General features: G+C 47.9%; 3 protein-coding genes and 1 long non-coding RNA gene across 5 annotated transcripts; 3 read left to right on the plus strand and 1 right to left on the minus strand.

The window, feature by feature from the left end:
• The first annotated feature begins 5,674 nt into the window (after positions 1–5,674).
• On the plus strand, positions 5,675–7,516 carry LOC103649280 (psbP domain-containing protein 3, chloroplastic). Its single transcript, XM_008673583.1, has 8 exons — positions 5,675–5,835; positions 5,946–6,064; positions 6,209–6,343; positions 6,454–6,544; positions 6,643–6,710; positions 6,810–6,926; positions 7,275–7,330; positions 7,403–7,516. The coding sequence occupies exons 1-8, from the start codon at positions 5,675–5,677 to the stop codon at positions 7,514–7,516; spliced, it is 861 nt and encodes a 286-aa protein (XP_008671805.1).
• A 2,747-nt stretch (positions 7,517–10,263) lies between these two features.
• On the plus strand, positions 10,264–17,229 carry LOC103647784 (heterogeneous nuclear ribonucleoprotein 1). The gene is made up of 4 exons (XM_008672298.4): positions 10,264–11,050; positions 11,371–11,631; positions 11,750–12,926; positions 16,762–17,229. The coding sequence occupies exons 2-4, from the start codon at positions 11,410–11,412 to the stop codon at positions 16,773–16,775; spliced, it is 1,413 nt and encodes a 470-aa protein (XP_008670520.1). The 5' UTR covers positions 10,264–11,050; positions 11,371–11,409; the 3' UTR covers positions 16,776–17,229.
• A 4,608-nt stretch (positions 17,230–21,837) lies between these two features.
• LOC103647785 (uncharacterized) lies at positions 21,838–22,706 on the minus strand. Of its 2 annotated transcripts, none has more exons than XR_002267354.3 (2): positions 22,146–22,585; positions 21,838–22,079 (listed from the first exon to the last, which is right to left on the minus strand). It is a non-coding gene; the product is annotated as an uncharacterized lncRNA (long non-coding RNA). The 2 variants fall into 2 exon arrangements; XR_563031.4 differs by having other exon boundaries at positions 21,840–22,082; positions 22,146–22,706.
• A 604-nt stretch (positions 22,707–23,310) lies between these two features.
• On the plus strand, positions 23,311–27,024 carry LOC103647786 (U-box domain-containing protein 4). Its single transcript, XM_020548589.2, has 2 exons — positions 23,311–25,063; positions 26,548–27,024. The coding sequence occupies exons 1-2, from the start codon at positions 23,759–23,761 to the stop codon at positions 26,635–26,637; spliced, it is 1,395 nt and encodes a 464-aa protein (XP_020404178.1). The 5' UTR covers positions 23,311–23,758; the 3' UTR covers positions 26,638–27,024.
• The last annotated feature ends 44,101 nt before the right edge of the window (positions 27,025–71,125 follow it).

The following is a 71,125-nucleotide window of genomic DNA, read 5'->3' on the forward strand; positions in this document are numbered from 1 at the left end:
TGGCAGAGAAGGGATTCACGCCATCGTCGCTGGAATTCAGCCTCCCGGGAGCGTGGGGCTGCCCGGAGGTCGGAAGGCCGCATCCGCGCCGATGCCTGAAACCATCATCACCGCCGCTGCCATCCCTGTCTCCATCTCCGCTCCATCTCCGCTCGACTGGAGCTCCTTCAATCCTTCGCTGTCGTCCCTCCCACTCAGCCCTTGAGGCCGGCGAGGTCGTAACCACCAGCTTGGGACTCCGGTGCTGGCGCGGTTTCCTCGTGTGGTTTTGCGAAGAGGAAGGTTGGGCTGGTCTAGGGGTGGTCGCGTTTTCGAGTGACGCAGAGAGCACGGGTGGGGCGAGCGCGTTTGTGGTTGCTTCGCAGCATGTGTGGGTGGATGGTGAGCGGCGGCGCTGACGGATCGCGAGCGAGGTGGTTGCTGGGATGATGCACGCGGGTGGGAGACACACGAGATTAGGGGAAGAGGAGGCGGCAGCTGCGGATCGGCGGGACACGGGGGCGCGTGATTAGGGTAAGGGGGAGGCAAATCGGTGGGACAGGGGGCGGCAGCCGCGGATCGATGGAACAGGGCAGAACCGTGCAACGTGGAGTATATATGCTACAACGGTAAGCTAGAGACAAATTAAACAAGTTCACATTTTTTTAATCCACAGCCAGCCAGCTCACATCGTTACATTGCAAGTGAGTTGTAGCCCTTCAATAATTAATGTGTACAGTTTTATAATAAATAATACCGAGAATAGAGTGAATAATAAATAATACCGAGAATAGAGTGAATAATCCTCACTAGTTATTAGATATGTGTCTTCTCTTTTTGCAAAGGGTCACGAGTTCGATTCCTACTCACGCTCGCTCGTTAATTATTTTTTCGCTATAGGATCATGACATCCATTTACCGACAAACGATCTGATGCTACTTTTTCCCGACAGACTTTGCGCCACGCATAATCCGTTTTACCGACAGATGGACTGCCACAATAGCTCGACATTATTGCCGACAGATTTGTTGACTCCAATACAATAACTACCGACATATAGTGTGATGGTAATATTTTGTGACAGACTGTCTGTCGCAAAATGTCTATTTTTACCGTCAGTTGTTTGACGCTAAAATTGTATCATGGTATAGTGTCAGTTGAATCGCAAGCATATGATGACAATTTTGAAAACCAAATCAAATAATCTCACCGTCCATGGGCTTGTCCTCCTGCGCTAGCATATGCTGCCTGAGGGTCGATTGGCTGGCTCCTCCAATCGTACTCCTCCCCATGGCGTTGAACCATCTCCTGCCCATACGAAGCCTGGAGGCAAACAATATCAAATATAAGTGCATAACCCCTATGCCCTTGCAAACAATATCAAACACATAATAGAGTATCAAAAACTCACTAGACGGTCGGTGGCCATCTGAGTGCATAACACATCAGGATTCTGAGGATCAGAACCCCTATGCCCTTGCATATACACCTCCACATCCGTGGGCGTACGACCGGATTTGACTTCCTGTACATAAAAGTTATAATGACACATTTCTATGTGATTCAAAGTTACGACAAACTGTGACTTACCATTCGCTTAGCCAAGCGCACATGACCATCACCGCCGTAGTTGTGGAACGACTCAGTCCCACGGTTTCCCCTGTTCCTTTCGGAAATGGCACGAAACTCAGGGGAAGCCCACCATCTGCACAATGCCCGATAACCGTCTGATCGGGTGGCCATCCACGGCACCGACACCTACGTAGCTTCTTTAGTGTCCTTTCGATGTGATACATCCATCTATATTGCACAGGACCTCCTACCTTAGCTTCGTATGGTAGGTGAACAAGTAGATGTTGCATCGGATTGAAGAAACCTGGTGGAAATATTTTTCAAGTTTGCATACCAAAATCGGTATTTGTTGCTCAAGCTTCTCCATCATCTCTTTCTTTATTTCTTTGGCACAAAGATGTCTATAAAAGTAGCTTAGCTCCGCTAATGCTTTCCAGACATCATTTTTTACAAAACCACGAAACATAACAGGAAGGAGTATTTCCATTATTATGTGGTAGTCATGACTCTTCAACCCAGAAAATTTGCCCGTCTTCAAATTCACAGACCTTCTAAAGCCCGCGGCGTAACCATCTGGGAACTTTAAGTTTTTCAACCATTTCATCAATTGTTTCTTCCTTTTAGGCTTAATACTTAAAGGAGCACGTGGCTTCTTCTGATTCTCTCCTATCTCCATAGTTGGTCTTCTACAGATTAAGGCCAAGTCTTTCCTTGCCTTAGGGTTGTCTTTTGTTTTGTCAGTGATATTCATGCAAGTGTTGATAATGCTTTCACCCATATTTCGTTCCTGGTGCATGACATCAATGTTATGCATTAGAATCAAGGCTTTCATATAAGGGAGATCCCATAGACCACATTTGTGAGTCCAATTATGCTCGGTTCCATAACCTTCAAAACGATTTCCATGTTCGTTTAGTTTCAAATCATTAAGTCTCGCGAGAATCTCTGGACCACTTAGATGCTTGGGTGGTCCCCTCGTCACAATCGTGTCCTTTTTAAAAGCGTTCGTATCGAACCTGAACGGGTGATCCTCTGGCAAAAAACATCTATGGCAATCGAAGTAACATATCTTTCCACCAAACTTTAGTCGAAAGCATAAAGTGTCTTCAACGCATATCGGACATGTCAAAATCCCATGACAACTCCATCCAGCAAAGATACCATAAGCCATAAAATCATGAATAGACCATAAAAATGCGGCTCTCAGGTTGAACTTCTGTTTCTTGTAACAATCGTACGCCTCAACTCCTTCCCACAAAATTTTCAATTCTTCAATCAGGGGTCTCATCATCACATCGATCTTTGTTCCAGGATGATCCGGACCAGGTATTACAAGACACAAGAAAATAAATTCATATTTCATGCAAAGAGCTGGTGGAAGGTTGTATGGAACAGCAAAGACGGGCCAACATGAGTAGGACGTTGCAGTTAGATTGAATGGCAAGAAACCATCTGTTGCCAAACTGAAGCGGACATTCCGCACTTCATCAACAAAGCTGGAATCAAAAGCATCTAGTGTCTTCCATGCATCTGTATCAGCTGGGTGCACCATGACATTTGGATTCTCACGTACCCCTTCTTTGTGCCACCTCATGTGTCTGGCTGTATTCTTGGAGATGAACAAACGTTTCAACCGAGGTATGAGAGGCATGTAACGAAGCTGCTTACGTGCAATCTTCGTAGTCACGGTCAAACCATCGTCGTTTTCAACCTCAACGAATCTACGCTCACCACATACAGTACACTTCTTCTCACCTGCGGTCTCCTTCCAGAAAAGCATACAATTATTTTCACAGACATCGATTTTTTCGTAGTCCATACCGAGCCCAGATAACAACTTTTTAGACTGATACATGTCCTTTGGCATCTTGTGATTCTCCGGAAGTACATCACTGATCAAGTTCAAAAGCTCCTTGTAACAGTTGTTTGAGAATGCAAACTTAGATTTAATAGCCATAAGTCGAGTCACAAATACAAGGACGGTCACTTTTGTGTGCTCATGCAACGACTCTTCGGCAGCTTTAAGGAGCTCGAAGAACTTCTGAACCTCAGGTGTAGCTGGATCCTCAAACTCGGTGGGTTGACCGGGGTTCTCCGAATCGACGGTTAGAAGCTCATGGCGTACATCGTCAAGCATCTCTTCCATCCTATCGTAGTCCTCCTCTTCATGTGACTGAACTTCCGATACAATACGAGGAGGTGGGTCCTCACCGTGGTGCACCCACACCTCATAGCGTGGCATATAACCGTTCTTGCAAATATGTATCGACATAGTCCTCCTATCAAGGAAATTAATGTTCCGACACTTGCTACAAGGGCACCTAACATCGGTTCCAGTCTCTGACCGAGCAAAAGCATGGTCGAGAAAAGCATCAGTCTTGGCAACCCACTCACTCGATAGAGCACCTCTTTTCTTCCAACCTTCATACATCCATCGACGATTCTCCTCCATACTAGATACGAGACGTTAACTTAATTAGATAAGTAATGCACGGACCATCCGTTTTTATGAAGAAATCACGCCCCTACATCTGTAGGAAAGGATAGGTCCTAAACCCACCCAGGAGTGACCGACGAGCCCGTGTTTATGACAAGACATGTGGTCGTGCGAAATTTCGGCAGCATAACCCCGTTGTTCTCCAATCGCACGCCTAAAAATGGTGCAATTGGAGAACAGAGGGGTTATGCTGCCGAAACTAAGCAGGAGCACATGCCTTTGTCATAAACACAGACTCTGTCGGTCACCCCGAGGCTGTCCAATAAAGGGACAATTCCGGTCCAACATACCTCACATGCGTCGCTTGTAAAGTGTGTTGGGCCGAAATGGGTGACGCCTAGGTTTCGTTTGTTGACACTACGATACACTATGATTAACTAGAATCATCGTGCATTATTAAATAATTAAACTAATAAACCACCAATACAATATTACATACAAAATAACATTGTTATGGATGACAAATCATATAAAATGACCTTATTTCCGAGGGCATAATAATTACCCTCGGAAATTAAAAATTTAAATTATCTAAAGCACCACTAAATGAACTTAAACAAGCTAATTTAATTACATAATCAAATTTTGGCTGTCGGACATAACAAACTAAACAATCAAATACATGAATACATATAATTCTAAGAAACAATGTTAAGGATACTCACTTAGCGGTAGTTGTGGCTATGTCGTTGGCGAGGAGCAGCAGCGCGGGAGACACCGGACAGCGAGCGTGGGGAGCCGGACAGGGCTGGCGCACGGTGGCCGGCGGCGGGCGCACGGGCGCGGCCGGGGCCTCGGCAAGCGCGTAGGCGCGACGACTGCCTCGGTGAGCGCGCTGTCGCGGCGGCGACGAAGCGGGCACGGCGGCGAGGCGACAGCGCGGAGAGAGAGAGAGCAGCGAGCGCGAGAGAGAGAAATGAAAATCGAAACGGCCCTGGCGCCGTTACCTTGAAATCAGTAATCTCCGACGGCTACGCTGCCAGCCGTCGGACATAACCTTATCTCCGACGGCCTCGTACACAGCCGTCGGAGATAAGCAGTATTTCCGAGCGTCCGTTGTGGCCGTCGGACATAACCTTATCTCCGACGACCTCGTACACAACCGTCGGAGATAAGGTGGCCGTCGGATGTTTGTTAGTTTACTGTACTGTAGGGTGATGAAAGAGTGCTTGAGGGCACGACAGTGCAGCAGGTCCATGCCACCGACGGCAACATCACCGGAGGGCCCAATATGGTTGCACGAGCGCACGCCTGTTGCAGCAGATCGGGCGACATCGTAGGCAGCGCGACGACGACGACGACAGCGTGACGACGACAGTCGTCTAGCCTTCGACGACCTTGTTCTCCCGTCACGCGACACGCGGCCATGCGGAACCCTAGCCGACGGCCGGCGCCGCCACTTCCTACATCCACAGGTATCTTCGCTCGCTACGCGGTGCGGGTGTTGATTTCCTGGATATAGGGTCGCCGATGGGAGGGAGCGGGTCGCCGTCGGAGAGCATGTCGCCGGAGGGGCCCTTCCAGTTGTGGTCGTCACTGGTGGGGCTGCCGATGTTGCCGGAGGGGGGGGCTTCCAGCCTCGGTCGTCGCCGGTGAGATCGCCGATTGGTGGGAGTGGGTCGCTGATGCGGCCATCGCAGGGGGAGCCCTTCCTACCGCAGTCGTCGCCGGTGTGGGAGAGGAGTTGGCAGATGGGGCCGGCTTCGGCGGAGGCGGGCAGTTCGCCGGCGCCCTTCCAGCCGTCGCCGTCCCGGAGCAGTTCGCAGACGACCTACCAGCATAGGCCGTCACCTCGCTCGCCGGCACAATTCGGCGTCACCGCTGCTCGACGAGCTCCATATGACGTGCGCGCGTGCCATGATGTATTATTACTTGTGTATTATATGTGGTTGTCAGGGTAGAGGAAGGGCTGCTGGGCCGGAGGGACGCCTTATTGCTCGGCATCGTCTTCTCCGCCATGACGCCGGCGCTGCTCGCCCCTGCCGGCGCTTTGGCGGATGAGGCCACCGCCGGTACAGCAGCGCCTATGCTCTCAGTTCTCGTTGTTGTTGTGTCCATGCTTGCTGGTGTTCCCTGTCTGTATCCCTGCCTATGCTCTGGCGGATGAGAGCACTTTCATTTAGTTTCCCTGTCTGTATCCAATGCAAAATGATAATTTGGTGGCAATGGCGACATGCTATATAAAAAGCTCTGTGCGCGTGTGTCTACAGGCTGGCTGGTCGGCGTCGGCGAGGCCAGCGGCATCAACTCCGTCACGGCGTTCTACCCCGAGCAGGCCGCCGCCGACTCCAACGGTACGCGACACCGTCTGTTAGTCTCGGTTTCGTTCGTGGAGTAGCTCACGTTGACGGGCTTCTGCGTCTCTCTCTCTCTCTCTCTCTCTCTCTTCTTCCCTCGCCGCCAGTCAGCGTCGCCATCACCGGGATCGGGCCGGACTTCACCAGCCTCAAGTCCTTCGGCGACGTCGATGCCTTCGCCGAGGGCCTGATACGTGCGCGCTCGCCTCTGTCTGAACATTGCTGCCTGATTTGGCACCAACCAGAACCAATGCGTAAGCCATGACAGACACCTGAGAGCACACGCAGGTGAACAGCCTGGGCAGGAGCTGGCAGAGGCCGCCGGGGCTCGCCGCCAAGCTCATCCACTCCAGGGCGGCAAACAGTAGTATCGTATCTCGTAGCAGGACCGATCGACTGCTGGACGGAAGGAACGCATCAGCGCTTAGTCACTGCTTGCTGACCGCATGTTGCATGCATGCAGGCCTGTACTACCTGGAATACACGCTGCAGAACCCCGGCGAGCGGCGGCGGCACATCGTCTCGGCCATCGGGATGGCCTTCAACGGCTGGTACAACCGCCTCCACTGCGATGGGCCAGGTGAGCCGCGCTCCTGCTACAACGACTTCTTGAACCTCAGCTGCTGGACTAGCAGTGGCAGCTCGAATGAACGTTGTTTGCCTATCTCGTAGTATAAAATATGCAGGCTCGATCAACAACCAGCAATAAATGAATGTATAATGGTGGTTCTCTTATAAAAACTGCAAGCCTAAATAGAATTTACAGAGATAGTTAACTTATTAGGATGTGTTCTGTTTGACTTTTGGCCATGGCTTCTACCTTCCAAAAACCAGAAGCCAAACCAAAGACCTTAGTCTAACGAGCATCTTTTCTCAAAGCCGACTTTCTCGCATTGGAAATTGAAAACATCTTTGAATATGTTTTTAGCGACTTTTGAATATAATGGGAGAACTTTCCCATATGCCTTTGGTGATGTTCTGAATGTATATAGTTTTCCCTTCCTATGTACTTTCCCAGATATCGTCCTAATTGAAATACGTGTATGGATATTTCAGGGACGTACCCCTGGGAAACAATTTGTCAAGAAATTTCAGGGAAGCCCGTACTTGTTTGTTAAGATGGACCAATGCAAGGCTACGATCTACGGATCGGACCTGACAAACTACTGAGGTGGTATTTTGTCGCGAGAAGACTTACCTGAAAACAAAGTGTAGAAGCAAGGGTAAAGATTGACCTGATCCTTGCATTATTATTGCATACTTTCTTTACGTCGTCGTGTCTCATCCTGGCCGCCATCACCTTGCCATTAATTTTTTTATTTCGCTCACGAGAATGAGAGCGTCGTCTGTCGACCGCCTGTTTGTTATAGCTCGAGCATCAAAGAAAGCGCGTGTGTCAACTCGGCCAAGGTCTGTCGTCAACTCATCCTTGTTTTTTCAGAGAAATGACGACCTCTCATAACACAACACGGAGAGTCGGAGACTGTCGCTCTATCTCGTCTAGACCAAGTCCAAAACAATCCATTTGCTGCTGCTAGACGAAGTAGTATGCACACAAGATATGCTGCTCTTACTGTAGATGAAGGTATAGGATTGGGACATGGGCTTTTACTGCTAATGTCAAGTTTTGTGACTGGCTTTTGCGTTCGCTTTAATCCGCGGGCTGCACATTCCATGATCATTCTTTGCTTTTTGCGGATAGCAATGCTTTCCCTAAGGCTGTGAGCTCTGACCAAAGCAACCTGTTGTACTGTTTTGAAATACCCCGTTGGACACTTGGACTACAGATAGCAGCTAAGCGTCTGTAAAAGTTAAAATTTAAGATTGATATGCTGAAGTTTCAAGAACAAAATTGATATGTTTTTGAATCAACTAGAATTTAATTTTGTGTACTCTGTTTGTACATCTGCATCTACATCGATTGGTGTGCCTGGTTAGAACAACATATATTGTATGCTCATTAATTATCGTGATAGTCTCATGCACACCTAAAGTATATTATTACTATTGTCTCAATCTGCCAAAACTCAAGAACAATTTATATGAAAGATATATAGCAATTTACTCAAGAATTGTATTGTCTCGATAGGGCGCCCGTAAGGGCGCCACTTATTCTAGTGTGATTCATAGCGAGCACGACAGAAAGTTTCCAAGCCGGGGCGGGAGCGGATGGGCGGAGACAATAGCGAACGAAGCAAGTGCGCCAAATGTAGCGGACGAGGATGACCCTCTATATTATAGCGATGCCTTTTACCGTGCCTTTCTGGGGGCATACAGGAGCTCAAAAAATTCTAAATTTACCCTGACGAGTGTTGATGGAGGTAGCCTAAGATTTTTAACTCCCAGCCCACCATGTTCCTTACATATAGAGACTGTGTCCCAGTTGGCTAGATGGTACTACCTCCGTTTCGTTTTAGTTGTCGCTGGATAGTGCAAAATTGAACTATCCAGCGACAATTAAAAAGAAACGGAGGGAGTATTTCTTATTACCCTCTACATCACTCCAAAGAAAATGAGCCATATGAGAGTTTAAGATCTTGATAGCCCATAGAAGGAACTTGATAAAATACAGTAAGTAAACCGGAATGCTTGCTAGACAAGATTTGAGCAAAGTTAAGCGACCAGGCGAGGATAGAAGTTTGCCTTTCCAACTCTCTAGACGTTTCAATTTTTTATCAACCAGAGGTTGGATATCTTCTCTACTTAGTTTCTCAAAATAGAGAGGAATATCGAGGTAATTTTAAAGGGAAATCTCCAAGGGGACAATGAAAAAGGCTAGAAACCCCTAAAGATACCTATCGGTTTACATTTAACAGGTACAAGTTCACTTTTTATGAAAATTAATCCGCATGTCTGGAATCTTTTCATACGCACTTCAAGTTCTTCATACAGGAGCATCTAGTGAGTTAAAGATTATATACCTTCTGACCTCTCCAAAAAGCTTTTGAAAATATTTTAGTAAGGGCATCACCAACTAAATCAAACAACAATGCTGAAATAGGGTCACCTTTAGGGCCTGTTTGTTGAAATTATAATATGTTTAGATTATTTAATCCAACTTGTTTTAAACTAAGTGTTAGTTCAAAATAAGTTGGTTTATATAACCACTATATATTATAATCCCAATTAAACACCCATCGAGTCCCTATTTTATTTAATTATAGACTAAAAGTATTCAAAACATATCAAATGACTCATAAGAATACTAAAATATTCCTTATCATCCTTCTGTCATTAATGCAACTAAAATAAACAAGGACAAAAAATAAAATTAATATGATTTAGTTCTTTTTAATCACTCTTTGAGGGAATAGAGACTAAAAGTGTGTTTGGTTGCAATGACAGGACGAGACGAGACGATCACCCAAATAAGGTTGTTTGGTTCAGCGTCAAGGATTGGGACATGACAATTCTAATGCTGTCTCAGTTATCTCTCAAAATTGGAGAGACAAAAGAGGACGTCAACGAACGTCCCTGTTCTGACTGTCCCGCAACCAAACGCATCCAATAGTTTAGTGATTTTTTTGTCATATTGTTTTATAATTTAGTTACTAAACAAGACTAAAATATAAAGACTAAGGTCTTGTTCGTTTACATCGGATTGCACCCGGAATCGTTCCAGCTAATCAAAGTTTATATAAATTAGAGAAACAATCCGGCTAGGAATCGTTTCGATCCACCAATCCGACATAAACGAACAAGACCTAATCTTTAGTCGAGAACCAAACGGGACCATATTCACGTGGTGTGTGAATGCATGCAGATTTGAAACTCTTAAGGAGACCTCATGCCTTCTCATGCCTTTGGAGTTTTCTATACGTCACGGACTTAACTGCACAATAACAGTTTATTAGTTTTGGACGAGTAAAAGTACGAACAAGATAACTGTCTGAAAAAACCCACGCACCACACACTACAGTGTAGTCGGAAAAAATAAGAAAATTCATTAGGTACCTGTGACCTCCACGTCTTCCGTCTTCCACTGATCGCAGCACACAAACTCCCTGCCGGGTGGGCGCCGCACGCCTGCACCTCTTCCGCTGCGCGAGGATCCGCGAGCCGCGGCGACACGGGGGAGCCCAAGCGCCCAACCTCCTTCCCGCTTCGTTTGCTTGTATGCGCTGCCTCGTCGGTTCCACCACCTCACTCACTCGCTTCTCCCCCTTCCAGCCGTCCCTTCGCAGCGCACGCACGTAAACCACAATCCAGCAGCTGGTACGCCCCCAGCGTCGCCGTCGTCTCCTTCCCCCGCGCACCACACCCGCAGCCAGCAGCCATATCATCCATCACCTCGCCTCCAGCGCGGCGCCGACCTGCCTCTCCATTATTTATACGCATTTCCGCGTTCCCCACCCTCCTCTTTCTCAATCCAGCCAAGCACCGGAATCGCAGGGAACCAGGAGCGATTAAAAAAGACAGCCTCCCCGCAAAGGTAAAAAACAACCACCGCATCGCGGCAGGCAAGGCATCGCTCGCCAGCCCCCGAGCGGAGGGGGAAGCAAAAGATCGATAAAAAGGAGAGGAGGAGACGAGGCGTGCCATCCGAACCCAAGCAACTTCCTCCCACCACCAGGTCCCTGGCTCCCTCCCATGCCCGCATCGAGATCTTAGCGGGACAGCGAGAGGAGAGGCGACGCGGACGCGGGCGCTCCCCGATCCCTCCTCGCTGCCCGTCGCCGCCGCCGCCGACCGACCGACCGACCGGTAAGCGTCCTTCGATCCGACTGTCGCGTGCAGTGGGTTCCTCGCAGCGCCGATCGGTGCCGGATCGCGCCGGGGGCGGCCGGATCTGGTACGGATCTCGCGGCGGCCGCGTAATTCCGTGGCCTTGTGAGCGGGCGTTGGCGTGTTGCCCCGTGTGGGCGCTCTCTCTCGTAGCCCTGATCGCGGTGTTGCTTTCGGCTCGGATCTATGTGATGTCCCGCGTGCGTTTCTGTGGTGAACGCTGTGGATAAGTCGGGCTTTTGTCGGCATTTGGCAGTGGCTGGCTGGTATGAAACTGGGCCTGCTGTTGTGGATTGCAGGGGCCAGGGGGAGGAGGAGGGAAGGGGAGTACGGACACGATGGAAGCCGACTCTGGGAAGCTCTTCGTCGGCGGCATCTCGTGGGAGACGGACGAGGATCGCCTCCGCGAGTACTTCGGTCGCTTCGGCGACGTCACCGAGGCCGTTATCATGCGGGACCGCAACACCGGCCGCGCCCGTGGGTTCGGGTTCGTCGTCTTCGCCGACTCTGGGATCGCCGAGCGCGTCACCATGGAGAAGCATATGATCGACGGCCGCATGGTACTTGTGTTATGCTCTCGTCTTCTTCTCCGCTGTTGCAATGACGTGCATTTCGCTGGGAATTCTGTTGTGGAGCTGTTTCTTACTATACCACCTGAATTGCCCGTTCGTGATTTAGGTGGAAGCAAAGAAGGCCGTTCCCAGGGACGACCAAAGTATTGCGAGCAAGAACAATAGCAGCATAGGGTCACCTGGACCAGGACGTACTAGAAAGATCTTTGTTGGGGGTCTGGCTTCAAATGTTACCGAGGTCGAATTCAGAAGGTACTTTGAGCAATTCGGTGTGATAACCGATGTGGTGGTGATGTATGACCACAATACGCAGAGGCCCAGGGGCTTTGGTTTCATCACATATGACTCAGAAGACGCAGTGGATAAGGCACTGCACAAGAACTTCCATGAGCTCAATGGTAAAATGGTTGAGGTCAAGAGGGCTGTACCAAAGGAGCAGTCTCCTGGACCTATTGCACGTTCACCTGCAGGGGGGCAGAACTATGCTATGAGCAGGGTTCATAACTTTCTAAATGGTTTTAACCAGGGTTACAACCCGAACCCCCTTGGTGGTTATGGCATGCGGGTGGATGCAAGGTATGGTCTCCTTGCAGGTGCACGGAATGGGTTCTCTTCGTTTGGTCCAGGTTATGGAATGGGCATGAGCGTTGAAGGTGGAATGCGTGGATATTTTGGTGCAAGTTCTGGTTTCGTCAATAGCTCCAATGGGCGGCAAATAGGTTCTTACTTTAATGGTAGTTCAAACCGATTAGGTAGTCCAATTGGGTATGTTGGCCTTAACGATGATTCAGGATCAATACTGAGTTCAATGTCTAGAAATGTCTGGGGTAATGGAAATCTGAACTACATAGGCAACCATACAAACATGAATTCTTTTCCTCAACCTGGAAGTGGTGGGGGTATTTCTGGTGATGAAATTAGTTGGGGAAGCCTTACTTCTGCTCATGGGATGAGCAACATTTCAAGCCTTGGATCGGGAAACCTTGGCCGTGGAACCGGAGATAACAACTTTGGCTTGCCTTCTGGAAACTATGTTAGGAGCAACTCAACTGGTACAATTGGTGAGCCATTTTCTGCATCAGCCAATGCATATGAATCGAACAATCCAGGTGCATATGGCAGCAGCTCTATTTATGGTGACTCAACCTGGAGGTTCAACTCATCTGAGGTTGATATGCCTCCTTTTGGTCATGATCTTGGAAATGATGATCCAGATATCAAATCAGAAATATCAGCAAGCTATATGGGCAACTATACTGTTAATAACAATCAGACAAGCAGAGGTCAGTTGCTATTTCAATATTGTGCTATGATCTACACATGGTTCTCTTTCTTTTAAAAAGGAAATAAGTTGCATAAATAAGTTAGATGTTTGAAGTGCTGAAAAATATATACAAAGTGCAGTCCTTGTTTCCTCAGTTCTAGAATGTAGCTATTGATTCTGTAAAATAAAATTTAATATATTTTTGATAAACAGATAGCAGCATTGGCAACAGACCTTTCTTGTAGGACAACTACTTCTATGCACAGTACTTGTGTTGTGAACTCTATTAATTTGCATTAACCACTTCTTTTTTGTGTTTTACCACCCATACTTCCAAGTGATGTACTTGACTAACACTCTTGATTCTACATTTATTACCAAATACAAGATTTATCATCTAATTTTGGCATGTATCCTATTTTCTTTTCTGGGACTTACATCTGATAACAGATTGCTGATACATGTCTACCAGTTTGTTATTTGCTGATGCATCTTAATTTTTTATGGAGTATTGTGGGGTTAAGTTACCCAGCGGTCCATACATCAAATATGTTAGTTCGTTGTAGTTAGATGCATGCAGTTTTTTGATATTCAACAATCACTACTGCAACGATAGAGAACGTGCACCTAGCGCAGTGGTAGGGGAGCAGAGGCCCAACCTACAGGTCGCGTGTTATGAGCGGCAGATGGCTGCGAGGGTTAGAGGGCGATGACTAGGGTTATAGGGCGACGGCTAGGGTTAGGGGCGTTGGGGAGGCCAGACGCATGCCTTTGCCACGACCGACAAGAGTGAAGGGATTTTCTTCTAATCTCTTGTTTACCTTCAATTGATACAATCCTTCTCCTTATAGATGGTTACTTGACCCCTATGCACTAGTTCTAATCTTATCCCAAACTAGTCTATCTTTATCTAAACAACTTGAGGGCTGTGCTATAGTGCCGACGTTACTCTAGCGGCACTGTAGCGGGCCCTCTTAGGCCCTGATACTACACCCATCCTGGATAAGGAGGTCGTCCTCGAGCTGCAACCTAACGATGACTCTTCTAGACACAAACCTCACACCTAAAAATAAGCCTTTTACATCTCGGCTTATTTTATTAGTCCGAATCTAAATGTGATTGCGACTCTTTATTTTTGACCCCTTAAGATAAGACGGACACCCTCCACACATCGGATTTGCATGTGTGCAGCCATCTGGATCCCATAGATGCCATCTGGACGAAAGGAGAGCACATGGATGGACACCTGGAGCAGATCGCAACAATGACCAGCGGAGGCGCCCTTGTGGCAGCCGGTAGCGGAATGTGGTGGAGCTAAGCAGTGCACCTTTGTCGATGACGAGGGGAGCACCTTCCCTACCACCGCTGTCGTAGAGTTGATGTTTGTTGCCTGTGGGACACGCACCATGCTCGCACTTGGAGACAACAGGCTGGCGCGGTTGCTGATGGCCGTCTGACAGGGCGAGGGTGCGCCCCTGTGTGCCGAGGTCAACCGCCACCAAGGTTGCCTTGAGCATTTGCCAGCGCACCCGCTGCAGCCACCGACGCACTAGGAGGCCAAGCGCCACCACTGTAATGGACCCTCTTGGGCCCTGGCATCGAGAGTTCAACTCCATGTTCTCACAAAAAAGGCAATTCCTTGTGCTATTTTAAGTGAAATGCATGGTCCACTAATGGTTGCAGCCTTTTAGTCCCAAATAAACTGGGTTTAGTGGGGTAGCCTAGAGACGAAACCCAACATGAGCCAATGAGAAATTAGAACTTATTATAACAGATAAATACATCTTCAACAAGAGTAATATTACAAGGGATCTAAAGCCTTATTCATGTTCAGGCATGTGATAGGTTATCATTCAACCCTTCTAGTCTGTTGGTATATAAAATACAAATTCTTTTCAGTTCTCTCTCGCTTGATAAGTTAATAACTTAAGATATATAAATTATTGATACTAGTAGGTACCATATTGTATTTATGTAATAACACTGAGACTCACATGTTACATTAGCCTTTGTATTTAGTATTGGGTTGTGCACTCGAATGAACTAGATTATCAACTTGAAGAAACTTGTAGAACTGTGAATGATGATCAATACCAAAAAAGTGGCATTCATGTTTCCCCTAAAATAGATGGAGGGTTTGCTTTGTTTGGTTGGAGAGCCGTATGAGTGTAGAGAGGAGGAGAGAGGGGGGGGGGGAGCGCTCGCATCCGGTCGTTTTTTTGTAGAGCGGGAGCGTTCCAACTACTTATGGTAAATTTCTATAAGGAGATCCAGGAGTCGCTCGGCTCCACTCTTATTTTGTTGGAAACCAAACATCCATGAAAATTGGAATGGAGCCACTCTATCCCCCCAACTCCTCAACCAAACACACCCTAAACTAATTCTGGATGTTTTCTCCTTCTGAAATTTTGTACTGTTTTTTCTTTGTAGTGAACAAACTAATGCCCACTAAAGCAAGGGTTGATTAATATTCAGATTTTTTTTTATTTCTAGCATATTTCTCATTTGGTCATTTTTATTTATTTAGCATCTGTAAAACATTCTTAGCTCGTTTTCCCCGTAGAATTGATGTGTTCATTTCTCTATTCTGCATACTTGTTAATCAAAACGCAGATATGTAGCTGAATGTAACATTCATCCATTTGTGACATTTGAAGAGTTACAAATTTTAACGGGAAACAGTTTGGACAAGTTTCTGTTGCTAAAAGCTGTGAAGCTATACCATTGTTCGTATAATTTATGTTAAAACCCTACCCTGAATTACTGAAAGAATATCCATTTCATATAGTTGATTGATGAAATTTGTAACAATTTGTTTTGCAGTTGCATGTGTTCAATACTCTGGCAATAGAGTAATCTGTTTTGTAAAAGAATAATTTAATTTGATTAAGGTCCGAATTCTAATCATCTTGCAAACACAAGATAACCTATTACAGTTACAATCAAGAACAATGGTCCATTTAGTTTAGTTTGTGCCTGCTCATCTGACAAAGATTGGAATATGTACAGGGGCATCCTACATGTTCTTTTTAGACCTATCAAGATCATAATAAGGAATTTGATTTGTACTGTCATGCACACTTGTCAGGCTCCATGTATAGACCATGCGATCAGTGTACATCTTTTTTTTAAATCTTTTTTTTCGAATACGCAGTAGAGCTACATATCATTTTATTAAGAAGAAGAATAAAAGAGGTTTAAAGAAACCTCATACAACTGCACATGACCACACTAGACCTGAATACATAGGAAGAGGTCTAATAAAACCTCAAACAACACCACACGACCCAACAAGACCTAATCTGATTACATAGAAAATAAAACTAGACTCTTGACCAACTGGACCCAAAGGAAATCACTCATTGGACTGTTGGATCGCCAGGATGTTAGCCACGCAACGGGCTCCAGCTAAAGTCCGGAGGTTAATCTCATCCTTGACCGAATTGAGGACCTCTGTTATGCTAGGATTAACACCACTGAAAACATAGCGATTGTGGTGTTTCCAAATGGGCCGAGCTCCCAAAATGATTATGAAATTAAGTCCTTTTTGCATTGATCCGTGTAAATCTCAGTATGATTTTAGCAGGTGTTTTTGACATATAAGCTACGCTTCATTCTTAACATTAACCTTTGCTGGTTAGTCAGTGATGTAAGACAGATGTATTAAATACAAAAGTGGATGAGTGTGTTATTTGTATTTGAATTGGAATTGTTGCACTGTTTAAGTTTGTTGCTGGCAATGTTATTTTTTGTCAACCAATATATGCCTGAAATACACTCTTTATGTTCTTAAAACTTACATTGAGGACAGCTATATGACTTTAAACTTGACTACGATTTGTATCCTTTTGCAGGTATCACTTCCTAGGGAGAGTACTATTATATTCATATATGACTTGGGATAGGTGAAACACCCACTACTATATCAGGCTTTCAGGTGCATGACTGTGAATTGGTGATGTCAGATTAATATACAGGTTAGTTGCTTGTTTCTAGGTAACCAGAGGTGTGGTTTACAACACCAAAATGCTAGAGGAGCCGATACAAACATTTTAGTTTAATTTCTACATCTATTAGGCCTTTTGTTTTTTGAATGAGATGTGCAGTGTTGATTGCGGCACATACTTAGAAGTGTTCCAACATAAGCTGGAATTCTGTCATACGGAAGGATAAACTTGTATACCAAGGGAATGCTGTATTATTATCTTTGCCCATTTATGGCTACATTAGCTTGCTTGTTTCTATTCTCTTTAACCATTTCATCTGTATACTAGACAGTTGCTTGACTTACTATTCAAACTATATTCAAACTATTGGGGGTACAGAGCCATATTGAGACCTAGTAATAAAGCCACCGAAAGTATATACATGTACTATCTGTCCCTTTTGTGCCATGCGAATGCTTTTGCGGAATTCTGTTATAAACCTTTTGCCTTGATTGTGCATGTTTGCACAGCTTTTGTTTCCATGTTCTTTTGTGAATTAGTTCTTTCCCATATATAAAGCTCAACGAGCTATACGTAGCTGTTGTAGAAGTAGCAGCTCCGAGATTTGCCTTTATATATCTTTGCTTAGCTATCCTGAAATGGCCTTCATAAAAGCTTATACAGAATTACTTGACCCAAGTTCTTTCCCATTTTGTCTCAAGTCGCTTTCACATCCATAGTGGGATGCTAATTTTAGCAGGAACACTTGCCGAATTTATACTTTTCCCGCTTCAAAATGTAATACGCTGCTTGGTCTGGCATGGTCTCCAAGGCCACACTTTTGACCGTTAATTATCATTTGAATGAATGTGGACATTTGAATAAATGTGGACGAAAAAAATGGGTTAAAAAGAACTATATCTCAAATTTTAGCATAAAAAGGGGTTTAGGAGATTAATAGATAGTTTTGCATTAAATATTAGCATAAATTTCATAAATATTACTCCCTTCGTTTTTTTTCCATTTATCGCGGTTTAGTTTAAAACTGAAGTACTGAACTAGCGGTCGATAACGGAGGTAGTATATTGTTATTTACTATTTATCAACCAATCATGGCTAACGATAGCGTCTGATTATGAAATGGAGCAAGGGTATGTGTCTTCTGTATTCCATCTTCCATTGTTCGTCATAGCAAAATTGACATTATATAGTACTCTGACATACGAATCTAACTGGAACTGTCAAATTTGTCCATTTTAAAAGTTTATAGCTTTTGTTCCTTCTAGGCATATGATCCTGGCAATATTGTGAACGAGGTAGTACAGTACAGGTTCTTGGCAGTTAAGCCAAAAATCAAGGAGTTTGAATCATAGAGAGCGCGGTCACCTTGATAAAAGGGGAAGGAAGGCGGTTTTCGGAAGAAGAAACAGAGAGCGTACTGTTTTTGGCAAAAAAGAACTCTTGATTAAAAAAATTCCTGGTTTACTGAACATAGTGCCACCCCTTCTTGATTAAGCAAACATTTAAGCGTCATTTCTGCTCCCATCTTCCTAAAATACTAATTAAAATCGATATCACCGTGTGTTCGTTCAAAGGCATTGCAACGATGGCGTATCGGCGTTATGTATCCTAGTCTGACATTTCAATTTGAAATTGTTTTTAGTGCCATAGCTTTTGTGGTACGTGTGCACATATTGGTCGCCTTGTCGCAAACGGTGTGACGTAAACACATACACAAGATGGTTAGGGCATCTCCACTAGCTTCCTAAACTCGGATTTAAGGGAGGGGAAGAAAGAAAAGGAAAAAGAGAGGAAGGAAGAAGAGGGGAAAGGAAGAGGAAGGAAGAAGGTGAAAAGAAAAAGAGAGATTATGAGGGAAAAAAAGAAGATATTCCCTCTAATATCCTACTAGTTATTGTTTTGAACAAAATTTGAGTCGAATTTATAAATTTTTGACTTGAAATAACTATTTTATCATGTAGTTTTGAAACATAATGTTTATATGATCAGATTTGTCTTAACAAGTACTTTTATAAAAAGTATAAATGTATTAAGAGTTTATTTATATTTTAATAAAAACATTGGTTAAAGTTATATTTTGGAGACAGTGTCACTGCCGCAACTAGTAATACACCGGGGGAGTAGTTTGCTTCTAGCCCCCCTCTATGGATCTTAGATCCGCCACTGTCGTACAATAGCGAATTGGTTGTTTTTACGCGCCTTTCCATGGACCTGCTTGTTACTCCCGCAAAGAATCCGCAAAGATTCCAACAACTTACATAGAAAGCGTTTGGCACATCTTCCACAACTCCACTTCTAGCTAGAATCATTTTCGTAGAGCTAAACGGTAAAAATCTGAACTGCTCCATGGTGGAAGTGAAATAAATCTACTCTCTATTTTGTACTATTAAGTGGGAGCAAAAACCTGCTTTCGACCGTTTCCAACCTGCTCCCTACTCGCTAACCTCTCAAAAATTACTTCACAGACTATTTGTCAAACGATTTTCGTCAAATAGATTCAGTTCTGCTCGAAAATCACTCAAAATCTCTCGGGGGCGTTTGACAGAGCTCCCATAGCTCCGCTCCCGGCGAGAATCACTCCCGTAAAACCAAACGATAAAATCTAAACTGCTCTATAGTAAGAATAAAGTGAATATAGTCTCTATTTTGTATTAGAAAGTGAGAGAAAAAAGCCACCCGCTTCCCACCGCTTTAAGCCTGCTCTCTATTCTTTAACCTATCAGGAATCACTTCACGGCCTATGCCCAAACGATTTTTATAAATTAAATTCACTTTTACTGAAAATCAATCGAAATCACTCTAATAGAGAATCATGGAACGGAAGCTTTGCTGCGATAGTGTCGCAAACCGAGCGCGCGCCGCAGGATCTTCCCCGTTCGAGTGTGCCTTTCTCCGTCGAGCCTGCATGGGCACGGAGCAGGTTGCTTTTTGGCGGACACACCATCCTTCTTCGTCGAGGCTCCACTTTTTGGCGGGGGCTGGTTGCTTTGCCTACCCAGATGACTACTAGAGTTGCTCTTCGCAGCTAGGGCTGGAAAAAAAGCTCGAGCTCGACGAGCTGGCTCGGGCTCGCAGCAGCTCGACTCGGCTCGGACCGGCTCGACGCTCCGAACGAGCCTGAGCCGAGCCTGTTTTTCTGGCTCGTGAAAAGAGCGAGCCAGCTCGGCTCGGCTCGGTGCAGCTCGTGAGCTGGCTCGTGGCTCGATCCAACAACAATTTGTAACATAAAATCTTAATTAGCATATAATATTAGTACCGAGTAGACAATTAATTTGTGTTATTTGAGATTACTATACAAAAATAATCTATTTTATATATTATATTAGTGATATGTCTATTTTACTAATTTAAAATATGTCATTTAAATTATTTTAAATATTTTATATTATAATTTAAAGAGCGGATTTACGTTTATGTCTAGGCTCGTTGGCTCGGCGAACCGGCTCGCGAGCCAGGAGCGAGCCGAGCCGAGCCGCTGTTTCGAGCTCGCGAGATGGACGAGCCGAGCCGAGCTCGGCTCGGCTCGTTTCCACCCCTATTCGCAGTCTGTTTGGTAGGAATGCTTTTAACACTGTAGTTTTTAGAATACTATGGCTTATAACTGCACATGAAATAAATACTATGGTTTCACAATTTTTTCAGTTAAACCATAGTATTTTCTAATACTGCAAGCCGTTTGCTTGCACTCCACAAAAAAAAAAAACTGCAGCTTTGAGGCTATAGTATTGAAAATTTTAGTTTGCAAAAATCAAACCAAACACCTCGTGGTTTACATACCTCAGTTTTCTTAGATACCACATTATTTTATTAAAACTGCAAAATTACTTTGGTGCCAAACAGGCCCAAGTGGCAGGTGGATTAATGTCAATCATCGAATCACATGGCTTGAAATCCCGCATTCCGCAGTTTCACTGCCACATCCTCTTCGAACTCCTTCGCGATGTAAAACCATCATTCGTGCGTGTGATCAGCGCGTTACCTGACGCACTCATGGTAGGCATGGCATCGCTGCACACCCCCTCTTTTACTGTTGAGAGCACGAGACAGGCCGCCCGCCGCCGCACCTCATCTTTTGCTGTTCCCGGCTCCATTCTTCAGTCCCAGGATTTCATCATTACCCCCACGTGCACACGCCTACGGCGCACCTGATTGCCCTGATCGCCTTTTGTTGCCGCCCCGTCCCATCCCATCCTTTCGCTTGGATGGACGCGCGACCGACGCCGACGCCGACGCCGACGCCGCGTGAGTAATCCCCTTCCGCCCTTCGATTCGGAGAGCACGCGCGGACACGAGTCGCGCAAAGCGTCCAGCGCTCTACCCCACGGCCCATGCCGTGCCTGCTAAAATCTGCCAAGTGCCGCTCTCCGTTTCCCGTTGGAAGGAAAAGGGGGAGCGCAGATCTCCACTACGTACCGAGCGCACGGCCATCCCAATCAGCCGTCGGATTCGTCTCCTTTCCCCACCAAACTCCCGGCTCCGGAGCCCGAGCCACGAAAGACGACGAACGCTACCGCCGGAGCCGCGCGCGGTGGCAGCCTGGCAGGATCGTCGCTCGTCGGATTGTTGTTGGCCCGGCGCGCGACGGAACGGGACAAGGAACAAAACGGAAAGCGTTATTCCTTGCTTGCTCCGTTGCTCGCTTCACGGAAAGTGTTTTACTGTCCTCGCTCCTAGCCCGCAGTCCCGCACACAAAGCCAGCCAAAAGCATAGCAAAGCCACGCCTGGTGGTGGCGCTCTCTCAGGCTGAGTCTAGTGCACAGTCTCCCTCTTAGGGATGAAAACGGTTGAAAACGATCGAAAAAACACTGATATTGGTTTTGATTTCGTTTTATAACAACGGTACGAAAACGAAAACGAAAAGTTTAGGATCGGTATACGGTATCGAAATTACCGGTCATTCGAAAACGAAAAAATCGAAACGAAGATACGTCGAAAACGATCGACATATGAAACTTGAGTCGGTAACTAACAAAAACAAACAATAAACTGAATGCCTTAATTCAAACATTAATATATATTAAGTTTATAGCATCAACATAATTACATAGTGACATTATTTGAGTGAGAAATTATATCTACACTCATGTCACATACAAGCATACTAATTAACTGATAATTTATCCAGAAGTGAGCAGCAGTTCTAAGAGCAGCTAGTAGAGCCGGTGTTCCCAACAACAAGCACGCCGAACTACGGTCGGAGCTTTCATCTCTCCCTGTCATGGTCCTACTAGAAATATGGAATATAGATTAATGAGTAGATCGATAAAATAAAAAACATCAACTTCATTACCTTGTAGCCGCAGGAGCGAGGAGCTTGAGCTAGCCGGACAGAGACACCAGCGCAGTCGCTTTCACCGCTTGCAACTTGCTTTGTTGATCAACGATGAGCCAGCAGTCCACACGAGCGAGCGAGCAGCCTGCAGCCAGGAGACGACTGCCGACCGCGTGACGCGACCCGCGACCGCGAGAGGGAGTGACTGGGCTTGGCGTCTCCGCGTATGGGTTGGCCGGTTGGGGACTTGGGGCGCTCCGGCGCTGGGCGACAGCCGTCAGCCGACAGGGCGAACGGCGAAGGCGGCTGGCGCTGGCGGGCGGCGGCCACGGGCAAGGGCAAGGCTGGCGTGGCGTCTGGCAGGCGGCGGCCACGGGATGACGGGAATCGGGATAGGGTTTCCACTGGTGGGCCTTGCCGCCTTGGGCTCGGGCTGTGCTGACATTGGAGAACTGAAAGGCCCAAACCGAATAGCCTAAACGGTATGAAAAACGGGATTTTCCCGACCCAAAACGGTAACCGCAAAAACGAACGAAAAAACAGTCTGCTCGTTTTCGATACCGTTACCGAAGACAATCTACCCGTTTTCGTACCGAAACCGAAAAATAACCGAAGTATACGAAAACGATCCGAAAGAAACGGTAATCGGAATGGGACGGTACGGGATTTTCCCGTACCGTTTTCATCCCTACTCCCTCTCGCCCCTGCCACGTCAGCTCTCGCCTTCAATCTCGCCCCTGCTGCTCCAGTGCACAGGCTGCAGCAGGCTACAACCTCAGGCTATAGCCACGTCAGTTTTTCTATTTCAGAATTAATTAATTCACGCGGATTTATTTCAACGCTCAGAAAACACACAACATAATATGAGATGGAATGATGTGTGGAATGAGCTCCATCCGGGTAGGGGTATATATAGAGGGATTGGGGATGAAATTTATGAATTTTTTTCGAATTTTTTGGACTCCAAACGGTCAAAAACGGCTAGTTGCAACGGCTAGCACACGTGGACCAATCAGATCGCGACACGTCGCTCTCGCCCCGCCAGTGCCTCGCCTCCCTCTCGCCCGGGCGGGCGCTCAGCGCGGGCGAGAGCGAGGCGATACCGCCCGCTCTCGCCGGGCGCGAGCGCCATCACCCGGCACCGACCTCTCGCCCGCCTCTCACCCGCGGCAGCGGCCTCTTCTCGCCCGGGCTACCGCCCGCACTGCCACCAGCCTCACTCTCTCAGCCAGCGTTCACTGCGCCACTAGCAGTGCAAACCAAGCCCAGCCCCACTGACATCTCCGCACATAGCTTTACCAACCCCACGTGTCATAGGGATAGGATCATAAAAGTATAGGTCGGCTAGCAGCCGGCATGGCTGCGCAGGCAGATTGACACTTGTCCGGCCGTCAATCTACCGGGATGGCCAGTGGGCACAGCCTACAGAGCAAAATCGGCTACGAAGATCCACGTCGCACTCGCCCATACCCGCCCCGCCCGCCCGGTGCGGACTGTGCTGTGCACGGCAGACTACACAGCAGCAGCATCGGCAGACTACACACCACCACTACACCGTCCAACCACCTCCCAACCCTTCCCCTCGCTACCCATCCATCACCACTCGACAGTCGACACCGTCCCCGCCCGCCATGGTCTCGCTCGCTGGCTCCCAGATCCCCTCGCCTTCGCGGGGGCAGAGCCCCTGCGCGGCCGCGCGGCCGCAGCGCCGGCAGGGACACTCCATGCGCACCATCCGCTCCGCGCTGCTGCAGCCGGACTCCTCCCCGGTCCCGGCGGATGGCGGCGCCGACGCGGGCGACTCGGACATTGAGAACCTCACCGACTCCGTCATCGACTTCCGCCTCCGCGAGCTCGCCGCCACCGCGGGGCCCGCGCACCCGGCGGCCGTCGCCAAGTCGTCCTCCGCCATCAACGCCGCCGCCACGGAGCTGCTCGACCTGTCGCGGGACTTCTCCGACTACTCCAGCTTCAACTCCGACATCTCCGGGGAGCTTGAGCGCCTCGCTTCCGCCACGGGGGCGCGCGCGGCGCCCAGGCCCGGGCCGGGCGCCGCCGCAGTCGTCGATCTGAACGACCTCGAGTCCATGGACCTGTCGGCGGACGCGGCGCCGCTGGAGCGCCTGGAGCCGTTCGTGCGGGCGTGCGTGCGGGCGCTGGGGCCCGGCGCCGGCCCGGACGCGCGGCGCGCGGCCGCGGCCAGGATACGCCTGCTGGCGAAGCACCGGTCGGACGTCCGCGAGCTGATCGGCGTGTCGGGCGCCATCCCGGCGCTCGTGCCGCTGCTGCGGAGCACCGACCCCGTGGCGCAGGAGAGCGCGGCCACCGCGCTGCTCAACCTCTCGCTCGAGGACCGGAACCGCTCCGCCATCACGACGGCGGGCGCCATCAAGCCGCTCGTCTACGCGCTGCGCACCGGCACGGCTCCCGCCAAGCAGAACGCCGCGTGCGCGCTGCTCAGCCTCTCGGGCATCGAGGACAACCGCGCCACCATCGGGGCCTGCGGCGCCATCCCGCCGCTCGTGGCGCTGCTCTCCGCGGCCTCCACGCGCGGCAAGAAGGACGCGCTCACCACGCTCTACCGCCTCTGCTCCGCGCGCAGGAACAAGGAGCGCGCGGTCAGCGCCGGCGCCGTCGTGCCGCTCGTGCATCTCGTCGGCCGCCGCGGCAGCGGGACGTGCGAGAAGGCAATGGTGGTCCTTGGGAGCCTCGCGGGCATCGACGAGGGCCGTCAAGCCGTGGTACAGGCTGGCGGGATCCCTGCGCTGGTTGAGGCCATCGAGGACGGCCCTGCCAGGGAGAAGGAGCTCGCCGTGGTGGCGCTTCTGCAGGTGTGCTCCGACTCCCCGCGTAACCGTGCGCTTCTTGTACGCGAGGGCGCCATCCCGCCTCTCGTTGCGCTATCGCAGTCCGGCTCTGCCCGTGCCAAGCACAAGGTACGCAGCACGAACCCCACCTTTCTGTTCTCCTCGACAAATTTCAGTGCTAGGTCTTTACGTCTAGCTATATCCTGTTGGCTAATCGGACATGATTTGCCTTGCTAAATTTTGTTTGAGAATATTAAAATTGTTGATTGGGGTAGATCAATGTCGACGTCGTTTGCTGATGCGACTGAAGTCACGTTGCCGGTCAGTTTACAACCCATTGTACTAAACAGTATACAACGAAGTTATCAGTTTGAGTTTGATTGAAGTCTGATTGACACCACAACACCAAGTGGAACCGCTTCCAATGAGTCTTTGAGGTCAGTTGGGCCACGCGGGCCCTGTCGTACGCGGCGCTCATGCGTCAGTGACTCCTCCCCACGTCTGAGGATCCCGTTCCCCACCAGCCAGCAAGTACTGAAAAAGTAGATTAAGGGCATGTTTAGCATGCCTTCAAAGTAGAACTCTAAGGATAAGTTCGTAAGAGACTATCAAACACCGTAACTTTAGAGTTGTAAATTATATAGAGTTTTAAGAGCTACAATACAAATTAATGGAGTACCTCTTTTGCTTCTTCGAAAATTCTAGAAAAGTAAACTAGATGTAGAGTTTATAGTTATTTATCCGTCACTGGTTATGAGAGAACAATTTAAATTTGGAGAAGGGCTGCTTTACTCAGAGTTTTGTATGCTAAACACGCCCTAAACCTAGACGAAGGAAAAGTCCCACTTTTACATGTACTTGTGGTTTAGGTTGAGGCCTCCTTTGGAGTTCCAAAGGAAAAAAGAAGAAATTTTAAAGGATTAAAACCCTATAAAAAGTTTTCCTATATGGTCCTTTGGAATAAAGGATTGAGTTGCTACAAATTCTATAAAATTTCTATAGAATTTAGCATTGTAGTGAGATTTTGGAGGATTTTTAACATGAGGTCTAACCTCTTGAAAATTTTCCTATAAAATTGAAGGTGACATGCAACTATATTCTTACATTTTTTTATCTCTTGTTTTACTAATACTCTATTCCAAAGGAGGTACGATGTTTTACCTGTTCCTAAGGAATGCTCGGTGTTATCCATTTTGTTTATAAGGCCTTCGTGCTAGGTGGCATGCATATCAGCAGGAGGTGTCGACCTCCGGTTTCCATTCAAATCGGAGAGATACGCACTTTTTTTTTTTTACATTTGTCAAGTACGGTCAAGGATCTGTTAAATCTTCCGAGGAATAGAGGAGGGTACGCTTGCTGTCTTCTGCATTGCAAGTCAACACTGTAGTGCTTTTGCCACTAGCTTGGTCCTTCAACGAAACAACGTATGATGTTAAACTCCTAATTTCTTTAAAGAGAGAAGACGAATGGCTTGGAACAATGTCTCCTCATTAATCTGGCTTTTAAAAGTTTCAGCGCGTGTGCTAATCAGTTTTTGTGAATCTGAAAAGTGCTTCCCAATCCTAGAAGTTGTGGAGTCACTAATAAGTTCTTTTTTTGCTCATAATTTGCAGGCTGAGACTTTGCTTGGCTACCTGCGGGAGCAGAGACAAGGGTTTGGCTGCAGAGCTGGAGCAGTGGTAGCAACTAGCTTGGCCAGGTAAAGCAAGAATTATGGTCGAAATCTGATCCATTCTCTGTGGAAATTTTGCGAGCAGATGTAAATAACAGCTTATTCTGGTTAGTTTGGCTATGTGAATACACATGTGGTTTGCGAGTGAGGATGCTTGGTTGGTTACTAACGTAGTGTCAGTTAAGAGTAAGGCTTAAGATTTGGGTGGTAATGACGATAATGCTGGTTTGTAGCTATGTACAGGATGCTAGGGTATGCTTGCTTTGTCTTGTCAAGTTATGGGGGAACGTTGGATTGTCAATCAGTGTTTTTTTTGCTCGAGGTCAGAGTCCAAATTCCTCTCTTCCTTTTTATCCACTCACTAAGTCATTGCCACACCCACATGTTTGCGGACGTTTCATGATTCTATTTTTGCTTCTGAATCCGTGTATGGTCAAGATGGGATCAACTTACATTGCTGCAATAATGGATGATGACGCTGGTGTTTCCTTCCCGTAAGAGCTCTAAGGGCATGTACAGTAGAGAGACACCAAAACGGTTCTCCAAGCACATGAGACAACTAAGAGACTCTATTGTATAATGGAGTGTCTATAAACGTAGTCTATTAATAAATACAGAATTAAATGTATTTTTATAGCATCAGATCGATAGAACAAACGATAAATTCGTACAGTGGGAAGTGAGACGTCTGTTGCTACTTGGTTTACGAGCCAGAAGCGTCTCTTCACGGAGAGACGGCTCTAAGATTTTTTTGCAAATAACTCCTTAAACACCTTAAGAGCCTTCATATTAAACATCACTGTACATGCCCTAATGAGTACGTACTATCAAAATATCGAGGTAGCACTTGTAAACTTACATCTAGGACAAATTTATATTCACGTTCACGGGATATGAACGCCCAGATGGAAGTTTACGAGTAGCGCTGCTCTAGAATCTAGATCTTTCGTAGTTTCGTGTATCTTGTCAGTTTCTATCACTATCAGAAATGCAACACAATCTCACAATGGGCTCGTCAAGGTTAGTAATATTAAATTACTAAAATTCGTAACAGTGTCAATAGATATATTATAGAACACATTTTTATAATATATTTATTTTGTAGCGTAGATGATGGGACTTAGGCGTCGTTAGGCTTCCCCCGAGATTTTTAGAATCTCATGATGCACATAATCCAAAGCAGTATGTCAAAATACAGTTGAAGTTGAATTCTATAGATTTTGTATACAAGCACGATATCCTAAGCATAATATTTGATGTTGTTGGGTTCACTATGAGATATTTTTCTCTTAATTATAAGAATAACATAAAACCAGACATGTACTTAGGATACTTGAACTTACAAATTAATTTATCTGGAAATAAGGAAGTAAATTAAGGATTCTGGGGTCATGGACTCATGACCAATTAGGGCTTGTTTATATAGGCGATAACAAACATTGCCGTGACATTTTCATGTAAAGATAAATCTAATTTGTGGTTTTGCAGCGATCTTTAGTATATATCTAATCTATTATTATCTTTAGAAACAACATATTACTATCTCTAAAAACAAACCACGTCTAAGCTTATTTGCACATATATGTTAACAGACTCCCTCAATCACAACTTTCCCAAGTTGAGATTGTATTTAAAATTCTATATTTGTAAGCTTATCTGCACATATATGTTAACAGTCTCTCTCAATCACAACTTTTCCAAGTTGAGATTGTATTTAAAATTCTCTAATTGCCTTACGATTATTGATTTGGTAAAACCATCTGCAACTTGATCTCCTGTAGGCATAAAATCAATCTTCAAAATTTTTCTAAGAATCTTTTCTCTTACAAAGTGAAAGTCCACTTCAATATGCTTTATTTTGGCAAGTAACATATGATTAGATGATAGATATTTAGCCCCCATATTAAGACATCATAGCTCAAATATAGGTAGACTTCTAATCTATAATTCATATAAGAGCGTCTGCATCCACATAATTTCAGCATTAACATTAAGTGATGCATTATATTCTAATTCTATGCTTGATCTAAACATGGTTGTCTTTTTCCTTGCATTTAATGAGATAATATTTGTCCCAAGATATACTGCAAAACCTCCTATTGATCTTCTGTCATCTAGAGACAACCTGCTCGGTCTGCATCAGAGTATGCGCTTACCAACATAAATGGTGTCTTTCATAATTTTTAACCAAGCCTGATGTATGACTTGAGATATCTAACTATGCGCTTGATTGCTGCCCAATGCACAGTTGTTGGAAAATGCAGATATTGTCAGACCTTGTTTAATGGAAAAGCTATATCTCATCTGGTCGGTATTAAATATTGCAAATCACCAACTACACTCTTATATTGAGTTGCATAATTAGGTCCAAGAACATCCTCTTCATTAACAGTATACTTTTGACTTTCGAATATTGAAGTATTTACAAGTTTACAGTCATTTTTCCCCAATTTGTAAGGAGATTAGACATATATTTTTTCTTTTACGAGAAATATGTCATTTTGAATTTCAATGTCAAGGAAGTAGTAAAGAGCATCTAAATGCTTTAATACGAAGTCAATCTGAATATCCTATAGGAGTGTTGTCAGTGCTTCATCATTTGAACTTCTAACAATTATATCATTGACATAGATAAGCATGCATATAATTGTACTTCCCTTTATATATAAGAACAATAAGGTGTCAACTTTGTAACTTTTGAATTAAAATTTACACAATTTCATATTCTAAAATTAATTATATCTACTAATATATTTTTGAAGATATGTATAAATATTAACTCTGATAATAGAATTAGCAGACATGTCATCAAAAAGATAAATTTTTAAATAGTATATAATTATTTTATTTTACTATAACTAAGGGTGTGTTTGGTTGGTGAGCGGGTGATAACGGAGCCGTTCCATTCCTATTTTTCGGGTGTTTGGGTAGCTACTGAAAAAGAGTGGAGCGGCTCCTGGAATCTCTCCATTTCTATATAGCGCAAAAATTGGGATGAGCCCGCTCACCAAAATCAGGCGGACGCGAACGCTCCAGTTTTTTCCTGTCTGGCAAAATCGAGCCCTTTCTCTGTGAAAACCTCCCTCCGCTCCTCCATCCCGCCGCCACCGTGAGGAGCTCCTCCTCTAGGAGCAGCTCCCTCTGCTCCTCCGTCCATCCCACTATCGCGCGAGGAGCTCCTCCTCCGTGAGCAGCTCCCTCTGCTCCTCCATCTGGTCGCCGCCGTGAGGAGCTCTACCATCGTCAGCTCAGGTGAATCTTCCGGATCTATTTCTCCCTCTTCCAGAACGTGAGGTAAAGGTGAGGAGATGCAAGTAAGCTATTGCGTGAGAGAGCGACCCTGCTCAGTGGCATTGACGTCTGGCGGCACACGGATTGGTGTCCCGCTCAGTGTGTCGCATTGAGTGCATCTTGGTGTTCACCTTGGTGTTCAATCAGGAGTTTGTATATGCATCAGCTATTTAGGATTCACAGAAGAGGAACTCCCAGGGCGAATGCTTGGGGTTTGCTCTTTGCAGGATCTGTGCATCTTCATTCGTCAGTAGAAACTGGGAGAGGATTAGGCGCTCAACAAACCGTGATGTTGTTCCCGACGACCTACACCGTCGTCGCGCACCTCGCCGCGTCCTCGTCCAGGCGCGCGCCAACTCCCACGAATCCACGAAGAGCCACGACGCCCACCGTGTTGAAAGATGGAGTTCAGAAGGAAGTGGTAGAGAGTATTGCCGAGAAGATGCGGGTGATCGGCGTGAGATTGTTGAATTGTTCTCGAGTGAGACGACGAGAGAAATTCCACGGGAGGGAGGAGCTTCACGGGTGACGCTACGCGCAGGGCGGGGCCGGATGGTGGGCATTTAGCTGGAGAGGATGGAGCATCTAGAACCTTCTCGTTGCGTTGCGGGTTGGAGAGTTGCACGGGACCGTCGAAGCATGATCAGATCAGTAGCTTTCACTTTCTTGGAGCATCTATTTCTCCCTTCAAAGCTGAGGCATTTCTTGATCAGATCAGTAGCTTTCACTTTTAGATCAGATCAGTAGCCCGAGGCACCACTGCATAAGTTGAATTTTGTAGAAAGCAGCAGTAGAAAGAGTTATGCTACTCAAAATATTTAGATTTGTTGCACCATTTCTTGCAAGCAATAGCAAGACTTTGGAATTTTGTAGAAAGGAACAGAATGGATCATCTGCTACTAGATTCGTTGTCACAAGAATTGTTTAGATTGGAATTGACCATTAGTAGATGTTAAACTCCTATTGTTTCTGCATATCCATTCTCTACTCTCTTTCATATGTTTTCTTCTTGGCATTTGCAGCAAGATTTTGAGGAGAAAAGAAGAATTTTGCAGCAAGACTTTGACAGATGGTATAATCTTGTTGCAACTGTTTACTATGTGCCTTGTGTGATTATGTGATATGTTAGCAACTAACGACTTTAACCTTGTTGTGTATAATATAGATGGATAAGAAGCAACAAATTTTAGTTTACACAGCTGCATCCTATATGTTGCTTTCAATGATGGTCATGGTTATTCAATCTAGAAAAAGAAAGCATCGTGAATCTATAGAAACAATTACATATGCTCCAATTGAGGGGAGAGATAGAATGAGAATTGAATATCCTAATAATAAGATATGGATGTAACTTGTGTTAGTATGCTTAGACTCAATAGAGCATCCTTCTTCCGATTTTGTAAATTATTTAGGGATCGTGGCCTTTTGCAAGACACCATACATTTGTGTGTTGAGCAGCAAATTGCAATGTTTTAAATACTGTGGGTCACAATGTTAGGAATAGGTTAGTTGGCACCAATTTTGATAGGTTCAGTGAAACTGTTAGTCGCTATTTCAACAAAGTACTTCACGCTATTGGAGAGCTACGAAAGGAATTTATTAGGCCACTATCTACATCAACTCCAGCTAAAATTGTAGGGAACCCAAGATGGGATCCTTACTTTAAGGTGTGAGACTACCGTATATTCCCTTCATTTTAAGGGTGGAATTCAGATTATCTTTGCTTATATTTTTTGCATTCTAATGGAATAATAGGATTGTATTGGTGCAATAGATGGCACACATGTGCGAGCATCTGTTCCTAAACACATGGAGGCTTCCTTTCGTGGTAGAAAGAGTTATGCTACTCAAAATGTCATGGCAGCAGTAGATTTCCATCTTCGATTCACATTTGTCTTGGCCGGTTGGGAGGGGACAACTCATGATGCCCTAGTCTTACGTGATGCTTTATAAAGAGAAAATGGTCTTTGTGTGCCTGAAGGTAAATACAACTTGTGTATCTCATTACTTTAGTCATGAAATATAATACCTAGTGTAGCTCACATACATATCCCTTGTATGATAGGCAAGTTCTACCTAGTCGATGCCGGATATGGAGCCAAACCTGGATTAATGCCCCCTTTTCGTGGTGTACGATACCACTTGAACGAGTGGGGAAATAATTGTGTGCAAAATGAGAAAGAATTATTCAATCATAGGCATTCATCTCTAAGAGTTTCAGTAGAGCAGGCATTTGGTTCATTGAAAAGAAGATTTAAAATTCTTGATGATGCTACACCGTTCTTCCCCTTCTCTACACAAGTAGAAATTGTGGTTTCTTCACAATTGGGTTATACAAGATGGAGGTGATGACTTTATCATTCCTGAGAGTGAGGAATTTCCTACCATTAATCATCAAATATCTTCGCATGGACAAGCAATAGAGCATGTTATTATGGTTAACTTCAGGCAGGAACTTGCCAATGCTATGTGGGAAGACTATCATGCAAACACTATTTGATTGCTATGTATTTTCCAATGTCTCTATCGTTTGTATGGACATGTAGTGGACATGTATCTTTTATTTGTATGGACATGTATATTTTATTCATATGGACATATATCTTACTGAAATTTAGACATGTGTGTTGCTAAAAGTTAGAATATATCTTTTATTTTGTATGGACATGTATATTTTATTTGTATGGATGTGTAGGTCATGGACAAGGAGGTAAGCAGTGCAAAAGTTGGTGGTGGACTATTGAAAGGGAAATGTGCCCTTGGGCCATTTCTAAGTATTTTGGTGATTGAGTGCCAAAACAAGTGGTCATGTGTTAATTTATGCCAAATGATGGACAAAGTGAAAATCAACATAAAGGTATGTTTCTAAGACTTAGTACTTTGTTTTAAGGACTAATGTATTGTGTCTAAGTACTGGAAACATGAGAAATCAATTTGGAAAAGAGATGGCTTTGTTCAGCCAAAGACAGTTCAGTCTGGGAGCACCGGACTGTCCGGTGGTGCACCGGACAGTGTCCGGTGCGCCAGGCTGGCTCTGGTGAAAAGGCCGCTCTCGAGAATTCGTCGGCGGCGTACGTGAAAGGGAATTAGGCTTACACCTAGTTCCTATATAATTTTGGTGGTTGAATTGCCCAACACAAATCTTTGGACTAACTAGTTTGCTCTAGTATATAAGTTATACAGGTGTCAAAGGTTCACAACAAGCCAATCAAAAGACCAATTTTGGATTCAACAAAGGAGCAAAGGGCCAACCGAAGGCACCTCTGGTCTGGCGCACCGGACTGTCCGGTGTGCCACCGGACAGTGTCCGGTGCACCACCGAACATGTCCGGTGTACCAGAGGACTCCAACGCGAACTTGCTACCTTCGGGAATTTCCAGAGGCGACTCCGCTATAATTCACCGGACTGTCCGGTGTACACCGGACAGTGTCCGGTGCGCCAAGGAGGAGCGGCCTCAGGAACTCGCCGGCTTCGGGAATCTCCAAATGTCGGCGTTTCGAGACCGGGGGGTCCCTAAGCCGACGAGTGAGTGTGCTGCATGCCCCAGCCCAGATGGGTCGAGCGCGTGGGCGAGCGCGAAGGGGGGAGAGGCGAGGTGGCCGGAGACGGGCGTGAGAGAGGTGGAAGTCCCGCGGCCTTCGTGTTCGTCCCGCGCCCAGGTCGGGTGCGCTTGCAGTAGGGGGGTTACAAGCGTCCACGCGGGTGAGGGAAGCGAGCGGCCCCAAGAGAGCGCCTGTCCCGTCCTCGGTCCCGCGCGGCCAACCTTCTCTAAGAAGGCCCTGGTCCTCCCTTTTATAGTCGTAAGGAGAGGATCCAGGTGTACAATGGGGGTAGCAGAGTGCTACGTGTCTAGCGGAGAGAGAGAGCTAGCGCCCTGGGTACATGCCAATGTGGCAGCCGGAGAGGTCTTGGCACCTTGCTGGCGTGATGTCGTGGCTGTCGGAGGAGCGACGGAGCCTGGCGGAGGGACAGCTGTTGGAGCAGTCGAGTCCTTGCTGACGTTGCCCTGCTTCCGTAAGAGAGCTGAGAGTCGCCGTCGTCACAGAACTTGTGGGGCGCCATCATTGCCCATCTGGCGGAGCTGGCCAGATGGGACGCCGGTCTTGTTCTTCGCGACCCGAGTCGGCTCGGGGTAGGATGATGATGACGCTTCCCGTCGACGTGGCGGGCCTGTGCCCTAGGTCGGGCGACGTGGGAGCTCCTCCGAAGTCGAGGTTGAGTCTGTCTTCCGTGGCCGAGGCCGAGCCCGAGCCTCCGGGTCGGGCGAGGCGGAGATCGTTCGGCCGAGGCCAGGGCGGAGCCCGAGCCCTGGGGTCGGGCGAAGCGGAGATCGTTCGGCCGAGGCCAGGGCGGAGTCCGAGCCCTGGGGTCGGGCGAGGCGGAGTTTCGTCGTCTTCTGGGGCTGAGCCCGAGTCCGAGCCCTGGGGTCAGGCGGAGCGGAGTTTCGTCGTCTTCTGGGGCTGAGCCCGAGTCCGAGCCCTGGGGTCGGGCGGAGCGGAGTTCGCCGTCTTCCGGGTCTTAGCCCGAGTCCGAGCCCTGGGGTCGGGCGGAGCGGAGTTCGCCGTCTTCTGGGTCTTAGCCCGAGTCCGAGCCCTGGGGTCGGGCGGAGCGGAGTTCGCCGTCTTCCGGGTCTTAGCCCGAGTCCGAGCCCTGGGGTCGGGCGGAGCGGAGTTCGCCGTCTTCCGGGTCTTAGCCCGAGTCCGAGCCCTGGGGTCGGGCGGAGCGGAGTTTCCCATGGCGCCTTCGGCAAGGCCTGACTGCCTGTCAGACTCACTCTGTCGAGTGGCTCTGCAGTCGGAGTGGCGCAGGCGGCGCTGTCCTTCTGTCAGACTGGTCAGTGGAGCGGAGGAGTGACGGCGGTCACTTCGGCTCTGCCGGGGGGCGCGTGTCAGGATAAAGGTGTCAGGCCACCTTTGCGTTAAATGCTCTTGCAACTTGGTCAGTCAGTGCGGCGATTTAGTCAGGGTTGCTTCTAAGCGAAGCCAAGGCCTCGGGCGAGCCGGAGGTGTGTCTGCCATTAAAAGGGGGGCCTCGGGCGAGAGGGAAGTCTCTCGAGGTCGGCTGCCCTTGGCCGAGGCTAGGCTCGGACGAAGCGTGATCGAGTCACTCGTGTGGACTTGATCCCTGACTCAATCGTACCCATCAGGCCTTTGCAGCTTTATGCTGACGGGGGTTACCAGCTAAGAATTAGGCGTCTTGAGGGTACCCCTAATTATGGTCCCCGACAGTAGCCCCCGAGCCTCGAAGGGAGTGTTAGCACTCGCTTGGAGGCTTTCGTCGCACTTTTTTGCAAGGGGACCAGCCTTTCTCGGTTGCATTTTGTTCCGGTGGGTGCGCGCGAGCGCACCCGCCGGGTGTAGCCCCCGAGGCCTCGGAGGAGTGGTTACACTCCTTCGAGGTCTTAATGCCTTGCGTAATGCTTCGGCTGGTCTGGTTGTTCCCTCATGCGAACTGGCCGTAGCCCGGGTGCACGGTCGGGGCCCAAGCTCTCGGGCTGGTATGTTGACGCTGTCAACGGTTCGGCCGGAGCCGGGTTTGCGAGAGCAGCCCCCGAGCCTCCGCACAGGGCGAGAGGACGATCAGGGACAGACTCGACTTTTTACATACGCCCCTACGTCGCCTTTCCGCAAGGAGGAGGGGGGGGAGTGCGCCATGTTACCCTCGATGGGCACCGAACATGGTGTCTCCGGTGAGCTGCAAGCGGGTAATCCGAGTGGACGTCCGTGCCCCGTTCGTTGGGGGTCGGCTAGGGGCCCAGAGGCACGCCCAAAAGTACCTGCGGGTGATTTGCCGGACCCGGTCCCCTGGCGACGGGGTCCGAGGGCTCGATGCCTCCCTCCGATGGGATTCCGTTACAAGATCGTTCCCGCTGGTCTCGGAAATGTCCTAGGGTACCTCGGGAGCGCAGCCCGAGCCTCGGTTATGTATCGAACGTACCCCTGGTCATCCCTCGCTCGGCGTCTGAGGCGACTGTGAACCCTTCGGGGGCCAGCCTTCGAACCCCTGATCAGTAATGGGCGCGGAGCCCGAGTAGCCTGAGGCGGCCATGGAGCCCTTCGGGGGGCCGGCCTTCGAACCCCTGACCAGTAGTGGGTGTCGGGCCCACGCGATCTGAGGCGACTGTTGAACCCCTCGGAGGGCCAGTCTTCGAACCTCTGATCAGTAGGGGGGGCTCGGAGCCCGGTTCCTTCGCGGAGAAGGATCCTTTTCGGGGTATCCCCCTTTCCCGGTCCATGTTGCAAGAGATAGAGAAAGAGGAAAAATGAAAAGGATACGAAATCGAACGACGTGGCGTACCTCTTTTTGACGCGGTTATTACGGCGAAGGCGAAGCGTCGTCCGCTTCTCCTGCCAGAGGCGCCGCCTGTCCCGCCGCGGAGTTAATGCGACGGGGCGAGTGGTTGGCGGGGCGGCCGTTGCGCGTGCGCGATCCGTTCGAGGAACGGGTCACGGGTGCACCGTCATCACGCCGTGGGAGGAGGCTCCCTTGCTGTCCCCGGACGGGACGTGAGCCTGGCTGACGACATGACTGCTGCTCCCGCCCGCCTGCCACCGTCATTACTGCCGGCCCACTTTCGGCCGCATTGACCGTCGCGCCAGGCTGGCGCCGCTGGGTCGTGCGCTGGTCGCCTCGAGTCGCGGCATAGGCTCCGCAACCGAAGAGGCGCGACAGTGGCACAAGTGGTGGCGCGGTTGCTTGCATGCAGCAACTGGCGCACTGGTTGCGCGACGCGTGGGCCTGGGCCTCCAAGCTGGCGTGTCAGAAGTCGGAGAAGCGCGTCCACCTGGCGCGGTTGCATGCCGCCTGCATGGCTGCCCGCCCCTTCCGCCCGTTGGTCTGGGCAAAAGTGGGGGGTTGCTTGTAACCGCTGGGCGGTTGTGCGCACCACGCACGGCGGTTTGGCTTCTTCTGCTCTGAGCCGGTTTGCATGACATGCGGGACCCAGCCCCCGAGTCGCAGGGGAGGGCCTTGGAGCGTGTTGGAGAAGACTCAGCCCGTGGCGTCTGGGGGCGCACGTAGGGAGAGTCGCCTTTAAAAGGAGGGAGACTCCTTTCAGAAGGCAACCATGTCTTCTTCCTCCCTTATGCGTCGTGTCTTTCCATCTTCCAAGCCCCCGGATGGGGGGTATCCGCCGCCTTTCCGCCTCCTTGTTGGAGGAACGCAACTCCATGGGAGTTGGTACCTCTCAGCCATCGTTCAGCTTCAAGGGTTTTCATCACGCAGCCCGGCCGCACCCCTCCACCGGCGATCGCCCGAGATGGCGACCTCCGGCTTGATGGTGGGGGAAAGCGAGCCGGGCTGTGGCCTCTGCCCCTCCCTCAGCCTCAAGGATTTTCATCACCAAGGCTGGGGAGGGGAGAGTGCCGAGTTGGGGTCGGCCTCTGCGCGGGCGGCGGCTCGCTCCTTCACTCAGCGATCGGAGGGAAGGGCGGTCGTCGTCCGTGGCGCTGGCAGCTGCAGCGTGCCTGGCTTTCGGGCGCGAGTGGCTTCGGAGCCGCTCGCGGCGCCGGCATCCGCCACGGCAGCTTGAAGAGGTTCTGCTACCGGCGAGATAGCCGGGGCCGGCCACGGACTGACCTCCAACTCTACGGCCTTCTGCCCGTCCTTGCCTCACGAGTTTTGGCGTGGGCGGGGGCCTCCTGGCAGCAGCATCTGCCCTGAGGTCAGTGCTGCCGCTGTTCGACCCCCCGGAGCAGAAGTCGTCGTCGTCGCTGCTGCTGGAGCAGGTGACGACGCGCCGTTCGTCGGCCTTCCGTTGCTCCGCAGGCCTTCCCCCTCGGGGTGGGGTTGTTCGTACCTGCGGAGGGGGAACCGGAGTTCCGTTTGTAATGGCACTTCGAATGCCAGTGTTTTTTGTTCATTGTGGCTGTCGAGGCCTGAACATGTATGTAATTTCGGCATGGAGCCGTGTTTTTTCTTCTCATTTTCGAGCACTAAGCCTCGCCTGTTGATTATCTGAACCGCTTCACCAAGCATGAGTCGCCCCGTGTCAAGGTGACGAGTGAGGTATCCGTATCCCGGAGGCGTAGGAATCCCTCGGCTCGATCGGCCTTGTTGTCTAAGGCTCCTCTAGCTTAGTTAAAGAGACCCCTCGGCCGCTCTTCGATGAGCCGAGGCCAGGGGTAGCGATATCAATACGAACAGAGGCGGAGTTGGCTCGAGAATGGGAACCTGGTTGGCCGGAGCCTGGCCGGGTTGTCCGTCAGCGGAGCCGACGCCGGAGTCGATCAGCCGAGGCCTCTGGTCGGGCTGGCGCCCTTGGAAGTCGGTTGGCCGAGGCCCCAGGGGTAACCGGCCGAGCCACCTGCTCGGGCCGGATTCCCGGAGAAGTCCCTGGACCGCGTCGCCGTCCGAGGCCTGGTCGGACCTTGCTGAAGACGTCGTCGATGCCGAGGGTGCTTCGGCTCCCTTCAGCGTGAAGACCCGAGCCTGCAGGATCAGATCGCCTTGTAGCGTGTGCCTTCTGCGGCCGCCGAGGCCAGAAAACACACCCTCGCTGCGTTGTAAAGCCGCGTCTCCTTTCCTCTTATTTCGAGCATCTGGACTTTCCGTCGGTAACAGGGGTGTTTGTGTGGGCGAGAGTTGCTTCTCGCGGAAGGTGATGAGTGAGGTATCCGTATCCCAGAGGCGTGGGAGTCCCTCGGCTCAGTCGGCCTTGCCGCTTACGCGTACTTTCGCCTGTCCATGAGGCCCTGTCCCCGACTTAGTCGAGAAAGCTTGAGGGACCACTTTGGCAGAAGAGCTTCCGAACGTGAAAACTTGTTTGGTCCACGGAGTCGCTTTATCCGAACGCGAGTTACTTATCGCAGAAGGTGATGAGTGAGGTATCCGTATCCCGGAGGCGTAGGAGTCCCTCGGCTTGGTCAGCCTTGGCTGCTTACGTGTACTCCGTCGTTTCCAGGATCCGCTTCCCGAAGTAGTCAAGAAGCACGAAAGAAATTCTGCTAAAAAGAGATCCTTTTTTCGAGGAAAAAATTCGACGCAGAGGGGGTCTCCCCCCTTTTAGCCCCCGAGGGAGGGTCGGGCTTTGCCGAGGCGAGGCCGACCCTTCCTTGACGACTAAACTTTGCGTTGGTGCGAGGTATATGAATAACTTGAAAACATCTTAAGGGTAGAAGCGACGTAGCTGTTTGATGTTCCAAGCGTTGCCGTAGATCTCGCCTTGATTGTTGGCCAGCTTGTATGTTCCGGGCTTCAGAACTTTGGCGATGACGAATGGCCCCTCCCAGGGGGGCGTGAGCTTGTGCCTCCCTCGGGCGTCTTGCCGCAGCCGAAGCACCAGATCGCCCACCCAGAGGTCTCGGGACCGGACCCCTCGGGCGTGGTAGCGTCGCAGGGACTGCTGGTACCGCGCCGAGTGTAGTAAGGCCCTGTCCCGAGCCTCTTCCAGCTGGTCCAGCGATTCTTCTCGGCTAGCTTGGTTTCTTTGATCGTTGTAGGCCCTCGTCCTCGGGGAGCCGTATTCCAGGTCGGTGGGCAAGATGGCCTCGGCCCCGTAGACCAGGAAGAACGGCGTGAAACCCGTGGCACGACTCGGCGTCGTCCTTAGGCTCCAGACCACCGAGGGGAGTTCCTTCATCCATCGCTTGCCGAACTTGTTGAGGCCGTTGTAGATCCGAGGCTTGAGCCCTTGTAGAATCATGCCGTTGGCACGCTCTACTTGCCCATTCGACATGGGATGAGCCACGGCGGCCCAGTCCACCCGGATGTGGTGATCCTCGCAAAAATCCAAGAATTTTTTGCCGGTGAACTAGGTACCGTTGTCGGTGATGATGGAGTTTGGGACCCCGAAGCGATGGATGATGTTGGTGAAGAACGCCACCGCCTGCTCGGACCTGATGCTGTTCAGGGGTCGGACCTCGATCCACTTGGAGAATTTGTCGATGGCGACCAGCAGGTGCGTGTAGCCCCCGGGCGCCTTCTGCAAGGGACCGACGAGGTCCAGACCCCATACGGCAAAGGGCCAGGTGATGGGAATGGTCTGTAGAGCTTGAGCGGGCAGGTGGGTCTACTTCGCATAGAATTGGCACCCTTCGCAGGTGCGGACAATTCTAGTGGCGTCAGCCACCGCTGTTGGCCAGTAGAAGCCTTGCCGGAAAGCATTCCCGACAAGGGCTCGGGGTGCGGCGTGATGGCCGCAAGCCCCCGAGTGTATTTCTTGCAGAAGTTCCTGACCTTCGGCGATGGAGATGCATCGCTGGAGGATGCCTGAGGGGCTGCGATGGTAGAGCTCCTCTGAAAGTTGCCTAGAGGGGGGGTGAATAGGCAAGTTAAAACTTTTTCAACAAAAACTAGAAGCAAACTGGGTAAAACTGAATTGATCTCGAGATTCACCCAGTTAACTTTGGAAATGAGATGTTCTAAATGATCCACAGGGTTCAAAGTAGTAGATCTAAGAAGGGCACTTCTCAAAATCCACACACCAAAAAGATATAAACAAATCTTTCACAGAATGGTGAGAGAACGAAGAACACAAACAAACATAATGAGCAAGAGCACAAGAGACACAAGATTTATCCCGAGGTTCGGTCACACCACCAAGGTGCCCTACTTCCTCGTTGAGGCGCCCACCAAGAGCCGGGTCTCTTTCAACCCTAATCCTCCCTTTGCCGACCACAAAGGTCAAGCCCACACAATAATCTTTGCTCAAAACGAGCGGGTAATACAAACTTTCTTGTGGTCTTCCACAAGATTTGGAGACTCACAAGAGACACCTAGTCGTCTAGGAGCTAGAAGCTCCAAGAGTAATGAATCCACAAAGAACTCGATGTAGTACCAAAGCTCGAATCAAGAAGAGCAAGAGAGATTTGGAGATGAAGCACAAAAACCGCAGCTCTCAAACTCACTCAAAGATTTCTCTCCAAAGATTTGAAATGGGAGAGGCAAGAGGTGTGTGTGAGAGAGTGGGAGGTGTTTCTCAGGTTAGAAATGGAGTTTTGTGCGTGCTCTACTGTGGGGAAGAGTGTGGGAGGTGTATATAAAGGTGCCCCCAAAAGCTGGTGGACGTTGGGGAAATCTGACTGAAATTCGGTTGAACCGGTTCTAAAACCGGTTGAACCGGATTCCACCAGTCGGTTTTCGGTTCACTGGCGGACTCAGTCAGAGACTGGACCGGACTCAAATTCGGTTCAACCGGTTTCAAATTCGGTTGAACCGGATTCAAAATTCGGTTGAACCGGTTTCAAATTCGGTTGAACCGGTTTTCCAAAAATCTGCACACGACTTTTTCTGACAGGACTGACTGGCAGACTGGCAGTGACAGAGGGGAACAGTGCAGAAACCGGTTGAACCGGTTTGCAAATTCGGTTGAACCGGTTTGCAAATTCGGTTGAGTCAGGCCGAAATTCGGTTGCTCCGTTTTCCAAATTCGGTTGAGTCAGGCCAAAATTCGGTTGCTCCGTTTTTCAAATTCGGTTGATCCGTTTTGCAAATTCGGTTGAGCCGGGCCAAAATTCGGTTGAACCAATTTTTGAAACTGTTGCGCAGATTTTGAGAAAAGTGAAGTGAAACAAGGGTAAAATGGAAGTTTTAGATCAAGGATTTTGAGCTTTAGTACCAACACCAACCTTCTTTATGGATCCCTCTTGATAGTACGACGATTCCTATACTCAAGTTAGATAAAATATAATTAAGTAAACTCCTTGAGTCATTGGTGTCTTAAGTGTGATTTCTCCATGGTGTTGCTTCATAAGGATCACAAACATCTTTGTCTCACCTTTTGAAGCAAACACAAATCGAGCCTGTGACTTGTGCCATTTCACCATATATGAGTTCAAATCATAGCTTCAAGTCACCTTACTGATGCATCAACATGTTGTAACTCTTTATAGCTGATTAGTTCATCGACTTAGTGCAAGTACTCTCTTCTTCACCTTAGCCATGGTACCTCGGTCTACAAGCCGTCGCTTGGCCTTCACCTTCGCTTAGTTCCTCGAAGCCCTTTCCTTGCTATCTTCACCCTATCAAGCCATTCTTGAGTCACATCCTATTGAGCATCCATTGAGAGAATCATTTCTTCAATATTGTGAACCTTGCTTGAATGTCATTTAGATATAACTGCTAAGATCAATCAAGCTCTAGTTTGATTCTCATATATTTATATATGGACTAATAGTAATATGGTCAAGCCAATTCACGATTCCTCATATCTTATTCACTTTGGCTTGACCAATCCTCTTAATCACTTCAAGGATTTTGAGCTTTAGTACCAACACCAACCTTCTTTATGGATCATATTTATGCATAGTGATTTCTCAGGACTTGTCCATATATTCAAACCAATATAGAGACCATATTATATCCATTTGCATTGTCTCACTGGTTATTTGACCTTGTGTTGAACCTTGTTCACTGATCATTATACACTATTCAAGTATGTTCATCATACTGAATTTCCTGCTCAACACTTAGCAAACTTGTTAGACCTTTAAATGTGTTGTTATCCAAATCACCAAAACTCACAAAAGGGATGAATGCACTTTCAATCTCCCCCTTTTTGGTGATTGATGACAACACATTTAAAGCTTACATAAGATTTGATAAATAAGATTTTGAATCCTATGATATAGTTTCCTCCCCCTAAATATGTGCATTTCAGAAAATACCAATTTTGTACTCAAATGCCAAAATGCCAAAACCACATATTTGGGTCAAAGAGTGAAGACAACATATATCATACTATTCATAGGGTGCTTTGTGTCATAAATAAACGTGATGCTCATGACATATTATGCACTCATCAATTTCCTTCATCTTATGTTTTACTTATGATTCAACCCCCCTTTTGTCAATTATTTCTCCCCCTTTTCAAAAGTCTTCTTCCACTTAGTTACATAAGACTAAAGGTAAGCTTTTAATGCACAATTTCTCCCCCTTTGTCATAAATCTCCAAAAAAAGATATAAAGAATATAAAGGGTAGAAATTATGATTAATCAAGATTTGAACACACTATCATGAAAAGGGTCCTTATATGGCACAAAGGTAATGGCGAAGTGTCATAAGTGATGTACATTTGCGTTTTACCTTTTCAAAGGGGTGTTCCACACTTGTGTTGTATTTAGAGTTCATTTTGCAATCTCTTGTTGGCATAATTGTGACATAGGTCCAAGATATCAAATGAATATTGTCATACTAATTGAAAGATAAATCTTGATACCTGGAGTCTAGATGTCACCTAGCATTTTCTTATCATAACAAGAGGCAGCATAAAAATTGCACAAGTATGAATTATACAACTAGTGATCATGTACGAAAAATATCAATTGGAAACCACCAATTGATACAATTTGATAGATAATCAGATCACTAATTTCATATTACACTAAGTTCTCCTCAAGTTTTAGTGCACACATATATATGAATTCAATTGATACCTGTTGAGAGTACTTATTTGCAACTTAAAGTACCATTGGCATAAAAGGAGTATCAATTGAACATAATCATGCAACATAAGAAACATGTGCACTATTTAATCAATTAAGTTCTAGATAGGAGAATCTATAAGCTATGCTACTTCAGATATTTGTAATCCAAAACGATGTGATACATATTTACCAATTTTAGATGACGTTGGAGTAGCATATATAAGAGAAACTCATTCTCTTAAGAAATGTATAGAAGATACATTTATTGGAGCAAAGAATCTTTGATACCCATCAAAATTTGCAGTGGAAGCGATTGTCTTTGCTTGAAGATTCCTTTCTAATTTGAGACTACACACATAATAGACTTGAAAATGAAGTTAGTCTCAAAGATTCAAATTATAGACCATTCTCCCCCTAAATATGTGCATACAAGTAATGAATACTTGTTTTACCTTATGCACTTGGACTTGTGAGGCCCGGGGATTAAGTTCTACAATTTGAACCTTGGTACAAATAAAGTATGAAAATGTGAAATTGTACCAATTGAAGGAATTACTCATAATCAAAAGGTATACTAATAGACATGATATGCAATATTTTAAGCCAAGATTAAAGTGCAACCTTATAATATGACTTAAGATATTGCATATACATGCATACACTAACTTGTAAGAGCCTAGATACACAAATGTAATACAATAGTTCATGGAGTGACACACCTTTGTTCCATGCCATATGGTCTTCATTATAATCATGAATTTCTATCTTAGCTTTTGATAGGCTTGACATTTCAAAGAGAAACTTATCCTCTTTAAACGATCAAGAGAAACTCATTCTCTTCAAAGAACTACAGAAATTCACTAAAAGAAAATGTTAGTCTTTAAGGACACAAGATATAGAATGAGCTCCCCCTAAATATATGCATCAAGTACTCGAATTACTTGTAACATGCACTTGATTCAATTAAGATTCTTAGAGGAGTTCATCATATATCTTGGTCAAGGCATAATATATTTGAAACAATTGAATTGATGCTAGAGAACACATATCGTTCCCCAATAGAACTAATCCATGGGGTGACATGTGGTAAATATTTGATCGTTTCCTTGGAACCACTCATCCTCATTTGATTTTTTCCAAGGTGTGAGACTACAAAACATGAACTTGAAGAAATCATTAGCCTCACAAGATATAGGCTAAACTCTTCCTCAATTTGTGCATGCAAGGGTACACATAGTACACTTATGCATACAACAATATGAGGTTAAAGGTGAAGTTTGCACTATATCTTGATTTAACATAACATGCTTTACATAGATGATGAAAATTAAACCAATTGAAAGTTTAAGAACTGAAAGTATATCAATTGAAATTCTGAAGGGTAAAGCATGCTAATATGAACCTCAAACCTCATAATGAAGGATATCATATAAATATGTCACTACATCTTCATTATTTGGTTGACAAAAAGTGTAACTCCCTTCTTGAATCACTATGATTTCTTTTCTCTTTATGATTTCATCCAACCAGGCAATCTTGAACTTCATTCATCTTGGCATGGTTCAATCATACATGATATGAGACCCATTGAAACTCAATGATTGAAATAACCAAGACTCTTATATCCGTAGATTTTGAATCCATCTTGAAAGCACTTGGAAGGACCTTGTTCAAACACTTAGAAAAGAGAGCATTAAAAACACATGGGAAGGTTTCACAAATGATGATCCTTATATGTGGATTAAAATGAACCATCATTCTTGAAACCCAAAAGGATAGACTAAATTCCTTTAAATTAGTGCACACATATAGTTGATGTCAAAGTTATATGCACTATTGAACATTTTATAATGCAATGAATTTAACCTATACTATGGTACATCCCACTAAGGATAGAATACTAAAACAACTGAAGGAGAGGAAGTTTTCATACCTTGGCCTCTTATCAACTTCATCTTACTTTAGTTGAATAGTATCCTTTAAGCTTGTGATTTATCCAATTTAAAACAAGCACCATCTCTTAATATAGATTTTCTATGGATAAACTCAACACAAGAGATGGCATTAGTAGTACAAGCACTAGTTTCTTATTTTGCAACCCTTTATATGTGGAAGGCAAGCGAGTTGCTAAAATAGAGAAACCTCATAATATGGACTAAATTTCCCTTGAGCCCTCATGCACAATATATTTTGAATGACATGGATAATATGCATGGTTATTCAATGAAGTCTAAAGGATGACTTAATCCATATTATGGTGAGTGTCTAATATAGAAGAATCAAATCCAAATTAACTAGATAGAGAATACGTCACATAATTTTGGATTGTTCACCATATGATAATATTCATTCAACTTCCAATTAGACCTTTATTTCATAATCAACAACTGATGTATATCCTCACGTGCTTCTTTTTCCTTAGTGGCTACACAAGTCACAAAAAGATAAGATTTGAAAATAATATGCACTTGAGATTCAGTTGTTACCACCCTAGCTACTATCTCCAAATATGATTTATACATTCATTATTGAGCACCCAACTTGATCCATTGAAGAAGTGATCCTACAAAACAAGTTTAAGCTTCGTATTTTGGTACCCAATTTGAATTGGGTCCTTTGAGATTAGTAGTAAGAGCCTTGAGTACCCACACAATCCTTATTGTGGCCTTTCCCTTTGTGTAGGCACCCACATATACTCAACCATCTTACATGGTTTCAAGTCAATATTTAATCACATAGATGAAAACTAGAGTTAAGAATAGGAGCCTTTTCTCCTTTTTCTTAATACATCGTTGTGTTGCCTTCTTGATGATGAACCTAGCTTGACCTTGGGTGCACCTAGCTTATCAAGGTTAGTCGCACAAGCATTCATATCATGAACACAAGTTATGCATGGAATTTACAACTTAGTGATCCAATTCAATGTGAAGCATATGGATATCGATTGAAGTATATTTCTAAGATATCGAAATATGGGTTTCCAAAATTTAGAGAGTATGGATCACTAATTGTACCTTTTACAGTTTTAAAAATCATATCCATATTAGTGCATATGTATGTAATGAATATCAACAAAAAGATTATTATGCACTTTTAGAATTAACGATAAGGGAATTTTAAACTGCATCAAGAGTAGCTATTTAGAAAACAAAAATTACAATCCATATGAATGAGATACAAATTTACCATTTTGGATTGTCTTAGTATAGCTTACTCAAGTGAAACTTATTCTCTATGACACAAGATATATAATGTTCTCCCACTAGATATGTGCATCAAGTATTTGAATGACTTGCCACATGCACTTTCAATTCAGTTAAGAGTCTCATGAGGAGTATATTACACATCATGGTCAAGGCATGACAAATTTGCAATGAATTAACTTATGCCTAAGAGTACTTACCACCATATAGAATGTACCATTTTTATACCAATTTGACAGATCTTACTATCTGTGGTGGTGTCACCTTAGTATTCTTCTTTTCATCATTTGTGGAGACTTCCTTCTTTGTTATCTCTTTTCCTTTTAAAGCTAGTTGATAAAACACTTTGAAAAGAGGTATTAGTAGTACAAGGAAGTATTTAATGAATGATGATATCTATATATGAATGGCAAACAAATCATCATTTATGAGGCATAAAGGCATAAATTAAATTCCTTTTAAATTAATGCACATGGATGAGTGAATTAATAATATGCACCAATTTACAAATTTAAGCCAAAAGGAATTTAACCTTCATATTGACATTTCTTTCCATAAAATAGATTATTACCAATTGAAAGAATGCCACTTGGAAGGAACTACTATTGATCAACTATCAATTGAAGCAATTTGTTCCATACCTTTGCCTTGAGCATTCCTAATCTTTCTTTTAGGTGAAGATTAACCTTTAAAGCTTGTGATTTTATCAATTGAAAGAGCACAATCTCTACTTATGAATTTCCACGAAATATCTTAAAAGAGATTGTATTAGTAACACAAGCAATAGTTTCCTATTTAGCAACCTCTAGTATATGAATGATAGGAAGGTTACTAAAACAAGGAAACCTCATGATATGAACTAAATTACCCTTACAAGCATCATGCATAACATCAATTGTAAAAAGATGAAAGTAGTGTGATTATTTAATTAAGTTTTACATGGCAAGTTTAATTCATAGCATGATGAGTGATTAATGGAGAAGACTCAAAACCAATTTAAACAAGAGTGAATACATCACATAGTATTGGTTCGATCTTCTTTGAATGTTGAATGGCACACTCCATTTGGGAAACACATTCTCATGTTGTGAGACATCCTTTGGATATCACTTGGTTGTAGGCCTTTTGCTTGATTCCCACAAAGGTTAATCCTTATTCCCTTCATCAGAAGTTCTTGCTAGAGATGAATATGAAGTTAGTGATATAACAATTCAATTCAACTTTGGGTCAATCTTAAAGGATATACAATGTAAGATTGATAGCTTGAGATAAGAATTGAGTTAAACCGCTCAAGCACCCCAAAGCTTCATATCATCTCTAGGTACCTGCAAAACTTATTAAGTACATTTTGGTACCCATCTCATGACAGGTCCATCAAGGTTAGCCAATAAGGACTTAGGCACCCAAATAGCCTTGGTCCTAGAATGTGGTGAACTCATCACCTTTCTAGCACAAGAGTCAAATTCGGGTCTTCTAAGCATATTTGAATGTATTGACAAGTTAGGCTTAGGAGTTTTACCCTTTGGACAAACCTTGAATAGATGACCTTTTTCACGGCAATTGTAGCAAATGCGATGCTTGTCCTTGCAATGCATTTGCCTTTTGCTTTCATCCTTTTTGATGGTCATCTTTCTTGATCGTGCAAGGTCTTGATTCTTCATGTGGGGGCATGAATCAATTTCATGGCCCTTCTCCTTGCATCCATAGCACCTCCTATCGCTTCTCTTTGATCTTTCTTTGTTGAAGCACATAGGTACATTGTTAGAGCAAATCATATGAGCATTAATTTTCTCACCATGGATTTTGCTCATGCCCTTCTTGGAAAGCTTGGTATTCTTTTGAAGGGGTTTTGTGCATGCTACGGTTGTCCCCTTCTCAAGCTTTTTCACCATATTATCACGGTTATCTTGAGAAGGTTGAGCATGACACTTTCCCTTCAAATGAGTTAAGATCCTTCTTAGCATTCCAACTTCTTCCTTGAGCTCTTTATTTTCTTGTGTGATAGAAATATCACTAATTCCTGAAATTTCTAGCTCAATGGAAGATTGGCTTTCTTGAGAGCAACATTTGTTAGCACATGATAATATAGTTTCTACTTGAGTACATGTGCATATGTGAGGTTGGTATGATTTCAAATTAGTTAACACAACCTCATGAGCCATTTCTAACATGATATGTGAATCCATCAATTTATTATGAGAGCACACAAGCATATCATGTTTTTCTTGTAAAGCTAGATTTTCAATATTTAGCTTTTCTATTGTGTTCTTGAGCATATCATTTTTACTTTTTAATTGAGCAATATATGATGAATGATTAACAACTTTAATTTGCTCAATTGAAATGTCTTCATACCTTTGGACCAAATCATCATGAGAGCACTTTAGCTTCTCATGCTCTTTGGTCAACTTCTCTAAGTCTTCGATTTTTCTGATGAGGAAGTCTTCTTGCTTATGAAGCATTTCTTTTTGTTCTTTCGCTCTTTTCATGAGTTTGAGCAAGCTCATCCGATGTTTCTTGCTTAGCTGAGCGAAGAATTGTTGAAGATCATCCTCATCTTCACTATCACTTTCTTGCTCCTCCTCATCCTCACTTTCGCTTTCACTGTCACTCCCATTAGCGATAAAGCACATATGAGAAGTGGATTTGAAAGACGAACCTTGTGAAGAGGTGGATTCGTCGTTTGGTCTCCATCGATCATTTTCTTCTTCTTCAATCTTGTTCTTCGCCTCATCTTCCTTCATTTTGAGGAACATCCTTTCGGCGATTCTCATGGCAAGGTCTATTGCCCTAGGATCAACATCTGCACCAAAAGATGAAGTCGAGACAACCTCAACTTTTTCAAGCTTAGAAGCACTTTCGTTTCTTAGTCCCCCCGACATGATCTTTCCTCACGCGGTTAAGCGTTAGAACGAGGATTAGGTTCTGATACCAATTGAAAGTTGCCTAGAGGGGGGGTGAATAGGCAAGTTAAAACTTTTTCAACAAAAACTAGAAGCAAACTGGGTAAAACTGAATTGATCTCGAGATTCACCCAGTTAACTTTGGAAATGAGATGTTCTAAATGATCCACAGGGTTCAAAGTAGTAGATCTAAGAAGGGCACTTCTCAAAATCCACACACCAAAAAGATATAAACAAATCTTTCACAGAATGGTGAGAGAACGAAGAACACAAACAAACATAATGAGCAAGAGCACAAGAGACACAAGATTTATCCCGAGGTTCGGTCACACCACCAAGGTGCCCTACTTCCTCGTTGAGGCGCCCACCAAGAGCCGGGTCTCTTTCAACCCTAATCCTCCCTTTGCCGACCACAAAGGTCAAGCCCACACAATAATCTTTGCTCAAAACGAGCGGGTAATACAAACTTTCTTGTGGTCTTCCACAAGATTTGGAGACTCACAAGAGACACCTAGTCGTCTAGGAGCTAGAAGCTCCAAGAGTAATGAATCCACAAAGAACTCGATGTAGTACCAAAGCTCGAATCAAGAAGAGCAAGAGAGATTTGGAGATGAAGCACAAAAACCGCAGCTCTCAAACTCACTCAAAGATTTCTCTCCAAAGATTTGAAATGGGAGAGGCAAGAGGTGTGTGTGAGAGAGTGGGAGGTGTTTCTCAGGTTAGAAATGGAGTTTTGTGCGTGCTCTACTGTGGGGAAGAGTGTGGGAGGTGTATATAAAGGTGCCCCCAAAAGCTGGTGGACGTTGGGGAAATCTGACTGAAATTCGGTTGAACCGGTTCTAAAACCGGTTGAACCGGATTCCACCAGTCGGTTTTCGGTTCACTGGCGGACTCAGTCGGAGACTGGACCGGACTCAAATTCGGTTCAACCGGTTTCAAATTCGGTTGAACCGGATTCAAAATTCGGTTGAACCGGTTTCAAATTCGGTTGAACCGGTTTTCCAAAAATCTGCACACGACTTTTTCTGACAGGACTGACTGGCAGACTGGCAGTGACAGAGGGGAACAGTGCAGAAACCGGTTGAACCGGTTTGCAAATTCGGTTGAACCGGTTTGCAAATTCGGTTGAGTCAGGCCGAAATTCGGTTGCTCCGTTTTCCAAATTCGGTTGAGTCAGGCCAAAATTCGGTTGCTCCGTTTTTCAAATTCGGTTGATCCGTTTTGCAAATTCGGTTGAGCCGGGCCAAAATTCGGTTGAACCAATTTTTGAAACTGTTGCGCAGATTTTGAGAAAAGTGAAGTGAAACAAGGGTAAAATGGAAGTTTTAGATCAAGGATTTTGAGCTTTAGTACCAACACCAACCTTCTTTATGGATCCCTCTTGATAGTACGACGATTCCTATACTCAAGTTAGATAAAATATAATTAAGTAAACTCCTTGAGTCATTGGTGTCTTAAGTGTGATTTCTCCATGGTGTTGCTTCATAAGGATCACAAACATCTTTGTCTCACCTTTTGAAGCAAACACAAATCGAGCCTGTGACTTGTGCCATTTCACCATATATGAGTTCAAATCATAGCTTCAAGTCACCTTACTGATGCATCAACATGTTGTAACTCTTTATAGCTGATTAGTTCATCGACTTAGTGCAAGTACTCTCTTCTTCACCTTAGCCATGGTACCTCGGTCTACAAGCCGTCGCTTGGCCTTCACCTTCGCTTAGTTCCTCGAAGCCCTTTCCTTGCTATCTTCACCCTATCAAGCCATTCTTGAGTCACATCCTATTGAGCATCCATTGAGAGAATCATTTCTTCAATATTGTGAACCTTGCTTGAATGTCATTTAGATATAACTGCTAAGATCAATCAAGCTCTAGTTTGATTCTCATATATTTATATATGGACTAATAGTAATATGGTCAAGCCAATTCACGATTCCTCATATCTTATTCACTTTGGCTTGACCAATCCTCTTAATCACTTCAAGGATTTTGAGCTTTAGTACCAACACCAACCTTCTTTATGGATCATATTTATGCATAGTGATTTCTCAGGACTTGTCCATATATTCAAACCAATATAGAGACCATATTATATCCATTTGCATTGTCTCACTGGTTATTTGACCTTGTGTTGAACCTTGTTCACTGATCATTATACACTATTCAAGTATGTTCATCATACTGAATTTCCTGCTCAACACTTAGCAAACTTGTTAGACCTTTAAATGTGTTGTTATCCAAATCACCAAAACTCACAAAAGGGATGAATGCACTTTCATCCTCTTCATCGCCCAGCAAGACGAACGACTTGGCGCGTCGCGCTACCCGCCGAGCCTCGGCTTGGTCGGGGGGTAGCTCTCCTCGGCGGAGATATTGCAGGTACGGGGCCTGCCAGTCTCGATCAGGCGTGGCCCCGCTCTGCTCCTCCTCGACGTCCAGTGCCTCGCCCTCGGGGGCCGAGGGTACCTCGGGCTGTGCCGAGGGCGCCTCGGGCTGTGCCGAGGGCGCCTCGGGCTCGGGAGCGTCATCGATCTTGACGGAGGGTTGATGCAGATCCCGGGAGAAGACGTCCGGGGGAACCGTTGTTCGCCCCGAGGCTATTTTAGCCAGCTCGTCCGCAGTCTCGTTGAAGCGCCGAGCGATGTGGTTGAGCTCGAGCCCGTAGAACTTGTCTTCCAGGCGTCGAACCTCCTCGCAGTAGGCCTCCATCTTCGGGTCACGGCAGTGAGAGTTCTTCATGACTTGGTCGATGACGAGCTGCGAGTCACCGCGAGCGTCGAGGCGTCTGACCCCCAGCTCGATGGCGATCCGCAACCCGTTGACCAGAGCCTCGTACTCAGCCACATTGTTGGACACCGGAAAATGGAGGCGTAGCACGTAGCGTAGGTGCTTCCCGAGGGGCGAGATGAAGAGCAGGCCCGCGCCGGCTCCCATCTTCATCAGCGACCCGTCGAAAAACATGGTCCAGAGCTCCGGTTGGATCGGAGCCGTCGGCAGCTGGGTGTCGACCCATTCGGCCACAAAGTCCGCCAACACCTGGGACTTGATGGCCTTCCGAGGGGCGAACGAGATTGTTTCGCCCATGATTTCCACCGCCCACTTTGCGATCCTGCCGGAGGCCTCTCGGCACTGGATGATCTCCCCCAGGGGGAAGGATGACACCACAGTTACCGGATGAGACTCGAAGTAGTGTCGTAACTTCCGTCTTGTCAGGATCACAGCATACAGCAGCTTCTGAACTTGTGGGTAGCGGATCTTGGTTTCGGACAGTACTTCGCTGACGAAGTAGACTGGCCTCTGAACGAACAATGCATGCCCTTCCTCTTGCCTCTCGACCACAATCGCGGCGCTAACCACCTGAGTGGTCGCGGCGACGTAGACCAAGAGGGCTTCTCCATCAGCTGGGGGCACCAAGATAGGCGCCTTTGTAAGGAGCGCCTTCAGGTTTCCGAGGGCTTCCTCGGCCTCAGGGGTCCAAGCGAAACACTCGGCCTTCCTTAAGAGGCGGTACAGAGGCAGACCTCTTTCGCCGAGGCGTGAGATGAAGCGGCTCAGGGCCGCGAGGCATCCCATGACCCTATGTACGCCTTTTAAGTCCTTGATGGGTCCCATGCTGGTGATGGCTGCGATCTTCTCCGGGTTGGCTTCGATGCCTCGCTCGGAGACGATGAACCCCAGGAGCATGCCCCGGGGCACCCCGAAGACACACTTCTCAGGATTGAGCTTGACTCCTTTCGCCTTGAGACATCGGAATGTCACTTCAAGGTCGGAGAGGAGGTCGGAGGCCTTCCTTGTCTTGACTACGATGTCATCGACGTAGGCCTCGACTGTGCGTCCGATGTGTTCGCCGAACACATGGTTCATGCACCGCTGGTACGTCGCGCCCGCATTCCTCAAACCGAACGGCATGGTGACATAGCAGTACATGCCGAACGGCGTGATGAAAGAAGTCGCGAGCTGGTCGGACTCTTTCATCCGGATTTGGTGATACCCTGAGTAGGCATCGAGGAAGGACAGGGTTTCGCACCCAGCAGTAGAATCCACAATTTGATCGATGCGAGGCAGAGGGTAGGGAACCTTCGGACATGCTTTGTTGAGACCAGTGTAGTCTACGCACATCCGCCATTTCCCCCCTTTCTTCCTCACAAGCACAGGGTTGGCAAGCCATTCGGGATGGAATACCTCTTTGATGAACCCTGCCGCCATTAGCTTGTGGATCTCTTCGCCAATTACTCTGCGCTTCTCCTCGTCGAATCGGCGCAGAGGCTGCCTGACGGGTCGGGCTCCGGCCCGGATGTCCAGCGAGTGCTCGGCGACATCCCTCGGTATGCCGGGCATGTCCGAGGGACTCCACGCAAAGACGTCGGCGTTTGCATGGAGAAAGTCGACGAGCACTGCTTCCTATTTGAGGTCGAGCCCGGAACCGATCCGGATCTGCTTGGAGGTGTCGCCACTGGGGTCGAGTGGGACGGCCTTAACCGTCTCGGCTGGCTCGAAGTTGCCGGCATGGCGCTTCACATCTGGCACCTCCTTGGAGAGGTTCTCTAGGTCGGCGATGAGGGCCTCGGACTCGGCGAGGGCCTCGGCGTACTCCACGCACTCCACGTCGCATTCGAACGCGTGTTTGTACGTGGGGCCGACGGTGATGACCCCGTTGGGGCCCGACATCTTGAGCTTCAGGTAGGTGTAGTTGGGGACGGCCATGAACTTCGCGTAGCATGGCCTCCCCAGTATAGCGTGGTAGGTTCCTCGGAACCCGACCACCTCGAACGTCAAGGTCTCCCTTCGGAAGTTGGAGGGCGTCCCGAAGCAGACGGGGAGGTCGAGTCGTCCGAGGGGCTGGACGCGCTTTCAGGGATGATCCCGTGGAAGGGCGCAGCGCCTGCTCGGACGAAGGACAGATCGACGCGCAGGAGCTTGAGGGTCTCGGCGTAGATGATGTTGAGGCAGCTGCCCCCATCCATCAGGACCTTGGTGAGCCTGACGTTGCCGACGACGGGGTCGACGACGAGCGGGTATTTTCCCGGGCTCGGCACATGGTCGGGGTGGTCGGCCTGGTCGAAGGTGATGGGCTTGTCGGACCAGTCTAGGTAGACTGGCGCCGCCACCTTCACCGAGCAGACCTCCCGGCGCTCTTGCTTGCGATGCCGAGCCGAGGCATTCGCCGCATGCCCTCCGTAGATCATGAAGCAGTCGCGGACCTCGGGGAACTCTCCTGCTTGGTGATCTTCGTTCTTGTCGTCGTCGCGGGCCCTGCCACCCTCGGCGGGTGGCCCGGCCCTGTGGAAGTGGCGCCGAAGCATGACGCACTCCTCGAGAGTGTGCTTGACGGGCCCCTGATGGTAGGGGCACGGCTCCTTGAGCATCTTGTCGAAAAGGTTTGCACCTCCGGGGGGCTTCCGAGGGTTCTTGTACTCGGCGGCGGCGACAAGGTCCGCGTCGGCGGCGTCGCGTTTCGATTGCGACTTCTTCTTGCCTTTCTTCTTGGCGCCGCGTGGAGTAGACGCCTCGGGAGCCTCCTCCGATGGGCGGCCCTGGGGCTGCTTGTCCTTTCGGAAGATAGCCTCGACCGCCTCCTGGCCAGAGGCGAACTTGGTGGCGATGTCCATCAGCTCGCTCGCCCTGGTGGGGGTCTTGCGTCCCAGCTTGCTCACCAGGTCGCGGCAGGTGGTGCCAGCGAGGAACGCGCCGATGACATCCGAGTCGGTGATGTTGGGCAGCTCGGTGCGCTGCTTCGAGAATCGCCGGATGTAGTCCCGGAGCGACTCCCCCGGCTGTTGCCGGCAGCTTCGAAGGTCCCAGGAATTCCCGGGGCGCACGTATGTGCCCTGGAAATTGCCAGCGAAGGCTTGGACCAAGTCGTCCCAGTTGGAGATCTGCCCCGGAGGCAGGTGTTCCAACCAGGCGCGAGCAGTGTCGGAGAGGAACAGGGGGAGGTTACGGATGATGAGGTTGTCGTCGTCCGTCCCACCCAGTTGGCAGGCAAGGCGGTAGTCCGCGAGCCACAGTTCCGGTCTCGTTTCCCCCGAGTACTTTGTGATAGTAGTCGGGGGTCGGAACCGGGTCGGGAATGGCGCCCGTCGGATGGCCCGACTGAAGGCCTGCGGACCGGGTGGTTCGGGCGAGGGACTCCGATCCTCCCCGCTGTCGTAGCGCCCCCATGCCTGGGGTGGTAGCCTCGGCGCACCCTTTCGTCGAGGTGGGCCCGACGGTCGCGTCGATGGTGCTCGTTGCCGAGGTGGCCCGGGGCCGCAGGCGCGGTGTTGCGTGTGCGCCCGGTGTAGACCGAGGCTTCCCGCATGAATCGGGAAGTCGCGGCATGAGGTTCCGAGGGATATCCCTGCCTTCGGGAGGCAGTGCTCTCGGCCCGTCGGGCCGCAGCGCCTTCCAGGAGATTCTTGAGCTCTCCCTGGATTCGCCGACCCTCGGTGGTTGATGGCTCCGGCATCGCGCGGAGGAGCATCGCCGCGGCTGCCAGATTCTGGCCAACCCCGCTGGATGCGGGCGGCGGCCTGACCCTGACATCGTTGGCGACGCGGTGCTGGAGACCTTGGGGCAGGTGACGTATTCCTCCGGCCGGGGGTTGGTCCGCCCATACCTGCCCGACGTCCCGACGGATCGGCTCAAGCGCTCCTGTTCCCTCGTTGAGCCTGGCCTGCGCCTCGCGGACTTGCTCGAGTTGTGGGTCGTAACCCCCCGCCGGAGCGGGGACCACAGCTAGCTCCCGTGGGATGTCGGCGCGAGGCACCGGCCTAGGAAGATCACCGTCCTCCGGCATGCCGAGATGGTTGTCTTCGGAGGGATCCCCTAGCTCGATGTGGAAACATTCGCGGCTTGGGCCGCAGCCCTCGTCGTCAAGGCTGCGGCTTCCGTCGGAACACTCGGAGAGGCAGTAGTCACATGCGGTCATGAAGTCCCGCATGGCACTGGGGTTGCCAAGTCCGGAGAAATCCCAACAGATGCTGGGATCGTCATCTTCCTCGGACCCAGAGGGCCCGTAGGTTGAGACGTCCGTCAACCGGTCCCAAGGCGACCGCATACGAAACCCCAGTGGGGTTGCACTCGCCTCGATGAGAGCGCCCGCCAAAGCGAGGTCGCTTGGCGGGTTGAGGCCGAGTCAAAATGATGTAAGATGGGAGTTAGTCGGTACCTTTTGGTCGACGAGGAGCGACGTAGTCACATCGGGGACTGGTTGCACTGTCATCCCAGGTACGAGGGCGACGTCCTGCAGGCTTTCCGCGAGCGCGCTGGCGTCGTCTTCTTGCTCGGGGTCAGCGTGTCGCGGGGGGACGGCTCTTGCCTTCGTCTCGAACGCGAGGTCGACGTCCGGCGTGCCTTCCGTCGGGGCGTCGGGGGCGTCGATTCGCTCGACGGCCGACGAAGCGCGGCCTCTCGCTTGGCCTTGATGGCCCCGCCTCCTCCTCCGTTGGCGGGGGAGAGAACAGAGCGGGCTCGAATGTTGTTCTTCCACCACGCGGGGAAGGTGTCGTCGATTCCGCCGCCGGCGGGCGGGTTGTCGGCCGCCATTGTCGTTGTCGCGCGGCGGTGGAAGAAGTATCATGTCGTAGCTGCCGTCGAGGGACATGAACTCAAGACTCCCGAAACGAAGCACCGTCCCGGGCCAGAGAGGTTGCTGGAGACTGCCCATCTGGAGCTTGACGGGAAGCTGTTCGTCAGCACGCAGCAGGCCCCTACCTGGCGCGCCAACTGTCGGCGTTTCGAGACCGGGGGGTCCCTAAGCCGACGAGTGAGTGTGCTGCGTGCCCCAGCCCAGATGGGTCGAGCGCGTGGGTGAGCGCGAAGGGGGGAGAGGCGAGGTGGCCGGAGACGGGCGTGAGAGAGGTGGAAGTCCCGCGGCCTTCGTGTTCGTCCCGCGCCCAGGTCGGGTGCGCTTGCAGTAGGGGGGTTACAAGCGTCCACGCGGGTGAGGGAAGCGAGCGGCCCCAAGAGAGCGCCTGTCCCGTCCTCGGTCCCGCGCGGCCAACCTTTTCTAAGAAGGCCCTGGTCCTCCCTTTTATAGTCGTAAGGAGAGGATCCAGGTGTACAATGGGGGGTAGCAGAGTGCTACGTGTCTAGCGGAGAGAGAGAGCTAGCGCCCTGGGTACATGCCAATGTGGCAGCCGGAGAGGTCTTGGCACCTTGCTGGCGTGATGTCGTGGCTGTCGGAGGAGCGACGGAGCCTGGTGGAGGGACAGCTGTTGGAGCGGTCGAGTCCTTGCTGACGTTGCCCTGCTTCCGTAAGAGAGCTGAGAGTCGCCGTCGTCACAGAGCTTGTGGGGCGCCATCATTGCCCATCTGGCGGAGCTGGCCAGATGGGACGCCGGTCTTGTTCTCCGCGACCCGAGTCGGCTCGGGGTAGGATGATGATGGCGCTTCCCGTCGACGTGGCGGGCCTGTGCCCTAGGTCGGGCGACGTGGGAGCTCCTCCGAAGTCGAGGTCGAGTCTGTCTTCCGTGGCCGAGGCCGAGCCCGAGCCTCCGGGTCGGGCGAGGCGGAGATCGTTCGGCCGAGGCCAGGGCGGAGCCCGAGCCCTGGGGTCGGGCGAAGCGGAGATCGTTCGGCCGAGGCCAGGGCGGAGTCCGAGCCCTGGGGTCGAGCGAGGCGGAGTTTCGTCGTCTTCTGGGGCTGAGCCCGAGTCCGAGCCCTGGGGTCGGGCGGAGCGGAGTTTCGTCATCTTCTGGGGCTGAGCCCGAGTCCGAGCCCTGGGGTCGGGCGGAGCGGAGTTCGCCGTCTTCCGGGTCTTAGCCCGAGTCCGAGCCCTGGGGTCGGGCGGAGCGGAGTTCGCCGTCTTCCGGGTCTTAGCCCGAGTCCGAGCCCTGGGGTCGGGCGGAGCGGAGTTCGCCGTCTTCCGGGTCTTAACCCGAGTCCGAGCCCTGGGGTCGGGCGGAGCGGAGTTCGCCGTCTTCCGGGTCTTAGCCCGAGTCCGAGCCCTGGGGTCGGGCGGAGCGGAGTTTCCCATGGCGCCTTCGGCAAGGCCTGACTGCCTGTCAGACTCACTCTGTCGAGTGGCTCTGCAGTCGGAGTGGCGCAGGCGGCGCTGTCCTTCTGTCAGACTGGTCAGTGGAGCGGAGGAGTGACGGCGGTCACTTCGGCTCTGCCGGGGGGCGCGTGTCAGGATAAAGGTGTCAGGCCACCTTTGCGTTAAATGCTCCTGCAACTTGGTCAGTCAGTGCGGCGATTTAGTCGGGGTTGCTTCTAAGCGAAGCCAAGGCCTCGGGCGAGCCGGAGGTGTGTCCGCCATTAAAAGGGGGGCCTCGGGCGAGACGGAAGTCTCTCGAGGTCGGCTGCCCTTGGCCGAGGCTAGGCTCGGACGAAGCGTGATCGAGTCACTCGTGTGGACTTGATCCCTGACTCAATCGTACCCATCAGGCCTTTGCAACTTTATGCTGACGGGGGTTACCAGCTGAGAATTAGGCGTCTTGAGGGTACCCCTAATTATGGTCCCCGACAGGCTCGTCCGCTATAATTCACCGGACATGTCCGGTGTGCACCGGACTGTCCGGTGCAACTCCGGAGCAATGGCTATCCGGCGCCAACGGCTACCTGCGATGCATTTATTGCACGCGCAGCGCGCGCAGAAGTCAGAGTCGCCCATACTGGCGCACCGGACAGTGAACAGTTCATGTCCGGTGCGCCACCGGACATCGAGGCGGACCCAGAAGTCAGAACTCCAACAGTCAGAATCCAACGACATTGATGACGTGGCGGGGGCACCGGACATGTCCGGTGTGCACCGGACTGTCCGGTGCGCCATCGAACATACAGCCTCCCAACGGCCACTTTTGGTGGTTGGGGCTATAAATACCCCAACCACCCCCACATTCATTGCATCCAAGTTTTCCACTTCCCAACTACTACAAGAGCTCTAGCATTCAATTCTAGACACACCAAAGAGATCAAATCCTCTCCAAGTTCCACACAACGCCCTAGTGACTAGAGAGAGATTTGCTTGTGTTCTTTCGAGCTCTTGCGCTTGGATTGCTTTCTTCTTTCTTGATTCTTTCATTGCAATCAAACTCACTTGTAATTGAGGCAAGAGACACCAAACTTGTGGTGGTCCTTGTGGGAACTTTGTGTTCCAAGTGATTGAGAAGAGAAAGCTCACTCGATCTGAGGGATCGTTTGAGAGAGGGAAGGGTTGAAAGAGACCCGGCCTTTGTGGCCTCCTCAACGGGGAGTAGGTTTGCAAGAACCGAACCTCGGTAAAACAAATCCGCGTGTCACACTCTTCATTTGCTTGCGATTTGTTTTCCACCCTCTCTCGCAGACTCGTTTCTTTACTTCTAACGCTAACCCGGCTTGTAGTTGTGTTTATATTTGTAAATTTCAGTTTCGCCCTATTCACCCCCCCTCTAGGCGACTATCAATTGGTATCAGAGCCCGGTGCTTCATTAGAGCCTAACCGCTCGAAGTGATGTCGGGAGATCACGCCAAGAAGGAGATGGAGACCGGCGAAAAGCCCACTACAAGCCACGGGAGCACTTCATCGGAAGAGTCCCGCACCAAGAGGAGGGAGAAGAAGAAGAGCTCCTCCAACAAAGGGAAGGAGAAGAAATCTTCTTCTCACCACAAAGAGAAGAAGGAAAAATCTTCTTCCCACAAGCCGCATCGGAGTGGGGACAAGCAAAAGAGAATGAGGAAAGTGGTCTACTACGAGACCGACACTTCATCAACATCGACCTCCGGCTCCGATGCGCCCTCCGTAACTTCTAAACGCCAAGAGCGTAAGAAGTTTAGTAAGATCCCCCTACACTATCCTCGCATTTCTAAACATGCACCTTTACTTTCCGTCCCATTAGGCAAACCACCAACTTTTGATGGTGAAGATTATGCTAGGTGGAGTGATTTAATGCGATTTCATCTAACCTCACTCCACAAAAGTATATGGGATGTCATTGAGTTTGGTGCACAGGTACCATCCGTAGGGGATAAGGATTATGATGAGGATGAGGTGGCCCAAATCGAGCACTTCAACTCTCAAGCAACAACGATACTTCTCGCCTGTTTAAGTAGAGAGGAGTATAACAAAGTGCAAGGGTTGAAGAGCGCCAAGGAGGTTTGGGATGTGCTCAAAACCGCGCACAAGGGAGATGAGCTTACAAAGATCACCAAGCGGGAAACGATCGAGGGGGAGCTCGGTCGCTTCCGGCTTCGCAAAGGGGAAGAGCCACAACACATGTACAACCGGCTCAAGACCTTGGTGAACCAAGTGCGCAACCTCGGGAGCAAGAAGTGGGACGACCACGAAATGGTTAAGGTTATTCTAAGATCTCTCATTTTCCTTAACCCCACTCAAGTTCAATTAATTCGTGGTAATCCTAGATATACTAAAATGACCCCCGAGGAAGTTATCGGGAATTTTGTAAGTTTTGAGTGCATGATCGAAGGCTCGAGGAAGATCAACGAGCTTGATGATCCCTCCACATCCGAAGCTCAACCCGTCGCATTCAAGGCGACGGAGGAAAAGAAGGAGGAATCTACACCAAGTCGACAACCAATAGACGCCTCCAAGCTCGACAATGAGGAAATGGCGCTCATCATCAAGAGCTTCCGCCAAATCCTCAAGCAACGGAAGGGGAAGGATTACAATTCCCGTTCCAAGAAGGTTTGCTACAAGTGTGGTAAGCCCGGTCATTTTATAGCTAAATGTCCATTATCAAGTGACAGTGACAGGGGCGACGACAAGAAGGGGAGAAGAAAGGAGAAGAAGAGGTACTACAAGAAGAAGGGCGGCGATGCCCATGTTTGTCGGGAGTGGGACTCCGACGAAAGCTCAAGCGACTCCTCCGACGACGAGGACGCCGCCAACATCGCCATCACCAAAGGGCTTCTCTTCCCCAACGTCGGCCACAAGTGCCTCATGGCAAAGGACGACAAAAAGAAGGTTAAATCTAAATCCTCCACTAAATATGAATCCTCTAGTGATGATAATGCTAGTGATGAGGAAGACAATTTGCGTACTCTTTTTGCCAACCTCAACATGCAACAAAAAGAAAAACTTAATGAATTGATTAGTGCCATCCATGAAAAGGATGATCTCTTGGACACTCAAGAGGACTTCCTTATCAAAGAAAATAAGAAGCATGTTAAGGTTAAAAATGCTTATGCTCTAGAAATTGAGAAATGTGAAAAATTATCTAGTGAGCTAAGCACTTGCCATGAGATGATTGACAACCTTAGGAATGAAAATGCTAGTTTAAATGCTAAGGTTGATTCACATGTTTGCAATGTTTCAACTTCAAATCCTAGAGATGATAATGTTGATTTACTTGCTAGGATTGATGAGTTGAATGCTTCCCTGGCTAGCCTTAGAATTGAAAATGAAAAACTGCTTGCTAAGGCTAAAGATTTTGATGTTTGCAATGTTACTATTTCCGACCTTAGAACCAAGAATGACATGTTACAAGCTAAGGTTGTAGAATTAAAATCTTGCAAACCCTCTACGTCTATTGTTGAGCACACTTCTATTTGCACTAGATGTAGAGATATTGATGTTAATGCTATTCATGATCACATGACTTTAATTAAGCAACAAAATGATCATATAGCAAAATTAGATGCTAAAATTGCCGAGCATAACTTAGAGAATGAAAAATTTAAATTTGCTAGAAGTATGCTCTATAATGGGAGACGCCCTGGCATCAAGGATGGCATTGGCTTCCAAAGGGGAGACAATGTCAAACTTAGTGCCCCTCCTAAAAGATTGTCAAACTTTGTTAAGGGCAAGGCTCCCATGCCTCAGGATAACGAGGGTTACATTTTATACCCTGCCGGTTATCCCGAGAGCAAAATTAGGAAAATTCATTCTAGGAAGTCTCACTCTGGTTCTAATCATGCCTTCATGTATAAGAGTGAGACGTCTAGCTCTAGGCAACCAACCCGTGCTAAGTTGCCTAAGAAGAAAATTCCTAATGCATCAAATGAACATAGCATTTCATTTAAGACTTTTGATGCATCTTATATGTTGACTAACAAATCCGGCAAAGTAGTTGCCAAATATGTTGGGGGCAAGCACAAGGGGTCTAAGACTTGTGTTTGGGTACCCAAAGTTCTTGTGTCTAATGCCAAAGGACCCAAAACCATTTGGGTACCTAAAGACAAGAACTAAACTTGTTTTGTAGGTTTATGCATCCGGGGGCTCAAGTTGGATACTCGACAGTGGGTGCACAAACCATATGACAGGGGAGAAAAGGATGTTCTCCTCATATGAGAAAAACCAAGATCCCCAAAGAGCGATCACATTCGGGGATGGAAATCAAGGTTTGGTCAAAGGTTTGGGTAAAATTGCTATTTCACCTGACCATTCCATTTCAAATGTTTTTCTTGTTGATTCATTAGATTACAATTTGCTTTCCGTATCTCAATTATGCAAAATGGGCTACAACTGTCTCTTTACTGATGTAGGTGTCACTGTCTTTAGAAGAAGTGATTATTCAATAGCATTTAAGGGTGTGTTAGAGGGTCAGCTATACTTAGTAGATTTTGATAGAGCTGAACTCGACACATGCTTAATTGCTAAGACTAACATGGGTTGGCTCTGGCACCGCCGACTAGCCCATGTTGGGATGAAGAATCTTCATAAGCTTCTAAAAGGAGAACACATTTTAGGGCTAACAAATGTTCATTTTGAGAAAGACAGGATTTGTAGCGCATGTCAGGCAGGAAAGCAAGTTGGAGCCCATCATCCACACAAGAACATCATGACGACCGACAGGCCACTAGAGCTCCTACACATGGACCTATTCGGCCCGATTGCTTACATAAGCATCGGCGGGAGTAAGTACTGTCTAGTTATTGTGGATGATTATTCTCGCTTCACTTGGGTATTCTTTTTACAGGAAAAATCTCAAACCCAAGAGACCGTAAAGGGATTCTTGAGACGGGCTCAAAATGAGTTTGGCTTAAGGATCAAGAAAATAAGAAGCGACAACGGGACGGAGTTCAAGAACTCTCAAATTGAAGGCTTCCTTGAGGAGGAGGGCATCAAGCATGAGTTCTCTTCTCCCTACACGCCACAACAAAATGGTGTAGTGGAGAGGAAGAATCGAACTCTACTGGACATGGCAAGAACCATGCTTGATGAGTACAAGACTTCGGATCGGTTTTGGGCCGAGGCGGTCAACACCGCTTGCTACGCCATCAACCGGTTATATCTACACCGAATCCTCAAGAAGACATCGTATGAACTCCTAACCGGTAAAAAGCCCAACATTTCATATTTTAGAGTTTTTGGTAGCAAATGCTTTATTCTTGTTAAAAGAGGTAGAAAATCTAAATTTGCTCCTAAAACGGTAGAAGGCTTTTTACTTGGTTATGACTCAAACACAAGGGTATATAGGGTCTTTAACAAGTCCACTGGACTAGTTGAAGTCTCATGTGACGTTGTGTTTGATGAAACTAACGGCTCTCAAGTAGAGCATGTTGATCTTGATGAGATAGGTATTGAAGAGGCTCCATGCATCGCGCTAAGGAACATGTCCATTGGGGATGTATGTCCTAAGGAATCCGAAGAGCCTCCAAATGCACAAGATCAACCATCCTCCTCCATGCAAGCATCTCCACCAACTCAAAATGAAGAAAAGGCTCAAGTTGATGAAGTAGAAAATCAAGAAGATGAGTCACCTCAAGATGATGGGAATGATCAAGGGGGAGATGCAAATGGTAAAGAAAAGGAGGATGAGCAAGAACCAAGACCGCCACACCCAAGAATCCATCAAGCAATCCAACGAGATCACCCCGTCGACACCATCCTCGGCGACATTCATAAGGGGGTAACCACTAGATCTCGTGTTGCACATTTTTGTGAGCATTACTCGTTTGTTTCCTCTATTGAGCCACACAAGGTAGAGGAAGCACTTCAAGATTCGGATTGGGTGGTGGCGATGCAAGAGGAGCTCAACAACTTCACTAGGAATGAGGTATGGCATTTAGTTCCACGCCCTAATCAAAATGTTGTAGGAACCAAATGGGTCTTCCGCAACAAGCAAGATGAGCATGGTGTGGTGACAAGAAACAAAGCTCGACTTGTGGCCAAGGGATACTCCCAAGTCGAAGGTTTGGATTTCGGTGAAACCTATGCACCCGTAGCTAGGCTTGAGTCAATTCGCATATTATTAGCCTATGCTACTTACCATGGCTTTAAGCTTTATCAAATGGACGTGAAAAGTGCCTTCCTCAATGGACCAATCAAGGAAGAGGTCTATGTTGAGCAACCTCCCGGCTTTGAAGACTGTGAGTACCCTAACCATGTCTATAAGCTCTCTAAGGTGCTTTATGGGCTCAAGCAAGCCCCAAGAGCATGGTATGAATGCCTTAGGGATTTCCTTATTGCTAATGGATTCAAAGTCGGAAAGGCCGATCCTACTCTATTCACTAAAACTCTTGAAAATGACTTGTTTGTATGCCAAATTTATGTTGATGATATTATATTTGGGTCTACTAACGAGTCTACATGTGAAGAATTTAGTAGGATCATGACACAAAAGTTCGAGATGTCTATGATGGGGGAGTTGAAGTATTTTCTAGGATTTCAAGTGAAGCAACTCCAAGAGGGCACCTTCCTAAGCCAAACCAAGTACACTCAAGATATTCTAAGCAAGTTTGGAATGAAGGATGCCAAGCCCATCAAGACACCCATGGGAACCAATGGACATCTCGACCTCGACACGGGAGGTAAGTCCGTGGATCAAAAGGTATACCGGTCAATGATAGGCTCTTTACTCTATTTATGTGCATCTCGACCGGATATTATGCTTTCCGTATGCATGTGTGCAAGATTCCAATCCGACCCTAAGGAATCCCACCTTACGGCCGTAAAACGAATCTTGAGATATTTGGCTTATACTCCTAAGTTTGGGCTTTGGTACCCTCGGGGATCCACATTTGATTTGATTGGTTACTCGGATGCCGATTGGGCAGGGTGTAAGATTAATAGGAAGAGCACATCGGGGACTTGCCAGTTCTTGGGAAGATCCTTGGTGTCTTGGGCTTCAAAGAAGCAAAATTCGGTCGCTCTTTCCACCGTCGAAGCCGAGTATATTGCCGCAGGCCATTGTTGCGCGCAATTGCTTTGGATGAGGCAAACCCTGCGGGACTACGGTTACAAACTAACCAAAGTCCCTTTGCTATGTGATAATGAGAGTGCAATCAAAATGGCCGACAATCCCGTCGAGCATAGCCGCACTAAGCACATAGCCATTCAGTATCATTTTCTTAGGGATCACCAACAAAAGGGAGATATCGAGATTTCTTACATTAATACTAAAGATCAATTAGCCGATATCTTTACCAAACCTCTTGATGAACAAACTTTTACCAAACTTAGGCATGAGCTCAATATTCTTGATTCACGCAATTTCTTTTGCTAGATTGCACACATAGCTCATTTCTATACCTTTGATCATATCTCTTTTATATGCTATGACTAATGTGTTTTCAAGTCTATCTCAAACCAAGTCATAGGTATATTGAAAGGGAATTGGAGTCTTCGGCGAAGACAAAGGCTTCCACTCCGTAACTCATCCTTCGCCGACGCTCCAAGTCACTCTCCATCTTTGGGGGAGAGAGCAAAAGGACTTCGTCTTTGGTATTATCTTAACTCATTTGTTTATGACCAAAGGGGAAGAAATTACTTCGAGGGCTCTAATGATTCTGTTTTTGGCGATTCATGCCAAAGGGGGAGAAAGTAAGAGCCCAAAGCAAAAGGACCGCACCACCACCAATTTCAAAAACTTCGTGTTTCCAAGAATATTATCAATTGGTTTTCCTATTGTGTTCAAAAGGGGGAGAAAATAGTATTTCAAAGTGATATATCAAAACTCTCTTGAACACTAAGAGGAGGATCTCATTTAGGGGGAGTTTTGTTTAGTCAAAGGAAAAGCATTTGAAACAGGGGGAGAAAATTTCAAATCTTGAAAATGCTTGCAAAATCTTATTCATTTATCTTTGACTATTTGCAAAAAGAACTTTAAAAAAAGGATTTACAAAAGAATTTGCAAAAACAAAACATGTGGTGCAAGCGTGGTCCAAAATGTAAGAAACAATCCATGCATATCTTGTAAGTAGTTATATTGGCTCAATTTCAAGCAACCTTTGCACTTATATTATGCAAACTAGTGTAATTATGCACTTCTATATTTGCTTTGGTTTGTGTTGGCATCAATCACCAAAAAGGGGGAGATTGAAAGGGAATTAGGCTTACACCTAGTTCCTATATAATTTTGGTGGTTGAATTGCCCAACACAAATCTTTGGACTAACTAGTTTGCTCTAGTATATAAGTTATACAGGTGTCAAAGGTTCACAACAAGCCAATCAAAAGACCAATTTTGGATTCAACAAAGGAGCAAAGGGCCAACCGAAGGCACCTCTGGTCTGGCGCACCGGACTGTCCGGTGTGCCACCGGACAGTGTCCGGTGCACCACCGGACATGTCCGGTGTACCAGAGGACTCCAACGCGAACTTGCTACCTTCGGGAATTTCCAGAGGCGACTCCGCTATAATTCACCGGACTGTCCGGTGTACACCGGACAGTGTCCGGTGCGCCAAGGAGGAGCGGCCTCAGGAACTCACCGGCTTCGGGAATCTCCAACGGCTCGTCCGCTATAATTCACCGGACATGTCCGGTGTGCACCGGACTGTCCGGTGCAACTCCGGAGCAATGGCTATCCGGCGCCAACGGCTACCTGCGATGCATTTATTGCGCGCGCAGCGCGCGCAGAAGTCAGAGTCGCCCATACTGGCTCACCGGACAGTGAACAGTTCATGTCCGGTGCGCCACCGGACATCGAGGCGGACCCACAAGTCAGAACTCCAACGGTCAGAATCCAACGGCATTGATGACGTGGCGGGGGCACCAGACATGTCCGGTGTGCACCGGACTGTCCGGTGCGCCATCGAACAGACAACCTCCCAACGGCCACTTTTGGTGGTTGGGGCTATAAATACCCCAACCACCCCCACATTCATTGCATCCAAGTTTTCCACTTCCCAACTACTACAAGAGCTCTAGCATTCAATTCTAGACACACCAAAGAGATCAAATCCTCTCCAAGTTCCACACAACGCCCTAGTGACTAGAGAGAGAGATTTGCTTGTGTTCTTTCGAGCTCTTACGCTTGGATTGCTTTCTTCTTTCTTGATTCTTTCATTGCAATCAAACTCACTTGTAATTGAGGCAAGAGACACCAAACTTGTGGTGGTCCTTGTGGGAACTTTGTGTTCCAAGTGATTGAGAAGAGAAAGCTCACTCGATTCGAGGGATCGTTTGAGAGAGGGAAGGGTTGAAAGAGACCCGGCCTTTGTGGCCTCCTCAACGGGGAGTAGGTTTGCAAGAACCGAACCTCGGTAAAACGAATCCGCGTGTCACACTCTTCATTTGCTTGCGATTTGTTTTCCACCCTCTCTCGCAGACTCGTTTCTTTACTTCTAACGCTAACCCGGCTTGTAGTTGTGTTTATATTTGTAAATTTCAGTTTCGCCCTATTCACCCCCCTCTAGGCGACTATCAGTACGGCTAAAATTCACCGGACTGTCCGGTGAGCCAACGGTCGGCCGCGCAATCCTTGCGTGACGTGTGGCCGGGCCAATGGTCTGAAGGGGGCACCGGACAGTGTCCGGTGCGCTAATGGCTCCAAACCTTCAACGGTCGGCTGCGCCAAAATAGGAAAGAAATCCGCACCGGACAGTGTCCGGTGGTGCACCGGACTGTCCGGTGCGCCAGTCGACAAAAGGCAAGAATTGCCTTCCTGGAATGCTCTCAACGGCTCCTAGCTGCCTTGGGGCTATAAAAGGGACCCCTAGGCGCATGGAGGAGTACACCAAGCATCCTTTGAGCATTCTTGATCATTCACACTCCATTCTTGCGCACTTGTTCAACATTCTTAGTGATTTGAGCTCCGTTCTAGTGAGAACCTCGTGATATTCTTTTGAGCTCAAGTCTTGGCCTTGTGTGTGCGTATTTGCTGTGAATTTGAGTGTGTTGCTTCCCTCCCTTACTCTAGTGCTTCATTTTGATTCTTATTGTAAGGGCGAGAGACTCCAAGTTGTGGAGATTCCTCGCAAACGGAAAAGAGTAAAGTAAAGAAGAACACCGTGGTATTCAAGTTGATCATTGGATCACTTGAGAGGAGTTGAGTGCAACTCTCGTCCATTGGGACGCCACAACGTGGAGTAGGCAAGTTTTGTACTTGGCCGAACCACGGGATAAATCCTCGTGTCTCTTGTGCTTTTTCTTACTGTGTCTATTGTGCTTCACAAGAGCTCTCCTCTCTAATCACTTGATTTCATTGTTCTAACTTCTAATCAAGTTTGTGGTGTTAAGTATTAAGTTTTTTCAGGATCACCTATTCACCCCCCCTCTAGGTGCTCTCAATTGGTATCAAAGTCGTTCTCTTCAAGAAAGGGACTAATCGCCCGAAGAGATGGATCATAAGGGAAAGGGGATAGTGACCAATGACAAGGAGAAGGAGTCCTTCATCAATGAGCCGAAAGACGACAAGCCTACTGACTCGGGCTCAAGTCATAAGAAGAAGGACGGGAAGAAGAAGAGGCGCATCAAGAAGATCGTCTACTACGACGACAACGACGAGTCCTCTTCTTCCCAAAAGGACAACGACAACAACGACTACGAGAAAAAGAAGGCGGTTAACTCGAACTTTTCTTTTGATTACTCTCATATGCCGCATAGTTCAAATGCACATTTGCTTTCCATTCCTCTTGGCAAACCTCCACACTTCGATGGAGAGGACTACGGATTTTGGAGTCACAAAATGCGTAGTCACTTGTTCTCTCTCCATCCGAGTATATGGGAGATAGTAGAAAATGGAATGCAATTTGATAGCACGGATAGTCCCTTATTCGTCAACGAGCAGATTCACAAAAATGCACAAGCTACTACTGTGTTGTTAGCCTCATTGTGCAGGGATGGATACCATAAGGTGAGCGGCTTGGATAACGCCAAGCAGATTTGGGACACCCTCAGGATCTCTCATGAGGGAAATGACGTCACCATGCTCACCAAGATGGAGTTGGTGGAGGGCGAACTTGGGAGATTCGCAATGATCAGGGGAGAGGAGCCAACCCAAACGTACAACCGGCTCAAGACCCTCGTCAACAAAATAAGGAGCTATGGAAGCACATGATGGACTGACCACGATGTCATCCGCCTAATGCTAAGGTCTTTCACTGTCCTTGATCCACATCTGGTAAACAATATTCGTGAGAATCCTAGGTACACCAAGATGTCGCCCGAAGAAATACTTGGAAAGTTCGTAAGCGGGCGGATGATGATCAAGGAGGCAAGATACGTCGATGAGGCGTTGAATGGTCCAATTCATGAGCCTCAAGCCATTGCTCTCAAGGAAACAAATAGCAAGGAGGCGCTACCTAGCAAGGTGGCACAAGTTGAGGCGGCGGGGCTCAATGAGGAAGAAATGACCCTCATCATCAAGCGATTCAAGACGGCACTCAAAGATCGCAAGGAGCATCCCAACAAAAGCAAGACGAAGGGAAAGCGCTCCTGCTTCAAGTGTGGTAAGATTCGTCATTTTATCGCTAATTGTCCCGATAATGATAGTGATCAGGAACAAGAGAAGAAGAGGGAAAAGAAGAAGGCTTACAAGAAGGCTAAGGGCGAGGCACACCTTGGCAAAGAGTGGGACTCGGATTGTTCGTCGTCTGACTCCGACAACGAAGGACTCGCCGCCTCGGCCTTCAACAAATCGTCCCTCTTCCCCAACGAGCATCACACCTGCCTCATGGAAAAGGAGAAGAAGGTAAACACTCGAGAGTCTACTTATACTTCTAGTGATGATGAATCTAGCGGTGATGAAATAGACTACACTAGTTTGTGAAAGGGAAATGTGCCCTTGGGCCATTTCTAAGTATTTTGGTGATTGAGTGCCAACACAAGTGTTCATATGTTAATCTATGCCAAATGATGGACAAAGTGAAAATCAACATAAAGGTATGTTTCTAAGACTTAGTACTTTGTTTTAAGGACTAATGTATTGTGTCTAAGTGCTGGAAACAGGAGAAATCAATTTGGAAAAGAGATGGATTTGTTCAGCCAAAGACAGTTCAGTCTGGGAGCACCATACTGTCCGGTGGTGCACCGGACAGTGTCCGGTGCGCCAGGCTGGCTCTGGTGAAAAGGCCGCTCTTGGGACTTCGTCGGCGGCGTACGGCTAAAATTCACCGGACTGTCCGGTGTGCACCGGACTGTCCGGTGAGCCAACGGTCGGCCGCGTAATCCGCGCGCGACGCGTGGCAGAGCCAACAGTCAGAAGGGGGCACCGGACTGTCCGGTGTGCACCGGACAGTGTCCGGTGCGCCAACGGCTTTGGATCTTTAACGGTCGGCTGCGCTAAAACAGGAAAGAAATCTGCACCGGACTGTCCGGTGCGCCAGTCGACAGAAGGCAAGAATTGCCTTCCTGGAATGCTCTCAACGGCTCCTAGCTGCCTTGGGGCTATAAAAGGGACCCCTAGGCGCATGGAGGAGTACACCAAGCGTTATCTAAGCATTCCTAAGCACCAAGACTCCAGTTCCGCGCATTTGATTCTTTGTGATAGCAATTAGAGCTCCATTTGAGTAGAGAACTCTCCGGGTTATGTTGTGAGCTCGAGTTGTGACTTGTGTGCGTGGTTGTTGATAGTCGCCTAGAGGGGGGGGGTGAATAGGGCGAAACTGAAATTTACAATTATAAACACAACTACAAGCCGAGTTAGCGTTAGAAATAAAACCGAGTCCGCGA

Source organism: Zea mays, chromosome 2, assembly GCF_902167145.1.
Source record: "Zea mays cultivar B73 chromosome 2, Zm-B73-REFERENCE-NAM-5.0, whole genome shotgun sequence".
Lineage (NCBI taxonomy): Eukaryota > Viridiplantae > Streptophyta > Magnoliopsida > Poales > Poaceae > Zea > Zea mays.

Excerpts from the sequence above, each read along its gene's own strand:
- LOC103649280 (XM_008673583.1), top strand. The coding sequence starts at position 5,675 with ATGCGGCCATCGCAGGGGGAGCCCTTCCTACCGCAGTCGTCGCCGGTG. Across the intron at positions 6,344-6,453 it reads GGCCGCCGCCGACTCCAACG|TCAGCGTCGCCATCACCGGG; the intron begins GTACGCGACACC and ends CCTCGCCGCCAG. Across the intron at positions 7,331-7,402 it reads CCTTTGGTGATGTTCTGAAT|GGACGTACCCCTGGGAAACA; the intron begins GTATATAGTTTT and ends TGGATATTTCAG.
- LOC103647784 (XM_008672298.4), top strand. The coding sequence starts at position 11,410 with ATGGAAGCCGACTCTGGGAAGCTCTTCGTCGGCGGCATCTCGTGGGAG. Across the intron at positions 11,632-11,749 it reads ATATGATCGACGGCCGCATG|GTGGAAGCAAAGAAGGCCGT; the intron begins GTACTTGTGTTA and ends TTCGTGATTTAG.
- LOC103647786 (XM_020548589.2), top strand. The coding sequence starts at position 23,759 with ATGGTCTCGCTCGCTGGCTCCCAGATCCCCTCGCCTTCGCGGGGGCAG. Across the intron at positions 25,064-26,547 it reads CTGCCCGTGCCAAGCACAAG|GCTGAGACTTTGCTTGGCTA; the intron begins GTACGCAGCACG and ends CATAATTTGCAG.